General features: G+C 48.1%; 5 protein-coding genes across 12 annotated transcripts in view; 3 read left to right on the forward strand and 2 right to left on the reverse strand.

Annotated features, from left to right (window-relative positions):
- Cnn1 (calponin 1) overlaps positions 1-2038 on the forward strand; it is a 9132-nt gene extending 7094 nt beyond the window's left edge. The window contains exons 6-7 of the mRNA XM_041657777.1: positions 1094-1240; positions 1328-2038. Coding sequence (XP_041513711.1) covers positions 1094-1240; positions 1328-1573 — 393 coding nt within the window. The 3' untranslated portion in view covers positions 1574-2038. The remainder of the gene's footprint in view (positions 1-1093; positions 1241-1327) is intronic.
- Positions 2039-7710: 5672 nt separating this feature from the next.
- On the reverse strand, positions 7711-14901 carry Elof1 (elongation factor 1 homolog). Of its 2 annotated transcripts, none has more exons than XM_041657482.1 (4): positions 14806-14901; positions 8867-9001; positions 8651-8721; positions 7711-8362 (listed from the first exon to the last, which is right to left on the reverse strand). In XM_041657482.1, the coding sequence occupies exons 2-4, from the start codon at positions 8980-8982 to the stop codon at positions 8298-8300; spliced, it is 252 nt and encodes an 83-aa protein (XP_041513416.1). In that variant the 5' UTR covers positions 8983-9001; positions 14806-14901; the 3' UTR covers positions 7711-8297. The 2 variants fall into 2 exon arrangements, with proteins under 2 accessions (XP_041513416.1, XP_041513415.1); XM_041657481.1 differs by lacking the exon at positions 14806-14901 and adding an exon at positions 14562-14690.
- Positions 14902-29042: 14141 nt separating this feature from the next.
- On the reverse strand, positions 29043-34581 carry Acp5 (acid phosphatase 5, tartrate resistant). Of its 4 annotated transcripts, none has more exons than XM_041657470.1 (7): positions 34499-34581; positions 34074-34245; positions 33061-33139; positions 32382-32648; positions 32080-32207; positions 30132-30477; positions 29043-29595 (listed from the first exon to the last, which is right to left on the reverse strand). In XM_041657470.1, the coding sequence occupies exons 4-7, from the start codon at positions 32646-32648 to the stop codon at positions 29353-29355; spliced, it is 984 nt and encodes a 327-aa protein (XP_041513404.1). In that variant the 5' UTR covers positions 33061-33139; positions 34074-34245; positions 34499-34581; the 3' UTR covers positions 29043-29352. The 4 variants fall into 4 exon arrangements, with proteins under 4 accessions (XP_041513404.1, XP_041513407.1, XP_041513405.1 ...); XM_041657473.1 differs by having other exon boundaries at positions 33061-33159; XM_041657471.1 differs by lacking the exon at positions 34499-34581 and adding an exon at positions 34313-34332 and having other exon boundaries at positions 34074-34216.
- A 28960-nt stretch (positions 34582-63541) lies between these two features.
- On the forward strand, positions 63542-65113 carry LOC121451769 (phosphatidylinositol N-acetylglucosaminyltransferase subunit Y). 4 transcript variants are annotated; one of them, XM_041657512.1, is made up of 2 exons: positions 63542-63679; positions 64494-65113. In XM_041657512.1, exon 2 carries the CDS (start codon positions 64762-64764, stop codon positions 64975-64977), a length of 216 nt encoding a protein of 71 aa, XP_041513446.1. In that variant the 5' UTR covers positions 63542-63679; positions 64494-64761; the 3' UTR covers positions 64978-65113. The 4 variants fall into 4 exon arrangements, with proteins under 4 accessions (XP_041513446.1, XP_041513449.1, XP_041513448.1 ...); XM_041657515.1 differs by lacking the exon at positions 63542-63679 and adding an exon at positions 63686-64081; XM_041657514.1 differs by lacking the exon at positions 63542-63679 and adding an exon at positions 63686-64054.
- Positions 65114-68538: 3425 nt separating this feature from the next.
- Znf627 (zinc finger protein 627) overlaps positions 68539-69268 on the forward strand; it is a 6907-nt gene continuing 6177 nt past the window's right edge. Inside the window, exon 1 of the mRNA XM_041656824.1 lies at positions 68539-68647. Coding sequence (XP_041512758.1) covers positions 68539-68647 — 109 coding nt within the window. The remainder of the gene's footprint in view (positions 68648-69268) is intronic.

Here is a 69268-nt window from a genome sequence, read left to right on the forward strand (position 1 = left end):
CAGGTCCCACCGTAGACAGAAATCTCTGTCAACACTGCCGAGCCATTTCTCCAGCACAGATTTTTTTAATTAAATAATTTATTTAACTTTATTTTATGTGCATTGGTGTGAGCATGTCAGATCCCTCTGGACAGTTGTGAGCTGCCATGTGGGTGCTGGGACTTGAACCCAGGTTCCCTGGAGGAGTAGTCGGTGCTCTTAACCACTGAGCCATCTCTCCAGCTCCAGCCCCAGATTAATTCAAAAATCATATAAATGGCAACTTTCACCCTCACAAGCTGGGCCTCTGCTGTGTCTCTTCCAGCAGTCCATCTTCCAAGTCCCCACAGAATTTCTCATTACGTTCCAGCTTTTCCAGTCCCAACTTCCACGCTCTCCGATGAGGCTAGACTGAGCTGTCTCTGCCTCCTCAGTGGATTACGAGCACATGCCCCCATGCTTAGCTTCTATAGGTGGTGCTGGGCACTGAACTCAGATCCTTGTGCTTGGAAGTCAACCACTTACTTGAGACAGGGTCTCCTATAGCCCAGGTTAGCCCTGGAGTCACTAATCAACCAAAGCTAGCCTTGAGAGTCTCTTCTGCGCCTCCTGCCTCCACCTTCCAAGGAGTTTTTTATCGCGACAGAGTCTTTCTAAGTTGGTGGCCAGTTTACACTCAGGCAGGCCTGTAACTTCCCATCCTCCTTCCTTAGCCCCAGTTGAGTGGCTGGGACCATAGTATGGACCTGCACTAGCAGCCCGACTCAATCTATCCCCTTTCTCTTTGCTTTTATTGTTTGAGACAAGACCTCACTGTGTAGACTAGGCTGGCTTCAAACTGACATCTTCCTGCCTCTGTCTTCTCAGGCTCTTTCCTTTCACTACGTGGGTCCCATGAATCAACCCAGGTTATCCGACCCAGAGGCAGGACCCTTTACCCACTGAGCTGTCTCTCAGATCCTGGCCACCACACATGACTGTAGCTGACCCTAAGAGTCTGGTCATACAACATCCCCACTCTGAGTGTTTCTGGCCTCCTGCTCTGATGCAACCTTCTCTTGTGGGTCACAGGGATGTTCTGCAGTTCTTACTGCTTCATTAATCTCTTTTCTAGATGGGTACCAACAAGTTTGCCAGTCAGCAGGGCATGACAGCCTATGGTACTCGGCGTCACCTCTACGACCCCAAACTGGGGACAGATCAGCCCCTGGACCAGGCCACCATCAGCCTGCAAATGGGCACCAACAAGGGCGCCAGCCAGGTTTGTGTGGTCGGTGGGACACCTGGTGAGATAGGGCTGGTGAGTGGGGCTGCTATCTCTGTGGTTTGACCACTGTTCCCTCCTTAGGCTGGCATGACTGCACCGGGCACCAAGCGGCAGATCTTTGAGCCAGGACTGGGCATGGAACACTGTGACACGCTCAACGTCAGCCTGCAGATGGGCAGCAACAAGGGGGCCTCACAGAGGGGCATGACAGTGTATGGGCTGCCCCGTCAGGTGTACGATCCTAAATACTGCCTGACTCCGGAATACCCAGAGCTGGGAGAGCCCACCCACAATCACCACCCACACAACTACTATAACTCTGCCTAGGGGCCCCCAGGGGGCTGGCTGCTGCTCTTGGCTGGACCCAGCTGGCCCAGTCAACCCCATCTCCTGCATGGCGTCCCCCAGCCCCCTGGCATCTGTCTATAGGGTTACAGTTTGGGGAGATCAGGCAGAGGGGGGCGGCGGGAAGAAGGGGGCCCCTCATCCCTGTAGCTCTTGAAGGGCCCAACACAGAATTGGGTGTCCCCGACAGCACCCAAAGGACGCTGCCCCCTTTTACTCCCTCACAAGCGAGTACCTCCCAGAACCAGAAACCCTCCAAGCGAAGCTCCCAAAACCCAGGCTTGGCCTGACCCCTGCCCCATTCCCGCAGTGGGAGCAGAATGCATGCCCGAAATGCAGCGGACACACACAGTTTGGTTTTGCGGTGACTGGCGTTTGTGGATGTGACAGCGGCGTTTGTAACTCGAGCACTTTCCTTTTCTATTTCACTGGAGCACAATAAATGGCTGTGACGTCATCTGGGTCTCAGAGCCAGCTGGTTGTTGCCTAGATAGCCTCCCTCATTCTTCCACACATACATACGCTGGGAACAGCAAGATGGCTCAGAGCTAGTAAAGGAACTTGACACCAAGCTCAATGACCTGAGTTCAATCCTTGTGACCCACACGGTAGAGGAGAATTAGTTCCTGCGGCATCTTCTGACCTCCACACAAGTCATGGGATACACTAATCTTCCCTAAATAAATGTGTAATTTAAAAAATTAAATAGATACGCCTACAGACCTCACACCACTACACAGGGCAGGCAAATGCCACACACACTAAAACAAAATGATGTGTGAGTCCTGGGGTCCCCAGATTGTGTGCAAGTGGTGTGGACTGGCACTACCGGTTCCTAGTGTTGGCAGAGCAGCTGAGTTGACCTGGGGGCATGGCTTCCTCTGTATGCCGCCTTGTGCTCAGCAGTCTTCTTAAAACTGAATCCCATGGGTTGGTGAGATGCCTCAACTGGAAAAGGTATCTGCTGTCAAGTCTGACGACTCAAGTTCGATCCCCAGGTCCTATATGATGGAGAAAGAGCCAACTCCCAGTAAATTGTCCTCTTCCTCTTGGCACAGCATGCACTCACCACCTACACAGATAAATGTCCCCAAAACAACAACTGAGTCCCGGGACTGCCTACCGTCTTCAAAGTCTAGACAGGACTGTGACCTCACCTCAGCAAGGACCCTCTTTTCCGGAAGAAGGCCATAGATATTCTGCCTGAAAGCAGTCAGCTGGTCAGGGCTTCAAGGAGAGAATGCAGAAAACTGAGAGGGACCCAGAGTCCCTTCCCCACTCCATCCCTTGAAGACGCCAGGGATCCTGGGGAGGCTGTGCTGAGGCTCTGCCTGTTAGATTTAGATGGGTGGCAGTGACAGAGGCTCTGGTGTCAGCACTAGGTACCCCTTCTGTGGAGTCCTGTGGATACTAGTCTAGAAACCTAGCCACTGCTGTTGCCTGGGGATGCTGGCACCTTGCTGCACCAAGGGGCATATCACTGAAGGGTGGGGCTCTGGGATAAGATCTGACAGACAGGCCGGGAGGTGGTGGCGCACGCCTTTAATCCCAGCACTTGGGAGGCAGAGGCAGGCGGATCTCTGTGAGTTCGAGACCAGCCTGGTCTACAAGAGCTAGATCCAGGACAGGCTCCAAAACCACAGAGAAACCCTGTCTCGAAAAACCAAAAAAAAAAAAAAGATCTGACAGACAGCCTAGCAGCCACCACTTCTGGGCCAGTTTACTGCCCTTCCTTAGCTGTTTACCTGCTTTGTAGTGGCCACAGAACCACTTAATGCCAGGTCTGCTACCCGCTCATTCAGGATTTCTGTGTTCCTGGCTGTCCTGGAACTCACTCTATAGACCAGGCTGGCATCAAACTCAGAGGTCCACCTGCCTCTGCCTCCGAGTGTGTGCCACCATGCCTAGCACCAGCAGTTCCTTGTGTGGTCTACACAACTGTTTGTGTGGGCACGTGCATGGTGAGTGTGAGGGCACAGGCTCTCATGTCCTGTCATCCTTGGGGAGCCTTCGCTTTATTTTTAGGGACAGGCTCCTCCCCAGTCCAGGGTCCACTGATGTCTTTAGGCTAGCTGGACAAAACTCCAGAGATCTGTCTCTACCACCGTAGCGCTGGGACTAGACACGGCTTTTACATGGTGTTAGGGACCTGGGCTCAGGTCAAGTACTTCACTGACAGCTACCTCCTGAGCTCTCTGCGTGTTTCTTGTCCCATGAGGAGCTCTAAACCACAGACTGCTGGCCAGGCTCACGAGGCCACGCTGAGGTGTTGAGTCCAGGTCTCCTGTTGCCTTTGAGAACCTCTAAGGCATATGGTGCCCTCAGCGTGTCCACCCCTCACTGACTTCAGCCTTCCAAGAATCCTCACCACCCTCAGAAAACGTCCCTTCTGTGGGCTAATATTACTTTCCCAGTGTCCCAAAGCAGCCCGGACAGCTGAGACCTAAGCCCAGAACCTGAATTTACAAGGAATTAAAATGGTGGTTGTGAAGCTAAGCTTCCTGGTCAAGGGCTTCTGAGCATGTCCAGCTGCAGGAATCTGTAACATGGGGGGGTGGGGGTGGGGCTTGTTTAATAACATACATTATCAAGATTCTCTGTGTATTTTCCATCTTTACGTGGCTTTATTTTAACCTCTATTTCTTTTATTTTTACTTTTAACTTTTGTCTTTTTGAGACAGGTTCTCTATATATCTTTGTCCTGGAATTTCCTCTGTAAACCAGGCTATCCTTGAGCTCATAGAGATCCGTCTGTCTCTGCCTCCCAGGCTACTCTCTCTCTCTCTCTCTTTTTTTAAACTTTGAAAACTTTAACCTTTAGCCCGTATATATTTTTAACACACTGTAAACCATTTAGAGGTTTCTTCCTCTTTGAATCTCTCTTTACTGTATATCTCTCTTTTTCTGGCCACATGGGTCTTTAATTTGCTAAGGAATATGGAGAAGCTGCAAAGTGTGTCCATAAACAACAGTCAAAAGCTCCTATGGCGTTTTCTTGCCAGGAAGCAAGCTGCAACAATGTATCCATAGCTCCATATTCCTGACCGCTTGCTTGAAAATCTAGAGTTTTCCCTGGCAGGACGGCCCAGAAAGCTGGCATTTTAAAACAGCTCAGCTTTTTTTTTCTGCTATGGATGAAAACCGAAATGTTTTACTCTAGTCATTTCCAAGCTTTCTCAGGCTTTCTGTGGATGCAGTTATCCAAATCTGGGCGCCAATCTGTAACATGGGGGGGGGGGGAGCAGCTTATTTGGGTTTCTGTCCTCCCACCAGGTCCCCCACAACTGTTTAGCCCAAGAAAATCACACATAGGTCTCCATAAATTATAAGCTGATTGGCCCATTAGCTCTAGCCTCTCACTGGCTAACTCTCACATCTTGATTAACCCATTTTTCTGATCTATTTTAGCCATGTGGCTCAGTACCTTTTTTCAGTGGGGCAGATCACATCCTGCTGCTTCAGTGATCTGGACAGGAGTGGGAGGAATCAGTTTCCTCCTTCCCAGAATTCTCCTGTTGTCATTGCATCATTTCTACTTCCTGTCTGGTTTTCCCACCTATATTTCCTGCCTGGCCAATCAGCATTTATTTAAAACATGATTGACAGAATACAAACAATTCTCCAGCACCAGGAATCAGCCTCCCCTCTCAGGTCTGTTTGTCTCTGAATCTGGAGCTGTGCTGTCACCTGCTTCACAGCCAGTGTAGGTGCCACTCTTTGGGTCGACTGTCTACAAGTCCTGTACTTATGAGTACAGGAGTGTGCAGAGGTGCCCAGCGCCGGCCTCAGGTGGTGCTCCCCACTTGCTGTCCGCCCTTTCTATCTTGAGTTTGGGCTGGAAAATAAAAATGCTCCGTGGTTGAGAGCACTTTCTGCTCTTCTAGAGGCCCAGCTCCCTGTGCCCATGTTACACAGTTCATGACTGTCACTCCAACTCCTTTTCTCACCTCCAGGGACACATTTATGTGTGTTTGTGCAGGCATATACAATAGGTAAGGACTGGGAACTCAGGCCTGGGGCATGGGCTCAGCAGTTAAGAGCACTCACTGCTATTCAGGAGGTCTGGGTGTGGTCCCAGCGTGGCAGCTCACGACTATCTGTTACTCCAGTTCTAGTGGCTCCAATACTCTTGGACCTCAACACTGCATCTATGTGGTACACAGACACCAGGCAAAATACTTATACACATAAGATCTTTTTAAAAAGTGTGTAAAAATTTAAGTGTGTATTTAGTGTGTGAGTGCCACAGAGCAGGCGTGGTAGCCAGAAGACACTAGAGGGTTGGCGCTTTCTTCCCACCATGGGAGGGGGCATGCCAACTTAAATTGTCAGCCTTACACAGCAAACCCTTCGCCAGCTGAGACAGCTAGTTAGCCCAATTTTGTTTTGTTTTTGTTTTTTTTTTTTTTTGGTTTTTCGAGACAGGGTTTCTCCGTGGTTTTGGAGCCTGTCCTGGAACTAGCTCTTGTAGACCAGGCTGGTCTCGAACTCACAGAGATCCGCCTGCCTCTGCCTCCTGAGTGCTGGGATTAAAGGCGTGCGCCACCACCGCCCGTAAATTTGATATTCTTATGTGTGTGGGGTGTGGGAGTTTGTGTGCTACAGGGCACACGTGGAGGTCAGAGGACAACTTCAGGAGTCGGCTCTCCCCCCATCATGAGGACCCTAGGGACTGACTTAGGGCATCAGGAGTGTGAGCTAAGACATTTAACTTCTTTTGTTTGGTTTGGCTTTTTGAGACCGGGTCTCACTATGTAGTCTTGGCTGGCCCAGAACTCAGATCTTCCAGCCTCTCCCTTCTGAGTGCCAGAGATGGCTCAGTGGTTAAGAGCACTTGCTGTTTTGCAGAGGACCTGAGTTCTGGTCTTAGCACCACAGCAGGTGACTCAGAATCCTAATTCTCAGCTCCAAGAGAGCCAATGCCTCTGCCTCTCCAGGCCCTTATTCCCACGCACAAGCCAACAGGCAGACACAACCACCCACATGAAGCTGGAATAAAAAACAAATCTTTGAGTGTGCACTATTGTGCCCAGCCCAATCATGCTTTTTGAGACAGGGTTTCTCACTGGCCTGGAAATAGCCAATTAGGCTAGGCTGTCTGGTGGCAAGCCCCAGGGATCTGCTAGCGTCTGCCTCTTCGGCACTAGGTTCTGGGGAATCAAGCCAAGGTCCTCTTGTTTGCATAGCAAGGACTTTACTGCCTGAACTACGGCAGAAAAAACCCAGCCATCTCTACAGTTTTACTCTGACTGCTGTGAACACCAAGCAGGATGTCTGTTTGGTCCGCCTGTGTACTGTGCACCCAGAATCATCTAATTATGCAATTATTATTATTTGTTTGTTTTCTGATAGAGGGTTTCTTTGTGTATCCCTGGTGTCCCGGAACTCACTCTTTAGACCAGGCTGGCCTCGAACTCATAGAGATCCTCCTGCCTCTGCCTCCGGAGTGCTGGGATTAAAGGCCTGTGCCACCACCGCAGAGCCAACTATGTTTTAAGTGGTGTTCTAGCTCTGAAATTAGCTGGGGCAGAAGGATGAATCTGAGACCATCCTGGGCTACACAGTTTGTCTCAAACACTACCACTGGTTGGGTGGGGCGGCACGCATCTTTCATCCTAGCATTTAGGGCAGAGGCAAGCAGATTTCTGAGCATGAGGTCCACACAGTAAAATCCTATGTCAATCCCCTTCCCCTACTGAAAAAACCAAACCAAACCAAACCAAACCATGTCTACCAAGAACTGAGAATATAACTCAGTTAGCAGAGCATCTGTCTAACACGCACAAAGCCCTGGGTCTGATTCTCAGTACCAAATGAACTAAGTGTGGTAGTGCCCACCTGCAATGCCAGCACTTGGGACACAAAGGCAGAGGGATCAGAAATTCAAGGCTGCTCTCAGATTCATAGCAAGTTCAAGGTCAGCCTGGTACTCCACCCCCAATCTTACTAACCTTGCCCTCACAAAAAAAACAATAGAAAAATAGTTTGAAAAGCTGACCAAACCATACATCATAGTAATAGGATCACCAAGGTCTCTTCTGAAAGCCTTAGCCCCAAATCCCACCTCCCCTTCCAGCACTGGGACCTTGTAACCCAAGAAAGCACAGATAGTCAGGGTATCTGCACTGGCTGCTTTATTGTCAGGTTTGTGAGTGACAGCTGTCACTGAACCAGCCCCTACCTTTTCTACAAAAGCAATCGAAGAGGAAAATGGGCACCCGGCAAAGCCCGGCCAAGGGATCTGGTTGGTCAGCAGCCTTGAATCCCAGGTCACAAGCACAAGGAGGTGGGAAGGACAGGAAGTCCAGTTAGTCCCCCGAGGGCAAGGTGCTGGTGAGGTGGCTTAGGAGACTGGAGGTCCCACAGCTATTCCTTGCCTGGGATGTCGAGAAACTGTCACCAGAGGAGCCAGGAACATAAAGCTTGGGGGCAGGGCCGGGAGCTGAAGAAGGGAGCAACTCAAAGGCTTTCAGAGCCATTCGAGACATAAGGTTCTGAAGTTTGAGGCCACCCTGGACAGCATGGTGAGACCCAGCAACCCCTCACCTCCACGCCAGCTACAAGCAGCCAGGGCCACTGTTACAGCCACACACACGTCTACTCCATACACAGAGGGAGGACTGTCACAGCTCTGGACCCACACCCTGGAATGTCTCTGGATTGGCACCCAAGTCGGGGACTATTGAGGGGCAGGTCCTTGTTCCTGCTACTGATTGGCTGCCTCGCAGGCATCTATCCAATCGCTGTACACATCCACTGGTTCTGACAGATCTGAAACACAGGTCAAGGACGATTTGTAGCAGTGAAGCCCCCTCCTGCACATTTCTGCTATGACAGAGCCAGTCGGACCCCTGCCCTGTGCCTTGTCACTTAGTGTTACCTCAGCAGACACTGTCCATTCTCCTAGGTGGCAGCGGCTCCACCCCTGGCCACAGGGCCAGAGCAGGAGTGACTGACAGTTCCTTGTCTTTGGTCACCAGCCCTTGAGCAGGTCAGGGTAGCCACGACTCCCACCCCCTTCTCTGATTTCCCAGACATCAGCTGACTTTATAAGGATACACGTAATGGGTGTCTGGAACTCCTCTAGGCACACGGTGCAGGAGATAACGCCAGTGTTGCGGGCACGGTCCCTGCAAAGGACAAGGTGGAAGGATGCATGAGAAAGGCCCTGGACCTCTGAGGGCGACCCAGCCAGCAGGAAGGCCCAGGGAAGCAAGGCAGGAGAAGCCTGGATGCCCACAGTGGTAGGTTGGCCCATCTTAACCACCCACTTACATTTTCACATCACAAGACTTCTCATGGTTGCAGAAGGGGCAAGTGAACTGGGTCTCCAGGGTGCCTGTCATCTTCTTCTTGGGGGGTGGCTTCCTTTTAGACTTCCTTCGTCCCATGGCTGCAGGGGGATGAAACCTGTGGGGCAGAGGACAGGGGTCAGAAGCTGGAGGAAGCTGCTCACTCTCTACCTCCGTCCTCTGGAAGCAGGCTGGAGGCCACCAGCAGTGGTCCATGGAGAAAGGAAGATGTACACTATGACACCCAGGCTTCCACCTGAGAAACCCAGGCTCCTGACCTTAGGCACAACAGTCCCTGTGTACACTCTGTGCAGTATGGCTGAGAACAGCTTTTAACCTTGATTTTCAACTTACCGTGTGACTCTAGGTAGGTCACTTAAGATTTCTGTGCTCCAGGAGACCACTTCCTAAATATAACCCCAATAACCAATTAATAAATGGTCTTTCTGAAACTAAAAAGTTCTGTAAAGCAAAGGACATGGTCAACAAGACAAAACAACAGCCTACAGAATGGGAAAAGATCTTCACCAACCCCATATCACACAGAGGTCTGATCTCCAAAACATACAAAGAACTCAAGAAACTGGTCATGAAAAGAACAAATAATCCAATTTAAAAAATGGAGTACAGACCTAAACAGAGAATTCTCAACAGAGGAACCTAAAATGGCTGAAAAGACACTTAAGAAAATGTTCAACATCTTTAGTCATCAAAGAAATGCAAATCAGGGCTGGAGAGATGGCTCAGTGGTTAAGAGCATTGCCTGCTCTTCCAAAGGTCCTGAGTTCAATTCCCAGCAACCACATGGTGGCTCACAACCATCTGTAATGAGGTCTGGTGCCCTCTTCTGGCCTGCAGACATACACGCAGACAGAATATGTATACATAATAAATAAATTAAAAAAAAAAAGAAATGCAAATCAAAACAACTCTGAAATTCCATCTTACACCTGTAAGAATGGCCAAGATCAAAAACACTGATGACAACTTATGCTGGAGAGGTTGTAGGGTAAAGGGAACACTTCTGCATTGCTGGTGGGAGTGCAAGCTGTTACAGCCCCTTTGGATGTCAGAAAAATTAGGAAACAGCCTTCCTTAAGACCCAGTAATACCACTTTTGGGTATATATCCAAAGGATGCTCAATCGTACTACTAGGACATGTGCTCAACTACGTTCATATCATAGCATCTTTGTTTGTCATAGCTAGAACCTGGAAACAACCTAAATGCCCCTCGATCAAAGAATGGATTAGAAAAATGTGGTATATTTACACAATGGAGTACTACACAGCAGAAAAAAAATAACGACATCTTGAATTTTGCAGGAAAATGGATGGAGCTAGAAAACATTATTTTGAGTGAGGTAACCCAGACACAGACAATTATCATATGTACTCACTCATAAATGGCTTTTAGACATAAAGCAAAGGAAACCAGACTAAAATTCACAATCCCAGAGAACCTAGACAACAATGAGGACCCTAAGAGAGACATACATGGATCAAATCTACATGAGAAGTAGAAAAAGACAAGATCTCCTGAGTAAATTGGGAGTATAGTGGCCATGGGAGAGGGTTGAGTTGAAGGGGAGGGGAAAGGAGGAGAGGGGAGTAGAGAAAAATGTAGAGCTTAATTAAAATCAATTTTAAAAAAAGATTTCTGTGCTCAGGGGAAGGTAGGGGTGGACAGCTGGCTGAAGAAAACACAGGGACAGAAGGAGGGCACTCAACATATTGACTGCATTCTGCTAAGGGACAGAGGAGTTACGTCCAAAGAGTGACTAAATTGAAGTCAAGGGCAAGAGGATGGCTTTGTGGGGCTTAGTGCCAACCATGCCAAGCTGATGACCCTAGTCCAATTCCAGAAATCTATATAACAGGCCAGCCAGGCCCGGTGTCCTCATAGCTGCAGCCCTGGCTCTGACATGGGGGTAGAGACAGAAACAGAACTGTCTGGGACTAGTCAGTCTGGACCACATAGTGCAGGACAGAACAAGACTCCCCAAAACTTGTCCTCTGACCTCCATATGCACGATGCAGGACATGTGCCTCCCCTTACCCCAAATATAAAGTCTCAAGCAGGATTTTTTTTAAGGGATGGGAGAAATGACAGTCTAGGGTGGTGTCCAAAGCTGTGATGGGGACACAAAAGGATGGGAGGAAAGCGCCCCCCGAAAAGCATGGCAGTGGTGGCACCCACTTTTAATTCCCGCACTCAGGAGGCAGAAGCAGGCATGGTTCTTTGTGAGTTTGAGGCCATCATGGTCTACAGAGTGAGTTCTAGGGAAGTTAGGGCTACATTGAGAGACTTTCTCTCAATCTCCCCCCCTCACCAAAAATATAACAAAAAAACCCCAAACAAATCCAAACACGGTCTCCACCCCCAAATATCAGAGAATGACTTTGAACTCCTGATCCTCCCAAGTGCTTGGACTTCAGGCATGAGCAGCCATGCCTGGTTTCCCCTGACACTGCCGTGTTAATACTGATTATCAACTGGACAGACTCCAGATCACCTGTTAGTCTGGGCATGCCAGTTATCTTGCTTAGGCTAATGAATATGGAAAAACCCACCCTAAAGAAAGGCACTACCATTTCTTGGCTTAGGGTTATAGACAGGAAAACAAACAAAGAAACACACACACACACACACACACACACACACACACACGAGAGGCCCAGCTGAGCATCCACTGCCCTCTACTTCCTGACCTTGGACACACAAAAGCAGCTCCTTGCAGTCTGACACACCTGCTGTGGAGTCTAAACAAACCCTTCCTGCCTTCAGTTGATGTCATCAGTTATGACCACAGTCACCCCAAAGTCTAAGACATGGAAAAGGTGGGTGGAGAAACTATGGTCTCAGTGAGGGACAGGGGCAGATGGCCTGTTGGCAGGTGGACAGGGAAGTGGCGGCAGCACCACTGACCTGTCTGGGAATGCAGTCTGTAGTCTGACCCCTGTGGCACCTCCACACACAGCACACCTAGACCACCCACTGTTTCTAGGCCAGACCCCGAGCCGGGGAGACAGCAGCCTGCTGGGGTATGGAGAGGGCAATTATACTCATCTGTCTACCACTCATTGTGTGTCCCCCACAACAGTCTCACTGTAGCCCAGGTTGGTCTGGAGCTCACTATGTAACCCAGGTAGATTCTCTATATAGACCAGGCTTGCCTCAAATCCAGAGATCTGCCTGCATCTGCCTGAGATTAAAGGTATGTGCCATGACACAATACTCTTATTTTAAAAAAGAAAAAGAAAGATAGGAAGAAAGAGGCAAGAAAAAGGCCAGCATGTTGACACACGCCTGAAATTCCAGAACCCAAGAGGTTCAGGCAGGACAGAGAATTCATAGCAAGTTGGAGACAGGGTCTTGGTGTGGTACCCACCCTACACTGTAACCCCAGCACTTCCAAGTACTGAAAGGTAAAGGCTATCTTGGGCAACAAAATACGTTCAAAGTTACCACCCCCCCCCCCAAAAAAAAAGGAAAAAAAAAGGAGGTACATAGATATATGTTCAGGCAAAACATCCATATTTACAAGATAATAAAATTTAAAAATATACATTAATTTTTGTTTGTTTGTTTTTGGAGCAGGGTTTCTCTGTGTAGAACCCTAGAACTCGCTCTGTAGACCAAGTTGACTTGGAACTAAGAAATCTGCCATCAGCCTGGCTCTGCCTCCTTAGTTCTGGGATTAAAGATATGTACCACCACTGCCTGGTGACAGAAAAACTGGGTGAATTCAGCTGGTAGTCTAGCAAGTAGAAGACTCTAGTAGTTCCGAACCTATGGGCCTTACGGTTGCATATCAGATGTTTACATTACGATTCTTTAACAGTAGCAAAAATTATAGTCATGAAGTAGCAATGAAATAATAATAATAATAATAATTAGGGGTCACCACAACACGAGGAACTGTAACAAAGGCTCGCAGCACTAGGAAGGTTGAGAACCACTGCTCTAGGGGTTGTCACGCCCAACCCATTGCTTCTCAAGTTTCAGTTAGTGGGGGCTCCCAGAGAAATCCTAGCAAAGATGCAGAAGCAGGAGGATTGCCACATTTTCAGCCAGCCTGAGCTACACAGGACAGCAGACCAAAACAGAACATGACCAAACCAGGCATGTTTGTTTAGCACGCAACCCCAGCACTTGGTAGGCTGAGGCAGGATGATGTCATAAGTCAGAGGCTAGACTCTCACAAATCCAAAACAATGGGGCCGACCCAGGTTCAATTCCCAGCACCTACATGGTGGCTCACAACTGCCTGTAACTCCAGGTCCGGGGGATCTAATGCCCTTCTCTGGCTTCCTAGGACACTGCATGCATGTGGTGGGCAGCCATACATGCAGGAGAGCACCCAAATACATAAAACCAAATATTCAAAGATCTGTATTAATAAATAATTACAGATGACAGGCTCTTAAAAAGAAAATTCATGTTTGGGTGAACCTTAAATACTGCTCTGAGTATTAAATCAAAGTTTCTGAGACAGGGCTACTTTGTGTGAAGGGTGTGTTAGTATTTAGGCATCTGTATTGGCCTGCTCTTAGGGTCCTGACAGGATACGTCCTCAGCTGCAGCTAAGAGCACCTCCTGTGTACAGTTGCTATCTTCCCTTTTAAAGATGGGCCTGCCCACCTCCAGTCTTTCCCTCTTTCTCTTCTCTCTCCCCGTCTCTCCCTTGTTTTTTCTCCACTCTTGTCCCCAGGGACCAGTCTCTGCCCACTTTTCTCTCCTCTTCCAAAAAACCTCCCATGTGAGCCCCATTACACGACATGACTTCTCTACAACAGAGTCATTTAGGATGAAGCCTGGAAGACCAAAAGCAGCTTTGATACAAGAAAGCCAGGCAGAGAGATGTATCTGCAAAGCGTCTGGGGCACATGAAGGATTTTCTCATTGCTTTATTTCACAAAGAATGGCTGAAGCTCTGGGAGCAACAGCGGGAAAGTATGAGATACTCAAGAGGAGATTATAGGCGGGATCCCAGGAGACCGAGGACTGTTGAAGTGCGGTCTGGTCCTGAGCCCGCGCTTTCGCTGTCTATGCAGCTGTGTCTCTTTCCCTTCTCAAATCTGGGCCTGGCAATCGCCTACAAGGAATCACAGACTTTCCTCAGGCTATGTCAGGCCACCTTGGTCTATCCTGTCTCAGCAGGTACAGGTACTGCTGCCAAGTCTGACAAGCTGAATTTGGTCCCCAGAACCCACGTCAAGGTGGAAAGAGAGAAGTGTACTTCGCAAGTTGTCCACTAACCTCTACACACAGACACATTATACCCATACAGAAAGATTTCCAAAACTTTCAAAACAGGGCAAGCAAGATGGCTCAGCAGGTAAAGATGCTGGTTGCCAAGCCTGACTTGACTGCCTGGGCTCAATTTCCCGAACCCTCACGGTGAAATGAGAACAGACTCCTGCAAGCTGTCTGTATACTCACGTATAACACGCAAAACAAACTAATTCCAGATCACCTTCAACTCCAGCGTCTACAACCCTGCTCATCCACCTCCGAGGAAGGACTTCACTTGGCCACTGTCCAAACCCCTGCCAGCATCCACCGTGCTTGGTTATACCTCAAGCACTTAGTAACCACTTGTTGAACAATCAGTGAGTTTCCTGAGTCTGTGTGGCCCCAGGATCCCATAGGCAAACCGCAGCCTGAGAACGAGCCGTGATGTCTCGAGGCGACCGGGGAGGAGGGAAGGGGTCGCGGCGGAGGAACGACGCCATCGGCCTCACCCAGGCTTTGGTGGCGCCACCTGCTCGCCCAGCTGCGGGGGTCCGGTGGTCAGGCTCCCCACACAGCCGTCCTCAAAGCCATGCCCCGGCCTCGGATCCACGCCCTGCGGGTGATCCAGACTACAGCGCCCGGTCCCGCCGGGCACAACGCCCGCGCGCGAGACCCCGCACCTACCTGTACCAAGCCTGCCTCTCAGCCAAAGCCGCTTCACCCGGGAGACGCTAACTTCCGGTCCCCGACGGAAGCGGAAATATACCGCTTTGGTTTCCCTCCTACACCGCAATCGCTTCCTTCAACCGCCGGTCGTGGCGCACAGTGACGTCTGTTACTGCGCATGCGCCCGCCCAGCAAGTTCCCTGGAGCGGCGGTGTTTGGCGACGAGCCGTTGTGTCCAGCCGTGTATCCCTGTTTAAGGTCCTCGCCCGTGGCCTCCGTCTTCCTGGGCTACTCTCGCTTGTCTTCTCCCCAGTCACAGTTCCTTCCCCCCGCCCCCGAAGCGCCCCTGGGTTTTCCCAACCTCCGTGCTCAAATATTCTAGCCCTAGAGGAGACTGGTTGGAAAGAGGAAGGTGATCAGCAGGAGTGAGGGACACGAGAAGTGGGGAGGGGTAAATATGGCCAAAGTACATTATATACATACATGAAGATGGCATAGGGAGACCCATTGTGTATGATTAATACGTGCTAATGCAAAACGCAAAATACCCCAATCCTAACCCTGATCACCTGTAATTCCAGCAGGGGGAGGTAGAGATAGAGTGTCTATAAATTTAAGGTCCAAGGCCAGACGGTGGGGTGGTGGTCCACGCCTTTAATTCCAGCACTCGGGAGGCAGAGTCAGGCGAGTTCGAGGCCAGCCTGATCTACAAGAGCTAGTTCCAGGACAGGCTCCAAAGTTACAGAGAGACCCTGTCTTCAAAAAATAAAATAAGTCAAGGTCCAGCCAGGCAGTGGTAGCGCGTATCCCTTTAATCCCAGCGCTTGGGAAGCAGAGGTAGGTGGATCTCAGTTCGAGGCCAACCTGGTCTACAAAGTGAGTTCCAGGACAGGACAGCCAGGACTGTTATGCAGAAAAACCCTGTTTCGAAAAAGTAAAACCAGAAAAAAGAAAAGAAATTCAAGGTCGAGCTGGGCGGTGGTGGCTCACTTCTTTAAACATTCAGGAGGCAGAGACAAGTTGATCTCTTGAGTTCTAGGCCAGCCTGGTCTTCAGAGCCAGTTGCAGGACAGTCAGAGCTACAAGAGAAATCCTGTCTCGGGGCTGGAGAGATGGCTCAGAGGTTAAGAGCATTGCCTGCTCTTCCAAAGGTCCTGAGTTCAATTCCCGGCAACCACATGGTGGCTCACAACCACCTGTAATGAGGTCTGGTGCCCTCTTCTGGGCTGCAGACATACACACAGACAGAATATTGTATACATAATAAATAAATAAATAAATAAATAAATAAATATAAAAAAAAAGAAATCCTGTCTCAAAAAAAAAAAAACCCAACAAAAAACAAGAAATTCAAAGTCATTCTTGGCTATTATTGTTGGAAGTGTCACAGCTCAGAAAGAAAGGGATCCATAGCAGCTTACATCCTCCTGTTCTAGGGAAGGTTTCCCCTAAGTGACAGCTCTGCTCCAGGAGAAGGCTTCCCCAGAGAAGTTGTTACAACTCTGCTCTGCTAGGGGAAGGTTTCCCCAGCCAAAGTGTTACTGTCCTTTAATGCTCTGCTCTGCGGCTGACTTCCCCAGCAGAGCTGTAACAACACAATCCCACTTCACAAAGTCTCTGCTCCAGTGAAAGAAGGTCTTCACCCAAACCTCGTTCAAGAGATTTATTGGGAGCCAGGTGGTGGTGGTGGTGGTGGTGGTGCATGCCTTTAATCCCAGCACTCAGGAGGCAGAGTCAGGTGGATCTCTATGAGTTCAAGGCCAGCCTGGTCTACAAGAGCTAGTTCCAGGACAGGCTCCAAAACTACAGAGAAACCATGTCTTGAAAAACCAACCAACCAACCAACCAACCAACCAAACAAACAAACAAAAACCAGCTCCAAACTGAACAGTTATAGGGCTTCTTTGGGGTGGAGTTTTCCCAAGGAGAACAGGGATTGGTTAGTTTTCCCTGCTTAGGGATTGGTTAGTTTAAAAGATCAGGGGCAGAGATGGCTGGTCTCAGAGCCATGCTGTGTCCTTCCCCGCTCCACTGGCCTTTTTAAACTTTTGTCTCGGGCTGGAGAGATGGCTCAGTGGTTAAAAGCACTGGTTGCGATTCTGGAGGTCCTGAGTTCAATTCCCAGCAACCACATAATGGCTCACAACCATCTGTAGTGAGATCTGGCGCCCTCCTCTGGCGTGCGGGCATACATAGAGGCAGAATGTTGTGTATATATAATAAATAAATAAATCTTTAAAAAAATAAAAAAAAATAAAAAAATATAAAAAAATAAACTTTTGGCTCTAGTTTTGGGGCCAGGGCATATTTCTTTCACTGGCTCTGATTGTAGGGACAAAGTGTGTTTCTTAGGCACTGGTTTCATGGTCAGGGTGAATTTCTTTGGTTCTGGGTTTGGGACTAAAGCATTTCTTTCAATGGCTCTGGTTTCAGAGCCAGGGTGGGTTTCTTTCAATGGCTCTGGTTTCAGAGCCAGGGTGGGTTTCTTTCAATGGCTCTGGTTTCAGAGCCAGGGTGGGTTTCTTTCACTGGCTCAGGTGTTAGAACCAGGGTGGGTTTCTTTCAATGGTTCTGGTTGCAGAGCCAGGGTGGGTTTCTTTGGCTGGCCCTATTACCCTACAGTGATGGCTGTTCTTGATTGTCAACTTAACTACATCTGGAATGAACTGCAATCCAGAAATGGAGGGCACACCTGTGAGAAATTTTTTTTGCTTGGTTTGAAGTGGGTAAATCCATTCCCAGCCCAGACCTTTAAGGTAGGAAAACTCAGCTTTGATCCCAGTCGTGAGGCGGGAAGACATACCTTTAATACCAGCCACACTTCCTGCTGGGAGTCTGTATAAGGACTTGGAAGAAGGAAGCTTTGGCTCTTTGTCAGCCTCCCCCCACTTTGCTAGCAAATCCATTCCTTCTCTGACATTGGAGCCTACTTCAAGAAGACTAGCTGAGCCTTGTGGGACTGAGAAACTACTAGATTCTTGAATTTGCCATTCACAGCTAGCCATTGTTGGGTTAGTTGGACTGCAGCCTGTAAATCATCCAATAAATCCCCGTTATATATAAATGTGGAGAGAGAGAGAGGAGGGGTCAGGTATTCCATAAATTCTGTGACTCTATTATACAGCTACTGAGTTTGAGGTCAGCCTGAGCTACAAAGACCCCCCCCCCACCACCCCTTTTTTAAAGGCTACCCTAGCCACTGGAAGGAAAGTAGAGAAGCTGAAGAGCTGGAAGAACAGTTTAAAAGCTGATGCCGTAATTGAACGGATTGTGACTTCAGGTGGGGCAGGATTAACGGGAACAAATATGCATCTAGAAATTGAGCTATAAAGCCAAACTGTTTCTGGATCTGAGCTAGCCACAGGTTCATGATCCCTGCAACTCAGGGAAGACTCTGGGCATGAGGGGTAGATTCCAAGACTTCTGTGCAGCAGAGAGGGGCATTTGCAGCTCAGAACATTCGATGGTGGCAGAAGTTGCCAGATGATCTGAGAAGATAGCGGAACCTGGGGGTGGGCAGGCTGATGCTCAGGTTGACAGCGGAGCCCAGGGAGAACTGAATAGGGAGAGGTTAAAGGATGGAGGGCTGTCTGGCTCCTGGAGGCTGCGTCTCAGAGGAGGAAGGCTTGATTTCCTGAAAGAAATCAAGGATTGAGCTTGGGCCCTAGTAGCATGGGGGAGAAGCTGAGGTCACACAAAGCACACATACACATGCACACGTGCACACACACACACACAAGAGGGGGAGCGGCTTAGCTGAGCCACGTGTAGCTCATGCTTTGAAGAGAACCAAGGAAACCAACTGCTGAGTTTGGTGTTTGTTCCTGGGGATCTTAAGAGTTGTTTCTTTGGTGTGTTTCCAGAAACAGATTGAGGTATTTACTTAGAGTGGATGGATCCCCGAGATGTCCTATAGGGGGCAGTGTCATCCTTGGAACTGCCTTTTCTGAAAACCGGTTCCCAGTGTTGGCAGCTCAAACTCACATAGGATGGGACGCCAAATGGTTCAGTACCCAGAAGATCTTTGCTAGTTCTAGGCCATCCCTGGCTATACAATGAGTTCAAGCTAATCTGGGCTACAGGTGAGACCCTGGTGTTCTCTCTCTCTCTCTCTCTCTCTCTCTCTCTCTCTCACACACACACACACACACACACACACACACAAAACCACAAAGCACAGAGGATAAGATCAGTCAGTTTACACCATTCATGTTACCCTGTGGCTTGCTGTCTTATTTCCACTAACGGTCAAGACACAGATGCAAAACTCTGGTTTGCAGTAGTTGTCCTTGTCTGTTTTTGTCACCTCGATGCAAGCTAGAGTCCGGGTCTAGATAGACTCTAGATCAGCTGGGAGACATGCCTCTGGGCACATCTGGGAGGATTGTCTTGATTAGGGCAATGGAGATGGACAGACCGACCGTGACTGCGGGCATCACCATTCTCTGGGCTGAGGTCCTGGACTGAATAAAAAGGACAAAGCCGGCTGAGCGCTGGCATCCGTCACTCTTGCTGTGGATGGAGGTGACGGCTGCCCTGAGCTCCTGCTGCCACGCCTTCCCTGTCACCATGGACTGCACCCTGGAACTGGGAGCCAGAAGAAACCCTTCCTTCCTCCCTGAGCATTAAGCAAGATAGTTTATCACATCTGCAGAAAAGAGGTGACTAGAACTTCGGCCACAGTGGCTGCCAAGGGCCCAGCATCACAGTCTTTGTGGTGACAAGGTGTCAAAAGCCCCGTATGGTTGAAAACACCTGTAATCCTAGCTCAGAAGGCCTTGAGTCAGAGGCCAGAATGGGCTGCATAGAGAGACCCTGTCAAATAAAATCATATAATTAAAATAAACAGGACAATGTCTTAACCTGACTTGGTGCTGTAGTCTGCCATCCTAGCTGCTGTGGAAACCGAAGCAAAAAGCTCAAAAGTTCAAGGTCAACCTGGACAACTTAGACCTCATCTCCGAATAAAATGTCAAAGCTAGCTATGGTGACTCACTCACTCCTTCAATCTCATTGCTCAGGATGTGGAAGCAAGGGGTCTCCACAAACCAGAGGCCAGCTTAACTACACAGTGGGCTCCAGGAAAGCCTGGGCTACACAAGAGATCTCGCCTCAAAAGCCAACCATGGGGCAGTGAGATGGCTCACAGGTAGGCAAGCCTGTGGCGGAAGAAGAAAATCAGTTCCCGTAAGTTGTTCTCTGACTTCCCTGTGTGTGCCATGGTATATGTACACACATACGTATACACACGCACCAGCAAGAATAAGCTGGGCCTGGTGGCACCCAGGAGGCAGAGGCAGGCGGAGCTCTGTGGGTTCGAGGCCAGCTGGTCTACACAGTGAGAGCCTATCTAAGGAAACAAACGAGGTAGTGTGGATCGTTTGGTCCAGTGCTTGCCTGGCTCGCGTGAGACCCTGGGTTTCATTCCCAGTGCGGGTAACAAGCAGCAGTGTTTTTCTCGTAGTCAGCAAGCGGTAGCTGTTGTCACCTCAGCTGGTCAGAAACCCCATCTGCAGGGGCACAGCACAGCCTCCATGTCCCTCTCCATGTCTGAGAAATCTTCATGGCATGTAGTACTTAGTGAGGAAGGAACTTGGTTTGTAGTCCCTTGGCCTTGTCACTCATTCTCCATGTGACGATTAATGTGCCACTTCTCTTTTCTGGACCCTGGGAACAGGGACACTGGGTGAAGGTGACTGCTGATTCAGAGCTCTGACTGCCGGGAGCCCCTGAGTCAGTGGGAAGAAGCTGGTCGCTGTAAGCTTCAGGATGGTTGAGGTTAACACCGAGAGCTCATCTGTAATCATCATTGCTAGTTGGCAGCCTGACTGTGCTGGGTAGTTTTTTTTTTTTGTCAACTTGATACAAACTAGGCTCATCTGGGGAGAAGGAACCTCAACTGAGAAAATGCCTCCATCAGACTGACTTGTAGGCAGCCTAGCAGGCATTTTCTTGATTAATGATTGATGTGGGAAGGCCCAGCCCACTGTGGGGGTTGTCACTTCTGGGCAGATGGTCCTGGCTATATGAGAAAGCCATGGGGAGCAAGCCAGAAAGCAGTACTGCTTCATGGCTCCCACCTGAGCTCCTGTCCTGACCTCCTTCAGTGATGGACTACGATCTGGATGTATAAGCCAAATAAACCCTGTCCTCCCCATGTTGCTATTGGTCAGAACAGTTCATCACCACAGAGAGCAAACCAGGATCGCCATGGTGCTAAGGCCCATCTGGTCTCTGCAATGTCCTCTGAGGAACAGGATGAGTCTAGTCTGTGCTTCATGGGCCAGGATCAGAAGTGATATCTGTTTTTAAAGACAGGATCTTACGTAGCCCAGGCTGGCTACAGACGAGTCTCTCTGCCTAGTTGACTGTTTCACTTTACATTAGCTTATTTTGTGTGTATATGTACCAGATGTGTACATGTGTGTGCTGATATGATGTGTGTAGATTTGACGTGTGTGTAGATGTGTGCGTATATGTGTGTAGATGTGACGTGTGTGTAGATGTGTGCATGTGTGTGTGTAGATGTGACGTGTGTGTAGATGTGTGCATATATGTGTGTAGATGTGACGTGTGTGTAGATGTGTGCATATATGTGTGTAGATGTGACGTGTGTGTAGATGTGTGCATGTGTGTGTGTAGATGTGACGTGTGTGTAGATGTGTGCATGTGTGTGTGTAGATGTGACGTGTGTGTATGTAGATGTGATGTGTGTGTACATGTGTGCATGTGTGTCTGTACCTGCGTGCATGAGTGCGTGCGTGCGCATGTGTGTGTGTGTATGTGTGTGTGTACTCTCACTATCTCACTTGCTATGGGCTGTTTTTATTTAAACAGAGGGCAGTTTGCGGGAGTCTATTCTTTCCTTCCCATGAGGATTTCAGGGATTGAATTTTGGGTGGTCAGGCTTGGCCCTTACTAGCTAACTCATCTCACCTCCCAACCCCCACAACAAAGTCAGGGAAGCTGCACATGGGGTGCCACGCCTTTAATCCCAGGAGTCTGAGGCCAGCCTGATCTACAGAATGAGTTCCAGGACAGTTAGGGCTTTGAAAAGAAACTGTTTCAAAAAACCCCCAAATCCACAAACAATACAAAATAAGGTCAGGGCCTGGGGACAAGGCCCAGTCAGAAAAGTGCTTGCCCTGAAAACACAGGACATCCGTGCTCTCCGAGGCATGGCATGTCCACCTGTGATCTCATCACTGGGGAGGAGGAAAGGCAGGAAGCTTGTGGGACTTGCTGGCCAGCCAGACTGGCAGCATCACCGAGCTTCAGCTCCGAGGAGAGACCCCATCTCAGAAAATCAGCTGAAGACTGGACAGATGGCTCAGTGGTAAGGACTGCTACATTTGCAGAGGGCCTAGGTTCAGTTCCCAGCACCATGGCATAAACTCCAGTGCAAGGGGCTCTGTTCTCCTTGGGCACCTGCATGCACATGAGCATTAAAAATATATTAAAGTTTATTTGAAACAACTAGAGAAATTGAGGAAGACACCCGACGCAACCTCTGGCCACCACATGTGAACATACACACATGCACACATGTACATGTGAATGTGTACATACAGACACACAAATCAAACAAGAGGAACAGAGCAATCATTGAGGCAGGGGGATCACCTTAACTTCAAGGCCAGCCTGGGCTACAGTGTGAGTTCCAGATCAGGCTGGACTACAGATTGAGACTATGTCTCGAGAGTGAGGGCAGATGACCGGGGTCAAGAGTGCTTGCTGTTTTTGGTTTTTAGCATGCACAAGTCAGATGGCTCTCAACTACCTGGGACTCCAGCACCAGGGTATCCAACACCCCCTGCTGGACTCTGTGGTCACTCCAGCACCAGGGTATCCAACACCCCCTGTTGGCCTCTGTGGTCACTCCCACACAGGTATGCAAACATACACACATAAATAAAAAAATAATCTACAGCTGGTCTACAGAGTGAGTTCCAGGATGGCCAGGGCCACACAGAGTAACCTTGTCTTGAAAAAACAAAACAAAACAACCTAAAACAACAACAACCACACAAAAATAGCAAAAATAAACAGAGCTTGCCCAGAGTGCTGTAGAACTCCTGACTCCAGGAATCCTCCTGCTTCAGCTTCCTGGGTAACTTGGACTCCCAACACATGTGGCACATGGTGGGGGCTTTGGCTCTGGTAGACAAGCCCCGTAAGCGTCTGCTGGGATCAGCTCAGGGTTGGTGCTTAGGTAAGATTCCTTCCTGGTTGTTTGTTTGGTTTTGAGACAGGGTCTGTGGTGATATATGTTCTGAAAATACCTTTGTTTCAAAGGGACTGAAACTTTTGCAGGCCTTGCAGCTAAGTTAAATGTATGCCCTGTATGCCATCCACTGTGTACCAAGCCTGTTTTTGTCTAACCTGCCTCCTGTCTTTGACAGTGTAAACAACCTTCCCAGCTAAATGGAGTGCATAGCTTTTAATCTTAATTCATGTTTTCTTGCACACCTCTGACAAGAGTAGTGGTGTGTGTGTGTGTGTGGTGTATGTGTTGTGTGTAGTGTGCTTGTGTGTGTGGTGTGTGTGGTATGTGTGTAGTGTGGTGTGATAATCATTTTCTGAAAGCAGCCAATGGGTTGACAGAAACCTTAAACAATGCAGATCTCCCACAAGTGCTGGAAGCGACGTGAGGACATGACGGATAATATCAGTGCGGTTCTGAGTTACTCAGGGTCGTTTGCAGTTGAATCACTTCTTCCCTTGCAAACTCTGGACCCGTTTCTGTGAAGATTCCCTCTTCCTTTCCTATGCCGTGTTTTCCATGCTCTTCAATAAATGCAGAGCAAAGACCCTTGTTTGGAATAGACACAACAGAAGACAGGTATAGACAACAGGACAGACAGGCACAGACAGCAGGACAGACACAACAGACAAACACAGACAACAGAACAGACACAACAGACAGACGGGCACAGACAGCAGGACAGACACAACAGACAGACAGGCACAGACAGCAGAATAGACACAGCAGACAGACAGGCACAGACAACAGGGTCAGATCAGAAACACACAACAGACAGGCTACAGACAGACAGGGAGATAAATGGAGAATTCAAATTTGTGCTCAAATTTGTGATCAAACTAATTAAGATTAGTTTCTCTCTACATCCCTTAATGTGACATTGATGCAAAGGTCTCACTCTAGCCCAGGCTAACCTGGAATTCCCTTAGTAGCCCAGGCTGCCCTCAAACACACAATGATCATTCTACCTTAGCCTCCCAGGTGTTGAAATTACAGGCATGAGCTCCCACATTAAAAAGCTGCCATCTGTCTGTCTGCCTGATTCATCTACGCACCCATCCACCCACCCACCCACCCATCCATCCATCCATCCATCCATCCATCTCAGGGAACATTTTATCAGAGTCTGACCAAGAGAAAGGAAAATAAGAGGGCAATCAAGCTGTAACTCTCAACAGCTGCCGGGAGGAGGGAGATGGACAAAAGCCAGAAAGATAGCCACACTTTTTGTCTTAGAGTTCAAGAATGCAGCAGGTTCAGCAAAGGAGGTCTGTAAGCAGCTGTGTGGGGTTGGACGCCTTCAGGGAAACAGAAAAAGTCTAGTCAGGCTGAGCTGTGGCGATGAACAACTGCAAAACTGTTTAAACAATCAAACAAACTCCAAAATCTTTTATTGGCTGGGGTAGGAGTTGTGTGCAGGTGAAGGCCAGAGTCCAGTTTGTGAGAGTTAATCCCCTCTTTCCAGCATGCGTATTCCAGGGATGGAACCTGGGTGGTCATGCTTGACCATAAGCCCCTTTACCCCATGAGTCGTCTCCCAGCCCAAGAGCCCCTACTCAGCTGCAACAGTAACAGAGCTTTGTCTCAAGTTCAGCAGTATGGACATAAAGTGGCGCCTGGAGGTAGCTCTTCTTCCATCCTCCTCTTTTGGGGAGGAAACAGCAATCAAATGCTGTGGGCTGTCACTTGATTCCGCCAGGCGGCAGACAAACCAGCATCCCTGCTCTGTCTCTCCTAGTGTGACAGTTGAAACTGCCAAGAGAGTGGTTTGTGTGACTTGCCTCTCGCTTAGGCAAATATGTCTGCGGGCGAGTGTTACTCAATTCCCCATAGACTGGGCTTCCTGCACCTGAAAGACCAGCTTTCTCTTCCTCTCTGTTGTTGTCTCTGCCTCTTCTTTCTCTCTCTCTCTCTCTCTCTCTCTCTCTCTCTCTCTCTCTTCTTTCCTCTCTCTCTCCCTCCCTCACCTCTCTCTCTTTCTTTCTTTCTTTCTTTCTTTCTTTCTTTCTTTCTTTCTGATACATGGTCTCACTATAGCCCTGACACTCACTCTGTAGACCAGGCTGGGCTTGAACTCACAGAGATCCACCTGCCTCTGTCTCTTGAGTAATGGCATAAAAGGTGTACATCCAGGTCAGGCTCTGTATTCGTTCTAGGTGAGCTGGGAGAGTAGTTCACAGGCGGAGCTCTTGCCTGTGTAGGTGAGGCATCAAAAAGAAGTTAAAATGACAGTGGTGCTCCCTGGAGCAAATCCAGTTTATCCAGAAACAAGTCTGAACGCAGAGGATGTGAACACACAGGTGCAGGCACTGCAGTGCTGGCCGCAGATTGCAAAATGGATTGCAAGGCACCCAGGAGATCCTTGATAGGTGGAAGGTTAGAAGCCAAGGATCAGGTGACAGTCTCTGTACTCAGAGGAAGCTCTCCAGATAGAAGTGCAGACCTTAGGTTTCAAAAGGAACCTTTATGGCTGATGAATATGATGGGCTCTTTTGTGTGTGTTTGGTATTGGGGATGGAACTTAGGAACTCACAGATGCTTAGACAGGGTCTCTACCACTGAGCTACACCCTCACACACCCCCAGCCCCTCACTGGGGGATTCTAGGCAGGGGCTCTACCACTGAGCTACACCCTCACACACCCCAGCCCCTCACTGGGGGATTCTAGATAGGACTTCTACTGCTGATCCATACCTCCCTGCAATGTTACATGTGGTAGGTTTATGACTTTGCCAAAACTTATCAGAGGGGTTGGTGTAGATCAGTTAGTAAAGTACTTACACAAAATCCTGGGTTTGATCTGATCCCCAGTAGCTCATAAACTAGGTGTGGTTGGCACAGGCCTATGATCTGAGTACTCGGAGGAAGCAGAAACTTGAAGGGTGACACGCTACAATTGCACCAAGAACCACAATGCAAATAAAGAAACTTAAATAAAAACAGACCAGCTGACTAGGGGTGTGGCTCAGGATAGGGTGAGTACTTAGTGTCCTCAAAGCCCTAGCTTGATCCCCAACATGCACGCATGCACACACACACACAGACACACACACACACACACACACACACACACACGCCTTGTAAAACTGCACATTTAATGGGTTTGAATTAAGTATGTGAATTATACTTCAAAAATTAGTTTTGAAGAAAAGGAAGGTAAAAAAAACAGGGTGTGACTCAGTGGGTAAGAAAAACCATATTCCGGTTTGCTTTGATTTTCATAAGAAAATATACGACAGAAACTGGGAACAGTGCCACACACTTCTAGTGATGCTTGAGAGGCCGGGGCAAGAGTATGAAGTCTGAGGCCTAGCTGGGCTCCACAGCAGACAGTGAGACCCTCTTTTTATGGAGGGGAGGGGAAGAAGGGAGGAAGGGGACAGAGGGAGGAACAGAACGGATAGGAAATTAGCAGGAAGGGAAGCAGTTTCCTGTCAGGCTAGAGGGAAGGAAAGGGTGGACTTGGAGAGCACAGTCCGTTTTTTAATTTTCTGTTTTACTTTCAAGTTTACTTTGCTTTAAAATTTATTTATTATACTTAATTTATTTTTGTAGAGGGGCAAGCGTGTCACGGTGAGTGTGGAGATTGGAGGACAATCTACAGGAGTCAAGTCCTTCCTTCCGCCACGTGGGCCTGGGATGGAACTCAGGTTACGAGGCTGTGTGACAAGCAGTTTTACAGATTTCTGCTTAGTTTATGCTCATGGATGGTTTTTTTTTTTTTTTTTTTTTTTTTTTGGTTTTTCGAGACAGGGTTTCTCTGTGGTTTTGGAGCCTGTCCTGGAACTAGCTCTTGTAGACCAGGCTGGTCTCGAACTCACAGAGATCCGCCTGCCTCTGCCTCCCGAGTGCTGGGATTAAAGGCGTGCGCCACCACCGCCCGGCCGCTCATGGATGTTTTATCTGTATGTATTTGCATGTAGTGTCTGCATGCCTGGTGCCTGTGGCAGCCATAAGAGAGAGTCGAGCTGTTGTTATAAGGAATTGTGTGCTGTCGTGTGGTGCCCGAGATTGGACCTGGGTCCTCTGGAAGAGCAGTCACTGAGCCATTTCTGCACCCCTGGAGCAGGAACTTGCACCCAGCTGGACCCTGTTTGTTTTTTCCCTAGGACGACAGACATGTGTGCGCCCACCGCCTGGTTTTATGTAGTTCTTCAGATGCGACCAGGGCTTTGAACACCATATCCCCAGCCATATGGTTTCCCTGCTTTTATTTTTGACCCATTTGAGGCAGGGGCTTTCTATGTAGTCCTGGCTCTCCTGGAGCTTGCTATACAGACCAAGCTGGCCTCAAACTCACAGAGACTCACCGAGTACCACCGCTCCTGGCTCATATATCTGTTCCAAGACAGGGTCTCATGTAGCCTAGGCTGACCTCAAACTTACTAAGTATCAGAGGATGGCCTTGAGTTTCTGATCCTTGCGTCTCGACCTCCGGTGTGCTGGGATTATAAGTGTGTACCAGCAAACCCTGTTTCACTTTTCTGTAAACTTTAGATGTTTGAATGTGTGACTGTTCCCAGCTCCATACCAAAATGGTCCAAAGTCAATGCTGTGAGATAAACTGCTGGAGAAGCTGTGATTAAGCGAAAGAACTCCAAGTAGGGATTTGTTCTCCTGGTGCTCCGTGCTGTGAAGAAGAGGAATATTGAGGCTAGACAGCAAAGGAAGAGAGGGTTTGGAGTGTGTCTGAATGGAAGAGCACTTGGCCAGTGTGTTCAAAAGCTTGGATTCCATCTTCAACCCAGGGAAAAACAGAACCCGAGGTTCTGTGGTAAACACATGCTTAGTGTACACAAAGTCTTCAGTCCTCAAAATCCCCTAAAATTTGGGGCCTTCGGTGGCAGCACATCCAGTTGTGGGGTGGAAGTGGGACAGCGGGGGCTCAAGCTCATCACTGGCTACTTCTTTTTTTTTAAAAAAAATATTTATTTATATTATGTATACAATATTCTGTCTGCATGTATGTCTGCAAACCAGAAGAGGGCACTAGACCTCATTACAGATGGTTGTGAGCCACCATGTGGTTGCCGGGAATTGAACTCAGGACCTTTGGAAGAACAGGCAGTGCTCTTAACCACTGAGCCATCTCTTCAGCCCCACTGGCTACTTCTTAAGATTAAGGTCAGTCTGGACTTTACTTGGCTCCTTCCTCACAAAAGGGACCAGGACTGGAGCGCTGGCTCAGTGGTGAAGAGGACTTGCTGCTCTTGCAAAGGACCTGGGTTCCTTTCCTGACTGCTTTAATTCCAGTTCCAGGGGACCCAACACCCTCTTCTGGCCTTTGTAAACACTTGCAAGAATGTGACACACATACAGACAAGCAGGCACACACATATACACATAATAAAAATAAATAAAATTTAACAATAATAAAAACAAAATAAAAAGTTGGGCAGTGGTGATACACTTGGGACACAGAGGCAGGAGGATCTCTGAGTTTGAGGCTAGCTTGGTCATCAGAGCAAGTTCCAGGGCAGACAGGGCTACACAGAGAAACCCTGTCTTGAAACAAACAGACAAAAAATTAAATACAACCAGGCATGATGGCAGAGGCCTGTAATCTCAGCACTGGGGCCACTGGGGGACAGAGACAGGAGGACCTTGGAGTTCAAGGTTAGCCTGTGCTACTCGACCTGACTTCAAAAAACAAAACAAAACAAAAACAAGGGTTAAGAATGTAGCTTGGGGGTAAAGCCCGTGTAGTATGCAGGAGGCCCTGGATTCCAGTGTCATAGCTGGGGGAGGAAGGTTAATGTCCATGCATAAAGCTAGGTGGTTATGCATGGGACTAAGAGATGGAAGGGAAGGCCGGAGACGGTTTAGCAGGTAGGGGCACTCGCCATCAAACCTAGGAGCGTGTGTTTGATCCTTGGGACCCGCATGGTGGGAGGAGAGAACGGACTCCCACATGCTCGGCGGGCTGCATTCACCGAAACTGCACGTACACGCTTATTAACCCAGATGACGCATCCATTTGGAGACAAGTGCGGCCTCGACAACTATTCTTTTATTGAACAGCAGTGACAATAAGATGCTTGATTTAGAAGAAACCCTCACTCCTAGAAAGCTCTCCCCCGAAACATCAGGGGTGAGCCTGGCTGTGGGGTGGGGTGAGTCAGTGTGTACATACTTCTTCCATGTATGTAAGCCTCTGTGGTTTTCCTTCCCACTCCACCAGAGCACCAGGGGCCAGAGAAAAGGCTGCTGGTGGGCGAGGTCCTCACAGCACCCACCTGCCATGCGTGGGGAGGCTTCCTGCCTCAGAGCCGTCAGGGGACAAGCGGAACCCTATGGTGCGTTCAGAGTCTGCGCCGCCTGGGCAGGCTGGTCTTGAAGAGTGATTTCCCAGCAGCCTCCACGTAGGTGATGGTCATTTCTTTGGGGCTTATTTCCACATATGTGAAGCCACCCAGGGAGTCCTCAGACCCATAGTGAAAGCGCAGGTAGTTGTTGGGGACCTTGCGTTGGTGTCGCACAGAGGGGTCCATGAAGTTGCCGGCCCCACTCAGCACGTAGCCCACTCCATTTTCATCCTGAAGATACTGAGGGCAAAGGATGCAAGGTTGGTCACTCCAGCCCGACTAGGGGATGACCAGGGGCTTCACCGAGACCTACCCTAAGTGTGGGAATAGGGCTATTCCTGACCACAGAGCTATCTTGAGCAAGAGGTGGATAACCTCTTTGTTTCATTTTCCCCATCTGCAGGAGTGCACCAATCCTACTGCACAGGCACACGGGGAGTTACTCTGGCATTTAAGGAGAGGTGTGTGTGTGTGTGTTTCCTGGCAGTGTTGAGGATAAAACCCATGGTTTCCACTGAGCCACGTCCCAGCCCCTCACTGGGGGATTCTAGGCAGAGGCTCTACCACTGAGCCACGTCCCAGCCCCTCACTGGGGGATTCTAGTCCAGCACTCTGCCTTTGAGCCATACCCCCTTGACATCATAATTTAAGGGAGGGTATTGATGTTCTGAAAGATACCAGAGGTCCCCTGAACAGCAGGAGTCTGGCCCTGCAGCACCTTGCAGTACAGTAAGAACACCTTACCAGATTCCCTATCCTGTCCACAGAGCTCTCACCTGCAAGTTGTGGTCATGTCCACACAGGTAGGCAGTGACCCCGTATGTGGCCAACAATGGCCGCAGGTGCTTGACCAGGCAGCGGGTGGGTCCGTGTTCAGCAATGGACCAGATGGGGTAGTGGCCAGCCACCAAAACGTAGTCCTCCTTGGCTGCAGCCAACTGCTTTTTGAGCCAGGACAGTTGACTGCGGGCCACTCCCAAGTCGCGGGGCATTTTGGGCTGCTGACTGCTGAAGTCATCAGAATTACCACACAGTGTCACCGTGTCCAGCATGAAGATGGCCACAGTCACGTTTGTCCGTGGAATTTTGAAGTGCAAACGGTAGTAAAGGCTTGGGAAGTTCCTATGGAGGGAAAAGAAATTGTGGGTAAGCATTTTAGGCAGGAACACACTAAGATTAGTTCTGGCCAAAGGATTTCCTGTTTTGATGTTTTTTTTTTTTTAAAAAAAATCTTAAAAACATTTCTTTTCAGATTTTATTTATTTTTTATTTTATATGCTTGAATGCTTGCCTGAATTTTATGAACTTGAATGTGTACCCTTGTACCAAGTGCATGCAGTGCCCATGGAGGTCAGAAAAAGATCCCTTGGGACTGGAGTTACAAATGGTTGTGAGCTGCCATGTGTGCTGGGAAATAAACCCAGAGGCAAAGGACCTCTTTTTAAAGTTTTTAATTGTGTGTGTGTGTGTTCACACCCATATATTCATGTTTGCACTTGTGCATAGAAGTCAGGGCCAGTTTTAGCCATGTACCTTGTGTGTTTTGGTGTGTTTCTGATGTGTGGTAAGGGGTACGTACCCCCATGCATTCATGGAGGCCACAGCAGGGAGCTGAGTGTCCTTTAAGGCAAGGTCTCTCGTTGACCCTGGAGCTCCCCCCCCCACCCCCGCTGGCTAGCCTGGAAGTCAGCAAGCCCCACTGACCTCCTGTCTCCCCTCCCACCCCACTTACTGCTGAAGTTACATTCATGAAAGGGATCGTCCCTGGTTTTCATGTGGGTGCTGGGGTGTGAACCCTGGTCCTTGTCCTGCAGTAGCAAGAGCTCTTGACTCTTGAGCCATCTCTCCAGCGTCATCGGATTTGTTTGTGTCCATTTTTGATTGCTAGTGTGTGTGTGTGGTGGGGATCAGAGGACAACTTTTGGCAACCGGTTCTCTTTCCACTACGGGCTCCCAGGACTGAACTCGGGTCCTCAGGTTTACAAGGTAAGTGCTTTTTACCCACTGAGCCATTTTGCCAACTTTATTTTTGAGCCAGGGTCGCTCACGGAGCTGTGGGACTCCCGGCTTCAGCCAGGCTGTCTAGCCACTGAGCCCCAGGATCCTCCTGTCTCCAGAGTTCCAGACTAGGGTTACAGGCGCATGTCTTCACACTCAGCTCTTAACGCAGATTATGTGGCTTGACCTCAGGTCCTTGTGTTTGCTTAGCAAGCGCTTCCCTGACCGAGCATGCATCTCAGCCCTCAAAGGCTTATTTGGCGGCCCAGTGGCAATACTTTGGAGGTGGAGGCAGAAAAATCGTAATTTTTGAGGCCAGTCTAGACTACATTAGCACGATTCCAGCTCAAAAACCAAACAGCTGAGTGTGGCAGGGCATGTTTGAAGTCCTGTCCCTTGGGAGATGGGGACAGCAGGATCTGGGTTCAGGGTTATCTCTGGCTACATAGGAAAGCCACGGCCAGCAAGGGCTACACGAGACACGGAAGTTCTGAGGGCAGTGCCAGTTCAGTGAGGAAAGCACCTGCCGTCTGATGACCTGATTGCCTGCCCTGGAAGCCACACAGTGGACGAGAGAACTGATTCTCACAAGTGGTCCTCTGGCCTGCACACATGTGCTTGACTCCCAATAAATACAATACAGTTAAAAAAAAACTTTCTCCCCAAAGCCAAAAGGTCTCTTTGTCCCTCAGCGAGAGTCTTTTGGGGGAAGGAGGGAAGGCTCACCAGCGCTTGGAGATCTTGGAGTAGGTGATTTGTGCTGAGACATTGCCAAGGTGGTCATGGTTTCCAGCTAGCACGTACCAGGGAATATTGCGGAGGGCACGGTCAGAGAACACGTCCTCAAAGGTTTCCTGTGACAGATAGAAAGGGCATCCCACCTCTAGGGTCAACAGCCACCCTGCCGCTGCCACCAAATCAGAGACCAAGGACAAAGGAACCCCTGGATGTCCAAGGTAGCTAGCTGGAGGAGCCCTCCCCAGAAGAAGGCCCCGGGTCGGAGCGGCCTCCCTTCGGGACCCTCTAACCTGGAACCTCTTGTCATTGGCATCGTGCACTCCAGTGAAGTAGAAGTTGTCCCCTAGGGACATGATGAAGTCAGCACCCAGAATCTGCACGGTTCTGGCGATTTCTTTAGCATTGGCCATTTCCCGGGCTGTGTGGAATGGGGCATTGGGGACCCCTCCCCAGTCACCCACAGCTACAAATTTCAGGGTGGGAGTCGGGGCTGCACAGTGAGTCAGGAGCGGGAGGGACATGACTTGCAGGCCCAGCAGCACGGTCCATGCGTCCATCTGCGAGTGAAGAGAGAGTCTGGAGTCCCCGGGCAAGGACAGAGAGCAGGCCCGAGACCTCCCCTTTCCCTGTCCAAGGAAAGGTGAGCCAGCTGTGTGATGGTGCTTGCCTGTAAACTCAGGCAGCAGGAGGTAGAACAATAGGATCAGAAGTTCAAGGCCAGCCTCGGCTACTAGAAAGTTTGAGAAGTGGAAACAGAATGTCTGAGGTCATCTGTACGTGAGACCTGTCACAACACACACACACACACACACACACACACACACACACACACACGAGAGCTAGCCATCCATAGCTGTCAGTCCCAAAGACACAGCAGCACCAATTGGCCCTGGCCAAGGAGCAGAGGAGCCAGGGAAGGGTGGCCCCACAGGCCTCTTCCACCACCTTCCTCTGGTAGTTGGCACTCACCTTGGCAGGCTGCTCAGGGAGCTTACAAGAGGCAATCCGGCTCCTGGAGCAGAAGTGGAGATCACAGAGTCTTTATTCCCTGGGGCAGAAGTGATTCCGCTGGGAAAAATGATGCGTCGTCTCCAAGGGCTGTCAGAAGCCCTCCCCTCGGGTCATGTGAGCACTGGGCTTCCCCCAGAACTGGACACGGGGCTGGTGGGGGGTGGTGGCGCGTGCATCCAGGCCGGGCTGGGCCATGAGAAATCTCTCAGAGTTAGCACACTCGAGGGCTGCATGCCAGGGGCTGCCTGTATGTGTGCTGGGCATGCATCCATCGGTCCCAGTGTCTGAGTGTCTGTACACTCTCACGAGGCTGCTCTGCCTGACCCGTTTCACTTTTGTGTCCTTACATGTTTGGCTGCCTATTGCCAACTGTCACTTTCTCTGCGTGCATCGGAACCAGACAGAGTGGGCGCCTCTGCTCTGGCATGGGAATTCTGGTCCCGAGAAACCTGAGTGGCTTGTCTGTACATATACTCCAATTCTTTTTCCTCCCTGAGTCTCAAGTAGCCCAGGCTGACTTCAAACTGCCTATGTAGCCGAGGATGGCCCCGAACTCCTGGGCCACTGTCTCTGCCTTCCAAGTGCTGGAATTACAGGCCTGAATTCTTCGGTGGCACCCATGTGACATGTCTGTTTTGTACACGAGTCCTGCTGAACCTCTAAGGGGAGTTCTGTGTTTGTGTTCACCTCACCCCCATAAACAGCAATGCTGACTGCCTTTTTCAGGAAGTTCTATCCATGATCTTCCCTGGCCTCCCAACCCCCCTTCCAGCTTGAGGAACTCCCAGCACGGACATACAGCGTGGCTGCAGCTTTCTGACCCCTAGCACCCTCAGCAGCTGTCTGCACACCCACCTTCTGACCGCGGAGCCCAGCACTGTGGTAGGTGTGGCCAGCTTCTCACACCCTACCTCCCTCCTCGGCTGCACAGACCGCCCCTACTTCTCAAACTCAGTTCCCTCAGCACTCACCACCAAGCCCTCCGGTTTCTGCCAGTGCGGGATCCCGGAATCCCTCGTTCAGTGCTTCATATAAAGGCTCAGAGAGGGTCCGCGACTGGCCCCAGGTCACTCAGCGCAGCGCTTGCTGTGGATTTCCCACTCGCACCTCTCAGCTGAGGCGAGCAGGAAGGAAGTGGGTGACCTGAACACAGGCAGAGACCCATCCCCCGTGGGAGGCAGAGCTAAAGGTTTGGCCCGGCCGGTCTCACCTCGCCAGGCACAGCCGAGCTGCCGATCCGCGGGCGGATCGCTCCAGACTGCACTAGTGAAAGAGGCGGCGCCGGACAGCCTTTGCCTACAGCTCCCCGCCAGCCCTATAGAGTCCTGGCGGGCGGAGGGCGGGTGACTCGATTTCCCCGCCCCAACCCTGCCTCAACCACTACCTGGCGCCTTACCTCCAGGGCTCAGACTCCCAGACAACGAGGGGGTCCCTGGACCTGGTTTCGTTACCACCTGCCTTCGCCTCTTGGGGTGCCCACAACCCCTGGTGGCCGGCTGGGGAGGTCCAGCCCTGGACCGAGCGGGACTCCCTAGCCAGGTGTGATGTCTCTAATCAGTCACCAGGTCTTTAAAATGGGTGAGAAGGGGCTGTGGCGACCGAGCCGTAGAGTGCTTGCCTAGTACCAGAGCGGCTCTGGTTCCACCCCCAGTAGCAGGATGGGGTGGGATTTGACTCCGACACGTGCCAGTCATCTGTAAAATAGGCCTTCACAATTCGGACTTTAGGCGGGGGGGTCCCAGAGGGGCGGGCAAAATCACCCTCATCAGCATCCTGGAGGTCTCGCTGTTCTTTCAAACAACAAAGATTGCGGGTTTGCAGGGAGGCAGGGGATGTGGCTCAGATGGTGCTTGCTGCCAAAGCGTACTAAGCCCTGGGTCCCAAACCCAGGTGGGAACAAGCCAGGAGCACACCTGTAATCCTAGGCTGTGGAGGACAGAGGATCAGGGAAGTTCAAGACCCAGCTCTCTGTCTCCTTCATAAATACATTCCAGGACAGAGGAGTCAGACTGTCCTGAGAATTCCAAAGAAAAATAAGGCTGGGTTTGCCCGGTGGCTCACTTCTTTAATCCCAGCACTTGAGTGGCAGAAGCAGGTGAGTTCAAGGTTGTCCTGATCTATATATAGCAAGTTCTGGATAGCCAAGGCTACATAGAGAAACCCTGTCTCTAAAAACAAAGACCAAACCTAAACAACAACAAAAGAATTTCAAAGAATACAGCCTGGCGATGGGCCTTCAAGATGACTCAGAAGGGAATGGCGTTTTCTGGCAAGCCTTGAGAACCCGGAGTTCCAGCCCGGAACCCACATAGTGGAAGAAGAGAACAAACTCAACAAAGGTTGCCCACCGACCTCCACATATGGGCTGCTGCCCCCCCCCCCCATTAATAAATAAGTAAATAAATGTAATAAAGATTTTTAAAGTCCTGGTGTGGTAGATCATGCCTGTAAACCCAGCATTGACAAAGCTGAGGCAGAAGGATTGCAATGAGTTTGAGACAGTTTGACTAAATAGGGAGTCCTAGGTCAGCCCGGGCTAAAGTGTGAGGTTCTGTCTAAAATAAAATGTCCCTCCTAAAAATGAATTCCAGAGAAAAAGAACATAATTCCAGTGGCTAGAAAGACACCCTGGCGGTTATGACTACAAGGATGGCTCTTGCAAAGGACCAGGTTTGGTTCCCAGGACTTAGATGAGGCAGTTCACAACTGCCGATAACTCCAGCGGCTGGTTATCTGACGCCCCCTTCTGGCTTCTGACGGTGACTGCACTTAGGTTTGTATAAATCTCTCTCTCTCTTTCTCTCTCTCTCTCTCTCTCTCTCTCTCTCTCTCTCTCTCTCACACACACACACACACACACGTGAAATAAATAAATCTACACAATCTTAGAGGTCCTGCAAGTGTTAACAGTTGCTGGAGGATGGGGAGGCAGTTCCTTCAGTGGGGTAGCGGTTCCTTCAGTGGGGTAGCCATTGGTAAGGCGTCCATGCTCATGCAAGCAACCCTAAGGAAACCACATGCACCCACGCACAACACAGAGGCGCCAAAGGAGAAGTGAGTTAGAAAAGGCCCCTGCAATGAAGCTGGGCAGCCTGAATTTGGTGGCTGGAACCCACATCACAGTGGAAGAAAAGAATCAACTGCACCAAGTTGTCCTCTCACCTCCACAGTTTTGTTTTGTTTGTTTGTTTTTCAAGGTGGTACCTCACTAGTAGCTCTGGACTTCCTGAAACTGGAAGTAGACCAGGCTGGCCTTGAACTCACTGAGAGCCGCTTGCCTCTCAGTTCTGGGATTAAAGGTGTGCGCCGCCACACCCAGCTGATCTCTACAGTCTTTCCTTCCGTGCGTGTGAGCCCATACACATATCATACACACACAGTTTTAAAAATTTTGAAGTAGGAGGTAAAGGCACACACACAGAAGAAAAAGGAAGACTTGTCGGGATGGGGCAGGGGTCAGAGGGAAGGGACGAGAGATGACGGGGTGAATGTGAGCCCAATACATTGTGTATGTGTAAGAAGCATCATAATGGAACCTATTGCTGTGTATAATTAATATTATGTTAATGACACTTAATAAATTATTATATTTTTAAAAATTCAAAAAAAGTCAACAGGAGCAAGAGCAAGCCCCTCCCACAGTGTGGAACTTCTCCAGCCTCCCTCCATTTTTGAGTGTGATCTGGCTGCAGGTTTAGAATGCATGAAACAGTCATTTTCAAGTGGGGAGTCATCTGGCCGGTCCCTCCTTGAGGAGCTGACGAGGAACTGTCATTTTCATGTCCCAGTGATGTCACGTGGCTTTGAGCAAATATCTGAGCAAACCCTCTACACACCGTGTGTGCTTCTCCCAGAGCCCTGTAGCTTTGGCAGACAGGAATACACCGGATCGGGCTGGCGAGAGGGATCGGTGTGGAAGCGCTTGCTGCCAAGCCTGGAATTTGATCCCTGGGACGAAAATGGTGGTAGACTAGAACTGGCTTCCTAGTTGAGTAAACGCACACGGACACACGCTATACGTGCAATCATGACGTTACATTAAGCACACGGGCACAGGTTGAGCTGGGCGAGGTAGCCACACCTGTGACCCCAGCACCGGGAAGGCAGAAGCCAGAGGACGTGAGCTTCAGGCCAGGCTCAGTCGGAGACCCAGAGCCTGCAGCCTGAAAAGGTTCAGAGCTTGAGGAGGCCAAAGAGCTGTGGAAACCGAGGGCAGTGGCCGCTCCAGGCTGCCGCAGGGGCAGCTGGTGAAATCTATGATCTTCTGGAGTTTTGTGGGCAAAAGTCAAAGCTTTACTTACTTATTTGGGGGCAGGGTCCCAGGGAAACCAGGCTGGCCCTGTGTAGCTGAGGATGATCTTGAACTCCTGGTCCTCCAGATTGACCCCCAGATCACTGGGATTCCAGGTAAGGTGTCACTACACCTTGTCTTTTTTTTTTTTTTTCTAAAGCAGGGTCACATTATATAGCCTTGGCTGTCCTGGAACTCACTATGTAGGCCAGGCTGCTCTCAAATTTTCAAGAGCTGGCATCAAAGGCCTGCAGCTCTGTGCTCTATTCTGCTTGTTTGGTTTCATATACTTTTTATTTGTATTTTTTGAGGTTAGGATTTGTTATGTTGCTAGTCTAGGCTTCCCTGGAACACCTGGGCTCCAGGTTCTCTTCCTGCCTCAGCCTTCCAAGGAGCCAAGACAACACATATGCATGACCATGCCCCGGCTCAATGTCTATTCTTTTTTCTTCTATTCTTTAAGTTGCCTTCAGAAAAAAAAAATGGGGTATCATTTCATACTTGCCTTTTGTTTTTAGCTTTGATGACTGAATTGGATTTAAGTTCATTACGTAGTTGAGGCTGGCCTTGAACACTCCACCCTTCTTCCTCCGCCTCCCTAATGCTAGAATCACAGGAAGAGCAACCATGCTGGCTCTCCATCTAATTTTCCCCTTGCAACCTCAGCCCAGAGGTCAGCCCCATGCTGGAGTTCCTCTCTAGCTGGTCCTGTACCTGCTTCCTCTCCTCCCCTGCCCTTTCATTTCCCACTGTCCTCCCATTTCCTGGTTTCTCTGACTCCTTGCTTTTCCTAGGGAACCTCTGATCTCAGGGACTTTGCTCTGTGTTCCGTGCTCCTCTTCCTTCTTCCAGTGTGGCTTCTGGGTTCCTGTATTCACCCTGCCTTGACTTTTTTCCCCCCAGTGCTGGCTGTGGAACCCAGGGTCTTGTGATCTACCCCTGAGCCACACCCGAACCCTAGACTTCCCCTCTTGCTGTAGCTTCTCCACTGCGCCTTGTCTTTGCCTGACCAGTGTGCCACCTGTGTGGGCTCTGTCTTGCAGTAACCTTTCCTGCCTCGTGGCTTTTGTTTCTCTGTGTGTTTGTTGGCATTTGAGATCTAGTCCAGGGTAGCCTGGAACTTTGTGCACAATGAGGATGACCTTGACCTCCTGCCCTGGAGACACCTCCTGAGTGTTGGATTGCAAAGCACCTACGTGGTGGCTCACAACTGTCTGTAAATCCATCCCAGGGGACCTGAACCCTCTTCTGATCTTCATAGGCTCACTGGCATCAAACATGCACACGGTATACATACATACATACATACATACACACACACATACATGCATACTTACATGCAGCCAAACACTCATACACACAAAATAAATCTTAAAAAGAAGCAATAACAAAAAGACCAGACTAGAGTGGCTTCCATGCTGGGGGCTTGGCATCACAGCAGTGGCTGGAACACAGGGCGGGCTTGTTGGACTTTAGCGTCCAAACAGCGAGGAGGAGTCACCCCCAGAGACCACCTCACACACCACAGCTGATGCAAAAGCATGAGAATTTTATTAATTCTGTCATGACAAGGTCCCCCAGCATTCGGGAAGCTGAGAGACCTCGAATAGCTGGTACAGTCTACTTTTATTTTATTTTATTTTTGGTTTTTCGAGACAGGGTTTCTCTGTGGTTTTGTAGACTGTCCTGGTCTCAAACTCACAAAGATCCGCCTGCCTCTGCCTCCCGAGTGCTGGGATTAAAGGCGTGCGCCACCACTGCCCGGCTTACAGTCTACTTTTAAAGGGGCCACAGAAACAAGGGGGGTTGTTCTTTGACTATTCTGATTGGCTTATTTGAAAGAGCTATCACCAATAATTGACTGGAGAGCTATTGCCAGATCAGATGAGGTAAGAGGTCATTTTGACCCCGTTTACCAGGGGACTGAATCAAAACATACGTGTTCAGAAACTGAGTACGTGCATGTGTAGCTTTTAGGTCCTTGGTTCCCAGGGGAGGAGGGGAAGCACTATGGCACAGAGGCTGAGAGGATTCAGAATAGTCAGAAATGGCTTCAGGATTGTCTTAAAGTCTTACAGGCTGAGAGCCCAAGAACCTGGATGCCTCAGCAGTTCCAGACTGGTGCTGAATGCCTGGAGGATGCCTGGGAAGCTGCAGCCTGCGGAAGGCCGAGGAAGCTGAGTTCAGTGCCAGTGAAGGGCTGCAGAAGGGTAGTGACAAGAGCAGCAACAGAGACCCTCAAAGCAAAGAGAGGCAGGCAGGCGGACAACCGTTGCTTTTGAGATCTGGGCTACCCGCGACAGGTGAGAGAAGGTCCTCTCCCCTTCCCGAAAACACAGGTGCATCCAGAGGGGTCACATCTTGAGCCTGAGCCCCATCAGGTTGACTATCAAGAATAGCCGTCTTGCTTTGATTGGAGTCTATTGCCTCCTGCTGCCTTGACTTTACTCCAAGAAATGGTTTCTTTGCTTTCCCCCCGTCTCCTGTACTCCAGAGTGACCTCAAATTTACTGTGTAACCAAGGCTGGCCTTGAACTCCTGATCTTCCTGCTCACATCTCACAAATGTTGAGGTTACAGGCATCTGTCATCTTCTGCTTCCCCACCCTCCCAATTCATAAAGGTGAATAGGCTCAGACGTCAATCCTTTGGCCTTTGGAAAGCAGAGACCTACCCAGTTTGGCATAGGAGCAACAGGGTTGGGGCTGGAGAAATGGCCCTGAGGTTAGGAGCACTGTCTGCTTTCAGGGGCCTCAAGCAACTCCATGGTGGCTCTCAACCATCTACAGTGGGATCTGATGCCCTCTTCTGGTGTAAAGGTGTACATGCAGATAGAGCACTCATAAATACATAAAATTTACTAAAAACAAAAAAGAAGCAACAGGGTAGTTTTCATTCTAATAAAGGCTTGAAGAAGACTGTCCCCTGTGGGGGCCAGCCATGACAATCTAAGTCTGGGCAGGTCATCCAAAGGAAGTTCTTTACTTCCAATCATTATCATCTGGGACTCTGGCCATCGATAAATTTAAGTAAGAGGCCTGAGTCTCAGTAGTTTATCCTGAAGCAATGCCTGGTTACAGGAAAACACCACAAGCTGAGATTACCCGACCCCCACCCAAGGGCAGACCATTCAAAGGTAATGCCTGACATTCCAACCACTGTAGGTAGAGGCACCTGCCAGGGCACCTCACCAGGTCACCCCTAGACACGTGTCAGCCAATCAGGGGTCCTGAACCTCAGAGACCCCTCACCCCCACCTTTACTACTATAAAAACCCAATTCTAATTGAGCTTGAGGCTCTCCGTTTATTCCAATATATTGGACATGTGGAGATACCGAGTTTGCAAACTTGATTAAAATAAAGGCTCTTTGCTTTTACATATGGAACTCGGTCTCCTTTGTTGGCTTTTGTGGGGACCCCGCGGATTTGGGCATAACACCCAAAGGTGTATTTTATTTATTCAGTTATAACTTATTTTATGATACAAAGACTTATAGGCCAGGCTGACCTGGAACCCAGAATCCCCCCCACTCCACCTTTGCCGCTGCCCCCATGCTGGGCTGTTTGAGATTGTTGCTGTCATTGTTTGTTTGTTTTAATTTTTTTCAGTATTGGAGTTGGAACTCGGGGCATTAAACATGCTAAGATACCGCTCTAGCACTGAGCTGACCTCTTCCTCCCACGTTTTCCTTACCTCTATCGTTCCTTCCCTAGCAAAGGGAAATTGACCACGCAGAGCAGGGACTAGCGGCAGAGTTCCTAACTGACGCTTTGGTCTGTACACTGCTGCCCCACGTGGCCAACGTCGGAACTGCAATCCCATTAGATAATCCCGATTTGTTCTAATGAACAAGCTGGGAGCTAGGCAGGGGAGGGCTGGTAAGGTGCACCCTATAGTAGAATCAGCCAAGTCCAGAGCGGTGGTGTAAGCTGTCATCCTGCCACTGAGGAGGTAGAGGCAGGAGATCAAGTTATCCTTGCCTGTTTCTAAAAGCGTTAAGAGGCCAGGCATGGTGGTGCATGAATCCTTTGATTCCAGGATTCTGCTTAGAAAGCAGAGGCAGGAGGATCTCTGTGAATTTGAGACCAGCTTGGCCCACATAGTGAACTGCAAGCCAGCTAGGGATATTTACACACACATATGTATGTATAGTATATAAATATATGCATTTATGTATATATAAGATATGCAATTATGCATACATCACATATATAATGTATGTTTAATGGATAAATATTTACATATATGTAAATTATAGATGTGAATATATATGTGCATACACACATACATACACACACACACATACATATGCATATATATACAGAGAGGGAGAGAAAGCAAGAGCCACAAAATGACTCAGTGGATAAAGGTGCTCCTGCCAAATTTGAGACCCTAGTTCCAGAGCAGGACTCGTGGTAGAAGGAGAAATGACTCTTGCGTTGTCCTCTGACCTCCATATGGGCATATGGCAGCCATACAGCTAAAACAATGAATAAACAAATACATGTGAGTATGTAAATTAAAAAAGGAAAAGTCCAGATCGCGAGCATCTGTCCTTTCCCTGCTCCCTGCAGGAGCGCCCAGTTCTCACCTTGATTTCCTTTGTCACCCACATTCCTGTCCTTCAGTTCCTGGACACTCAGCCCAGTCCCATATCTTTCCCATCTCGCCTGCTCACACACTTCCTTGGCTTCCCAGTGCTCTGACCAGCAAGTTCTTCAGCCTGGAACCTGAGGCTGTGAAAGCCCCGTCCTCATCTAAGGCACTGCTGCAACAGTCCCTGGGGCTGAGCCCGTCCTTCCCACTGAGGGCCACATGGGGCTACGACAAATTCCAGGCAGCTTTAAAATATTTTTACTTTTTATTTTATCAGGGTCTTCTGTAGCCCAGGCTTGCCTTGAGCTCCCTGTGTCGCCATGATGATCCTGCTCCTTCTGCTTCCCCCACAGGCGCTGGGATGACAGGGGCGTGCCACCATAACCTGCTGTATATGGTGCTGGGGTCCGGGGCTTCATGCATGCTAGGTGTCTCAGTTAGGATTCTGGTTTGGTAAAACACCATAACCAAAAGCAGCTTGGCGAGGGGAGGGTTTATTTCACGTTACTCCAGGGACGTGTGATTAAAGGCGTGCTCCACCCTGCTCACACCCAGTCCCATCCTGTTGTCTGACCTGGTCTCTCTCACTGGCTGGCCAGTGGGTCCCTGGGATATTTGCATCTCCACATCCCCAGTGAGGTGCTGTGGGAGAGCACCACCACCATGTGCAGTTTCGATTACTATTATTTTGATATTTATTTTAAATTCTTTGTATATGCATGGGGGGGGGTCTATGCACATATGAGTCCATAAGAAGTCACCCGTCTTCTGGTGCTGGAGTTTATTAAAGCTGTAGAACTTTAAGACAATTCTGAAGCCATTTCTGACAACTCTCAGTACTTCCCCTCCTCCCCTGGGAACCAAGGACATAACAGCTATGCATGCACATACTGAGATGTTGGGAACTTTCCATCTCCCTGAATAGGGGCAAGATAACCCTTAGGTGTTGACTCAGTTACTGATGTTTTGACTTAGTCCCTGGGAAGAGGCAAAGTGACCCTCAGCAGTTTCCCTTTACCTCATCTGATCTGGCAACCACTCTCCAGCCAATTATTGGTAATAGCCCTTTTGAATAAGCCAATCATAATAGTTAAAGAACAACCCCCAGACACCCCTTCCTTCTGTGGTTTTTCCCTTTAAAAATAGCCTGTACTAGACATTCAGGGTCTTCTAGCCTCCCGACTGCTGGAAGACCCTGTCATGACAGAATTAATAAAATCCTCATGCTTTTACATCAGCTGTGATGAGAGATGGTCTCTTGGGGCGACTCCTCCTCCTCGGTGGTTGGACACCTGGGTCCAACAAAGCCACTAGACAACACTGCATGATAGTGGCATCATCACACTGTACCTGTCTCTGTAAATCGCATACTGACCCTTTCTGAATAATTGGTCCTTTATTATATTCACCCCTTTAGTCTGATTACACTGTTGGTTGCTGCTTCCTCTTAAAAGACCTCTGTAGCAGGGAGACTCTTACTCAAGTCTTGGGATAACACGACCCCCTAGGAACTCATGAGAGACTGTCCTTGCTGCAATTACACGAGGTTTATTGACAGGACAGGAGCCAGTTCACTGGGGCTGAAACTCATTTCCCACGCAGGGGTAGAGAGTTCAACCCCGAGTAGCTGGGAGAAGGGGTATTTAAGGGAAGAAACCACAACCCAGTAATCCAAAAGGGGTAGGGAGGGCGTCATTGAAAAATTCCAAAAATACCAGTGATAATGACAAGGGGGTAACTCCCTGTTTCTCAAGATTATAATCTAACTTTATCTTCAGCTAGTTCCTAAATCAGAATCACTGAGCCGGTTAACCTAGATTTTTGGTTCTTTTTTTCCTGCTAGAGGGGTCTGGATTTATCCAGGTCTTCACTCTCTCCACCATGTGAGCCATTGTAATTGAGGACTAGCTTCTAGTACAGCTGCTGAGGCCCTTCCAACCTTGTGGAATAACTCAAGCAGCCCAGTTATTTAAAACCATATCTCATGTAGGGCGAGTGCTTCCCATACGCCACCACTGCTTCTTCAAATCTTCACAGGTCCACCAAGTCCGTAGGTCTCCAGCTCACCTGGGCAGAACCTTGAGGATGTTGATTATTCAAGGCGTTTGTTGCACAGTGACTGGGAACACTCGTGGGGGTGTCCTTGTGAGCTTAGGCAAACATTCCTCAATTCCATCGTAAGGTGGTGCCATAGGTCCACAATTAAATATTTCCTTTTCTTCTCTAGGGAACATTCCTTTCCTTTCTATTGGAAAAATTTCCCTTTTAACTCTTTCTCCTTCCTTTTTTTTCTACTGGGAAGATTTCCTTTTTATCTCCTTTCCTTCCCTTTTCCCTACTGGGAAGTTTCCTTTTCTCCCCCTTGTTCTTTGTCTTGGTAGCTCTTGTATTTACAGACGTGCATGCAGTTAGCGGTTTAGCCTTTCTCCTTTCTAAATCTGCTTTAGCGAATGAAAGAGGAGGAGAGTGAGTTACCGGCACCTGTGAGCTACCTCACGTGGGTGCTGGGAGCAAAACGCGGGTGTAGTAATAAGAGCGGCGGGGCTGTGTTCGCAGCACCCCGGCCACCTGGCTAGCTTATGCCCCGAAATAATTACACGGAAACTGTATTCATTTAAACACTGCTTGGCCCATTTCTATCTAGCCTCTTCTAGGCTAATTCTCACATATTAATTTAGCCCATTTCTAATCATCTATGTTGCACCCCAAGGTGCGCTTACCAGGAAGATTCTAGCCTACGTCCATCCTGGGTCGGAGCTGAATCGCGTCTGCCACAGAGAGCAGAGCTCTCGCATCCGCCCTGGAGATGGGAGCATGTCGTCTCTGTCTGAGGCGTCTTACCTCACTTCTTCTTCCTCCCAGCATTCTGTTCTGTTTACTCCACCCACCTATCTTCTAAGCTATGAGCCCAAGCAGTTTGTTTATTACTTAACCAATGAAATCAACAGATTGATATATGACACTCCCACATCACGCAGGTCCTCTGTAAGAGGCTTTTAAATACTGAGGCATTTCTTCCGCACCTTTACATTTTTAAATAAACAAGTGACTAAGAGCGATTGCTGCTCTTCAGAGGACCCTAGTTTGGTTCTTCAACATCCACATGGCAGCTCACAACTGCCTGTAATTCCAGCTTCAGGAATCCCACACTTGTTTCTGATTCTCACGGGTACTGCATGTGTATGGTACACATTAAACTCGCAGAAGCACACACACACACACACACACACACCTAGCACGGGTAACTGGTACTGCATGCATCTGGTGGACAATGAACTCACAGAAGCACACACACACACACATATACCTAACATGGGTACTGCATGCATATGGTGCACATTGAACTCACAGAAGCACACACACACACACACACACACACACATACACACACACACATATATATACCAAACACGGGTAATGCATGCATATGGTGTACAATGGACTCACAGAAGCACACACACACACACACACACACACACACACACATATACCTAACACGGGTACTGCATGCATATGGTGCACATTGAACTCACAGAAGCACACACACACACACACACACATATACCTAACATGGGTACTGCATATGTATGGTGCACATTGAACTCACAGAAGCATACATACATACACATATATACTTAACAAAAATCTTTAAAAATTAAATTTTAAATGTTTGCTAAATTTATTTATTCATTGGTCTCAGACACACTATATTGAAAGTGATTTAAATGTTAAACCACATATAAATAAAAAAACACTGAAAATTAACAAATTGCATAATGAAAATGTACTTCTAGAGAAAATTTAAATTTATCAAATCACACATGGATGAGCTAGTTTATTGGTAGTTATTCAAGCAGAAAAAAATCTATAAAAACTGTATTTGTGGTGGCCCACACCTTTAATCTCAGCACTTAGGAGGCAGAGGCAGGACGACCTCTGTGAGTTTGAGACCAGCCTGATCTATACATAGAGAGATCCAGGACAGCCAGGGATATTCCACAGAGAAACCTCACCTCAAAAAAGAAAAACAAACCAAAATCCCGGGCATGGTGGTGCTCGACTTTATTCCCAGCACTCAAGAGACAGAAGCAGGTGGATCTCCATGAAATCAAAGCCAGCCCGGGCTACATAGTGAGAGCCTGTCTCAAATTAAGTATAGCAAATACTAACAGCTGGCTTCCCACCAGCCGGCACCAGTACATCCGCACAGTTTACTACCTCCGGTTCAGCTGTCCTCACTGAAATGAACTGTGCTGTGTATCTGAAACCATGTCGGTTACTTGGGTGTGTTAGTATTCAGGCATCTGTTCTGGCCTGCCCTTGGGGTCCTGACAGGATCTGTCCTCAGCTGCAGCCACTAAGAGCACTTCCTGTGCACATTCACTACGTTCCCTTTTAGGCTCACCTCCCCTCTCTTTCTTTTTCCCTGTCTGTCTGTCTGTCTGTTCCCCCTCCCCTTCTCTGTCTGTCCTTCTGTCTTTCCCTCCTCTAGTTCTACCCACTTGCCTGCTAATTTCATGATGTCATTGTTTGACAGCGGAGTAATACTCCATTGTGTAAACATACCACATTTTCTTTATCCATTCTTCAGTTGAAGGACAACTAGGTTGTTTCCAGCTTCTTGCTATTATGAATAAAGCTGCAATCAACATAGTTGAGCAAGTGTCCTTATGGGAGGATGGATCCTCTTTTGGGTCCATGCCCAAGAGTGGTATATCTGGGTCTTGATTGATGCCCAATTTTCTGAGGAACTGCCATATTTATTTCCAAAGTGACTGTACAAGTCCGCACTCCCACCAGCAGAGGAGGAGTGTTCTCCTCGCTCTACAGTCTCTCCAGCATGAGCTGTCACTTGTGTTATTGATCGTAGCTGTTCTGACAGGTGTAAAATGGAATCTCAGGGTTGTTTTGATTTGCGTTTCCCTTATGGCTAAGGATGTTGAACATTTTTAAAAAAAAATGTTTCTCAATCATTTGAGATTTCTGTATTGAGAATTCTCTATTTAGGTCTTACCCCATTTTTAGATGGGGTTATTTGGTTTGTTATATCTAGTTCCTTGAGTTCTTCATATATATTTTGGAAATTAGCCCTCTATCTGATGTGGAGTTAGTGAACAACATCTTTTCCCATCCTGTAGGCTGCGGTTTTGTCCTATTGACAGTGTCCTTTGCCCTACAGAGCTTTTTAGTTTCACAAGGTCCTGTTTATCAATTGTTGGTTTTAATGCCTGTGCTATTGATGTCCTGTGCAGGAAGTTGTCTCCTGTGCTATTGCATTCAAAGTTGTTCCCCACTTTCTCCTCTATCAGGTTCAGTGTACATGGTTTTATATTGCGATCCTTGATCCTCTTGGACTTGAGTTCTGTACAGGGTGATAAACAGGGATCTATTTACATTCTTCTACAGGCAGACATTCAATTTGACCAGCATCATTTGTTGAAGATGCTTTCTTTTTTTCTGTATGCATTTCTGCTGATTCATAAAAAATCAGGTGTCCATAGGTGTGTGAGTTTATATGTGGTCTTCAGTTCAATTCCACTGATCAACTTGTCTGTTTTTACGCTAATAGCATGCTGGTTTTATTATAGTAGTACTGCTTGAAGTCAGGGATGGTGATAGCTACAGCAGTTTTTATTGTTCGGGATTTTTTAGCTATCCTGAGTTTTGCTTTTTTTTTCCATATGAAGTTGAGATTGTTGTTTTAAGGTCTGTAAAGAATTGTGTTGGGATTTTGAAGGGAATTGTATTGGATCTCTCGATTGCTTTTGGTAAGATTGCCATTTTTACTGATCCATGAGCATGAGAGAGCTTCCCATATTTTGATATCTTCTATTTATTTCTTCAAACACTTGAAGTTTTGAAGCATACAAGTCTTTCACTTACTTAATTAGAGCTACCCCAAGGTATTTTATATTATTTGTAGCTATTGTGAAGGGTGTTTTTCGCTGATTCTTTCTCAGCCTGTTTGTCATTTGTATATATTGACGGTTTTTAAAATTAATCTTGTATCCAGCCACTTCACTGAAGGTATTTATCAGGTGTAGGAGTTCCCTAGTGGATTTTTGGGGTCACTTATGTATACTAACATAACATTTTCTTTTTTTTTCACATAAAGGACTTGGAGCATCTTTTTTAATAAAGGAAATCATATTTTGAAGAATATCATCAACAAAATAAAATCAATCCCCTGTGAATTTCGAGTAAGATAAGGCATATTTTTCGATGGCATTTAGAATGAAAAACAGCACAGGGAACAAATCCTGCCTGGTCAAGAGGGATGGCCAGGGATGGAGCAAAATTTTATAAAGAGTCCAAATTTAGAATCGCTCCTTTCTTTTCAAGACAGAAAAAAAGAAAGCAGGTTTGCTGGGCATAGATGGCACACACCTTTAGTCCCAGCACTCAGGAGGCAGAGGCAGGTGGATCTCTTTGAGTTTGAGGCCAGCCTGGTCTACAGAGCAAGTTCCAAAACAGGCTTCAAATCTATACAGAAATATCCTGTCTCAAAAAACCACAGGGGAAAAAAAAGCAGGTTGAGCAAGCAATGAGGAGCAAGACAGTAAGCAGTACCCCTAGGGGCCTCTGCACCAATCACTGCCTCATGATTCCTGCCCTGCTTGGGTTTTTGCCCTGAATTCCTTCCACGATGGACTGTGCTGTGGAAGTGTATGTGAAATCAACCCTCTCCTAGCCAAGTCACTCAAGACCACAGTGTTTTATCACAGCAGCAGAAACTCTAATGAAGACCGGGAGATAACTGAGAGAGAAGCTCGTCACAGGCCGAAGAGATCCCTATAACCCGACTCCCTTTCCTAGTCAACATAACATTTTCAAATAATGATACTTTGACTTTTTCCCTCCCAATTTGTTTCCCATTGGTTTCCTTCTCATTGCTCCACCTCTACTTCCTGTCTGGTTGACCCGCCTATACTTCCTGCCTGGCCAATAGGCATTTATTTCAAACATGATTGACAGAATACAGACAGTTCTCCCGTACCACATAGTTGAGCAAGTGTTCTTGTGGTATAATTGAACATCTTTTGGGTATATGCCCAATAGTGGTATTTCTGGGTCTTGAGGTAGATTGATTTCCAATTTTCTGAGAAACCATCACACCAACTTTCAAAATGTCTGTACAAGTTTGCACTCTCACCAGCAATGGAGGAATATTCCCCTTACTAAACATCTTCTCCAAAATAAACTGTCATCAGTGTTTTTTATCTTAGTCATTCTAACAGGTTTAAGAAGGTATCTTAGTGTAATTTTGATTTGATATTGAGCAATTTCTTAAATGTCTTTCAGCCATTTTTATTCTGTTGAGAATTCTCTGTTTAGATCTATACCACATTTTAAAATTAGATTATTTGGTATTTTGATGTCCATTTTTAATTGATATTTATTGAGCTCTACATTTTTCTCTGCTCCCCTCCCTGCCTCTCCCCTCCCTCCTTCAATCCTCCCCCAGGGTCCCCATGCTCCCAATTTACTCAGGAGATCTTGTCTTTTTCTACTTTCTACTTCCCATGTAGATTAGATCTATGTAAGTCTCTCTTAGTGTCTAAGTTCTCTGAGACTGTGGTTTGTGGGCTGGTTTTCTTTGCTTTATGTTAAAAAACACCTTTGAGTGAGTATATGTGATAACTGTCTGTGTCTAAGTAATTTTACTCAAAATAATGTTTTCTTTTTTCTTTTTCTTTTTTTTTTTTTTTTTTTTTTTGGTTTTTTCGAGACAGGGTTTCTCTGTGGTTTTGGAGCCTGTCCTGGAACTAGCTCTTGTAGACCAGGCTGGTCTCGAACTCACAAAGATCCGCCTGCCTCTGCCTCCCAAGTGCTGGGATTAAAGGCATGCGCCACCACCGCCCGGCTCAAAATAATGTTTTCTAGCTCCATCTATTTTCCTGCAAAATTTAAGATGTTTTTTTCTTTTTCTGCTGTGTAGTACTCTATTGTGTAAATGTACCACATTCTCCTTATCCATTCTTAGGTTGAGAGGCATTTAGGTTGTTTCCAGGTTCTGGCTATGACAAACAAAGCTGCTATGAACATAGTTGAGCACATGTCCTTGTGGCACGATTGAGCATCCTTTGGATATATACCGAAAAGTGGTATTACTGGGTCTTGAGGAAGGTTGTTTCCTAATTTTCTGAGAAATCACCACACTGACATCCAAAGGGGTTGTACCAGCTTGCATTTCCACCAGCAGAAGTGGTCCCTTTTCCCCATAACCTCTCCAGCATAAGTTGTCATCAGTGTTTTTGATCTTGGCCATTCTTACAGGTGTAAGATGGAATCTCAGAGTTGTTTTGATTTGCATTTCTCTGATGACTAAGGATGTTGAACATTTCCTTAAGTTTCTTTTCAACCATTTTAGATTCCTCTTTTGAGAGGTCTCTGTTTAGGTCTGTACTCCATTTTTTTTATTGGGTTATGTGATCTTTTGGCATCCATTTTCTTGAGTTCTCTGTATATTTTGGAGATCAGACCTCTGTCTGATGTGGGGTTAGTGAAGATCTTTTTCCATTCTGTAGGCTGTCGTTTTGTCTTGGTGACCATGTCCTTTGCTTTACAGAAGCTTTTCAGTTTTAGGAGGTCCCATTTATTAATTGTTTCTCCCAGTGTCTGTGCTGCTGTGGTTATATTTAGGAAATGGTTCCCTGTGTCAATGCATTCAAGTGTACTTCCCACTTTCTCTTGTATAAGGTTGGCTTTATGTTGAGGTCTTTGATTCATTTGGACTTGAGTTTTGTGCATGGTGATAGATACGGGTCTATTTTCATTCTTCTACATGTTGATATCCAGTTATGTCAGCAACACTTGTTAAATACGCTTTCTTTTGTCCATTTGATATTTTTTGCTTCTTTATCAAAGATCAGGTGTTCAAAGATGTGTGGATTGATATCCGGGTCTTCTATTTGGTTCCATTGGTCCTCCTGTCTGTTCTTATGTCAATACCAGGCTGTTTTCAGTATGGTAGCTCTGTAGTAGAGTTTGAAGTCAGGGATTGTAATGCCTCGAGAAGTTCTTTTATTGTACAGGATTGTTTTGGCTATCCTGGGTTTTTTGCTTTTCCAAAGTAAGTTGAGTACCATTCTTTCGAGATCTTTGAAGAATTTTGCTGGGATTTTGATGGGCATTGCGTTGAATCTGTAGATTGCTTTTGGTAAGATTGACATTTTTACTATTTTGTCTGCCTACCCAAGAGCATGGGAGATCTTTCCACTTTCTGGTGTCTTCTTCAATTTCTTTCTTCAAAGGTTGAAAGTTCTTTTTATACAAGTCTTCCACTTGTTTAGTTAGAGTTACTCTGAGATATTTTATGTTATTTGTGGCTATTGTGAAGGGTGTTGATTCTCTGATTTCTTCCCCAGCCCTTTTATTATCTGTGTACAGGAGGGCTACCGATTTTTTTTTAGTTAATCTTGTATCCTGCTACATTGCTGAAAGTGTTTATGAGTTTTAAAAGTTCCTTGGGTCCAAATCAGGAGCAGATGGAGAGAGAGTAAGAGCAAGGAACTCAGGACCGCGAGGGGTGCACCCACACACTGAGACAATGGGGATGTTCTATCGGGAACTCACCAAGGCCAGTTGGCCCGGGTCTGAAAAAGCCTGGGATAAAACCGGACTTGCTGAACATAGCGGACAATGAGGACTACTGAGAACTCAAGAACAATGGCAATGGGTTTTTGATCCTACTACACGTGCTGGCTTTGTGGGAGCCTAGGCAGTTAGGATGCTTGTAGTAATAAGAGCGGCGGGGCTCCGTCCCCAGCACCTGGCCACCCCCACGGCTAGCTTTACCTGAAATAATTACATGGAGCCGTGCGGTGGTGGCGCATGCTTTTAATCCCAGCACTCGGGAGGCAGAGGCAGGTGGATCTCTGTGAGTTTGAGACCAGCCTGGTCTACAAGAGCTAGTTCCAGGACAGGCTCCAAAACCACAGAGAAACCCTGTCTCGAAAAAACCAAAAAAAAAAAAAAATTACATGGAAACTGTATTCTTTTAAACACCGCTTGGCCCATTTCTATCTAGCCTCTTCTAGGCTAGCTCTCGCACCTGGACTAGCCCATTTCTAATAATCTGCTGTAGCCCACAAGCTGGCTTACCAGGAATGATCTTAACCTGCGTCTGCCTGGAGTGGGAGAATCATGGCGACTCCTTGACTCAGCTTCTTTCTCCCAGCATTCTGTTCTGTTTACTCCACCCACCTATGTTTTAACCTATGAGGGCCAAGCAGTTTCTTTATTGCTTAACCAATGAAATCAACAGATTGATATATGACACTCCCCTATCAGATGCTCACCTTACTAGACCTGGATGGAGGTGGGTGGTCCTTGGACACCCCACAGGACAGGGAACCCAGATTGCTCTTTGGGCTGACAAGGGAGGGGGACTTAATTGGGGGAGGGGGAGGGAAATGGGAGGCAGTGGCGGGGAGGAGGCAGAAATCTTTAATAAATAAATAAATTAAAAAAAATAAAAGTTCCTTGGTAGAATTTTTGGGATCACTTATGTAAACTATCATATCATCAGCAAACAGTGAGACTTTGACTTCTCCTTTTCCAATTTGTATCCACTTGATCTCCTTTTGGTGTCTTATTGCTTTAGCTAGGACCTCAAGAACTATATTGAATAGATATGGAGACAGTGGGCAACCTTGTCTTGTTCCTGATTTCAGTGGAATCACTGGGAGTTTCTCTCCATTTAGATTTATTTATTTATTTATTTATTATGTATACAATATTCTGTCTGTGTGTATGCTTGCAGGCCAGAAGAGGGCACCAGACCTTGTTACATATGGTTGTGAGCCACCATGTGGTTGCTGGGAATTGAACTCAGGACCTTTGGAAGAGCAGGCAATGACCTTAACCTCTGAGCCATCTCTCCAGCCCAAAATGTGTAGCCCAGGCTGGCCTCGAACTCGTGATCCTCCTGCCTCTGCCTCCTTCAGCAAATCCTACCGGTGTGCGCCACCACAACTGGCCATTTAGGTTTTTTTTCTTTTTTTCTTTTGGTTTTTCGAGACAGGGTTTCTCTGTAGCTTTGGAGCCTGTCCTGGAACTCCCTTTGTAGACCAGGCTGGACTTGAACTCACAGAGATCCGCCTGCCTCTGCCTCTCGAGTGCTGGGATTAAAGGCGTGCGCCACCACTGCCCAGCTCCATTTAGTTTGATGTTGGCTGTTGGCTTGCTGTATATTGCCTTATTATGTTTAGGTATGTTCCTTGTATTCCTGCTCTCTCTACGACCTTTATCATGAAGGGATGTTGTATTTTGTCAAAAGCTTTTTCGGCATCTGGTGAGATGATCATGTGGTTTTTATTTTTCAGCTTGTTTATATGGTGGATTAAGTAGACAAATTTTTGTATGTTGAACCATCCCTCCATCTGTGGGATGAAGCCTACTTGATCATGGTGCATGATGGTTCTAATGTGTTCTTGGATTCGATTTGCCAGTATTTTATTTAGTATTTTTGCATCAATGTTCATGAGTGAGATTGGTCTGTAATTCTTTCTTAGTCATGTCTTTCTGTGGTTTGGGTATCAGGGTAATTGTAGCCTCATAAAAAAGAGTTTGGCAATGTTCCTTCTGTTTCTATTGTGTGGAATAATTTAAGGAGTATTGGTATTAGTTCTGCTTTGAAAGTCTTGTAGAATTCTGAGCTGAAATTGTAGAATTCTGGTTCTGGGCTTTTTTTGGTTGGGAGACTTTTGATGACTGTTTCTATTTCTTCAGCAGTTATAGTTCTGTTTAATTTGCTTATCTGGTCTTGATTTAATTTTGGTGAGTGATATTTATCCAGAAAGTTGTCCATTTCCTTTAATTTTGGGGAGTACATATTTTTGAAATATGACCTAATGATTCTCAGTATTTCCTCTATGTCTGTTGTTATGTCCTCCTTTTCATTTCTGATTTTGTTAATTTGGATATTCTCTTTCTGCCTTTTTGTTAGTTTGGATAACGGTTTGTCTATGTTGTTGATTTTCTTGAAGAACCAACTCTTTTTCTCATTGATTCTTAGTATTGTTTTCTTTGTTTCTATTTTGTTGATTTCAGCTCTTAATTTGATTATTTCCTGCCTTCTTGATCTCTTAGGTGAGTTTGCTTCTTTTTCTTCTAAAGTTTCCAATTGTTCTGTTAATTCACTAGTGTGGGATTTTTCCAGCTTCTTTATGTAGGCATTTAGTGCTATGAACTTGCCTGTTAATACTGCTTTCATTGTGTCCCATATTTGGGTATGTCGTGTGGTTATTTTCATTGAATTTTAGGAAGTTTTTAACTTCCCCCTTTATTTCTTCCTTGACCATTGATGATTCAGGTGAGCATTGATTCCTTTCCATTGTTTGTGAGTTTTCTGGAATTAGTATTGCTGTTGACTTCTAGTTTTAAACCATGATGATCTGATCAGGCACATTGGGTTATTCCATTTTTTTTTTGTATTTGTTGAGGTTTGTTTTGTTACCGAGTATGTGGTCAATTTTTGAGAAGGTTCCATGAGGTGCTGAGAAGGTATAGTCTTTTTTGTTTGGATGGAATATTCTATAGATGTCTGTTAAGTCCATTTGAGTCATAACATCTGTTAGTTCCCTTATTTCTCTGTTATGTTTTTTGTCTGACTGACCTGTCCAGTGGTGAGAGGGGAGTGTTGAAGTCTCCCACTATTAGTGTGTGGGGTTTAATGTTTGATTTAAGCTTTAGAAGTGTTTCTTTGACATATGAGGGTGCCCTTGTATTTGTGGCATAGATGTTCAGTATTGAGATTTCCTCTTGATGGATTTTTCCTGTGACTAATATGAAATGACCTTCTTTGTCTCTTTTGACTGATATTAGCTTGAAGTCTATTTTGTTAGGTATTAGGATAGCTACACCTGCTTGTTTCTTAGGCCCATTTGATTGGTAAATTTTCCCCAACCCTTTACTCTGAGTCGATGTCTGTCTTTGAGGTTGAGATGCGTTTCTTGTATGCAGAAGAAGGATAGATTCTGTTTTCGTATCTAATCTGTTAGCCTGTGCCTTTTTATCGGTGAGTTGAGTCCATTTACATTAAGGGATATTAATGACCAGTGATTGCTATCTCCTGTTAATTTAGTTTTCATTGGTGGTGATGTTAATTTGTGCATTTTTTTCTTCTTCGGGATTTGCTCTTATGAGATCATCAATTGTCTGTGTTTTTGTTGGTGTAGCCAACTTCCTCGGGTTTGAAGTTTTCCTTCTAGTATTTTGTGTAGGTCTGGATTTGTGGCTAGGTATTGGTGAAATCTAGTTTTGTCATGGAATATCTTATTTTGTCCTTCTATGGTGATTGAAAGTTTGGCTGGGTATAGTAGTCCAGGCTGGCATCCGTGGTGTCTTAATATCTGCACCTTCTGGCTTTTGTTGTCTCCAATGAGAAGTCAGGTGTAATTTTGATAGATCTACTTTTATATGTTACTTGGCCCTTTTCCTTTGCAGCTCTTAATATTCTTTCTTTACTCTGTATGTTTAGTGTATTGATTATTATGTGGCAAGAGAACTTTTATCTTTTTTGATCCAGTCTATTTGGTGTTCTGTAAGCTTCTTGTATCTTCATAGGCATACCTTTCTTTAGGTAGGGAAAATTTTCCTCTATGATTTTGTTAAATATATTTTCCATTCTTTTGAGTTGAACTTCTTCTCTTTCTTCTATACCTATTTTTCTTAGATTTGGCCTTTTCATGGTGCCCCATATTTCCTGGATATTTTGGGTAAAGCTTTTGTTAGATTTAATGTTTTCTTTAGCTGACGAGTCTTTTTCCTTTATTGTATCTTCAGCACTTTAGATTCTCTCTTCCATCTCTTGTATTCTGCTGTTCATGTTTGCATTTTTGGTTCCTGATCTTTTTCTCATGATTTCTGTTTCTATAATTCCCTTGGCTTGTGTTTTCTTTATTGTCTCTATTTCGGTTTTCAAATCTTGAGTAATTTCTTTCATATGTTTGGTTTATTTTTCTTGGTTTTCTTTAAGGGATTTTCTGATGTCTTCCAATTTTTTGTTTGTCTTTTTCTCCATTTCTTTAAGGGAATTTCTCATTTCTTCTTTAAGAGTTTCAAACATTCTCTTGAAGCTATTTTTAGGTCATTTTCTTCTGCTTCATCTATATTTGGTTGTTAAGGTCTTGCTATTGTAGGGTCTTTAGGTCTTACTGGTGTTGTGTTGCTCCTTGTGGTGTTGTGTGTGTTCTTACCTTTTCTATTCATTTTTTCCTCTAATAGGTGTGGTTGGGGCTATCTGAGATTCTGTTGGTTAATCTTCTAGGTGCCAGTGAATCCAAAGCTCAGATGGTTGTTCCTCATGGTACAGTCAGTGCCACAGTTCTAGTTACCCCATCGGTTAGTCTGTGTTCCTGGAGACAGCTCAGGGCTTCTGTGCTTTGCTCTGCTCCCTTGGAGTTTTGCTTTCTCAGGTACCGGCTTTGACCTGTTTCTGGTAAATCCTGGTCTGGATCCCCTCCTGCTTGTTGGTCCTGCAAAGGTTTCTGACTTCAGTCTACTGCCTCGGAGTTCCCAGGCTCGGGTGTGCTCAGAACTGCAGAGGACCTGGCTCAGGCCTATTCCCTCTGAGGTCCCAGACTCATGCCTGGTCTCGCAGAGCTCTCTGGTTCCTTTTTTTTTTTTTAAGATTTATTTATTTATTATGTATACAACATTTTGCCTCCATATATGCCCACACGCCAGAGGAGGGCACCAGATCTCATTACAGATGGTTGTGAGCCACCATGTGGTTGCTGGGAATTGAACTCAGGACCTCTGGAAGAGCAGTCAGTGCCCTTAACCACTGAGCCATCTCTCCAGCCCCAGAGCTCTCTGATTCCTGCCTACTCTCGGAGGCCCCAGATGCATGCCCAGACTGGCAGAGGTCCTGACTCAGGCCTAGTTCCTGGGAGGTCCTAGACTCATGCCCAGACCCACAGGGGTTCTGCCTTAGGTCTACTCCCTTGAAGGTCCCAGATTCACATCCAGACCCTCAGATGACTATGGCTCTGGCTCATTTCCTCAGTAATTTCTCCTCTGTACCTGTTCTGGTTGAGTTCACTGTCTCTGGATTAGGTCACTAGCTCAATCCTGGTCTGCCAGTGTCCCGGGACTGGATTGGCTCCTGGCTTCTGCTCTAGTGGAGCTTACTTCCTCAGGCCCACTCCATCCTAGATAGTTGGTTCAGTCCCACTCCTGTGGAATTTGTTGCCTCAATCCTGCTCAGGCCCAAGGTGGAGTTCAGGAAGTTTTTTTCTATGATTTTGTTGAATATATTTTCTGTGCCTTTGAGTTGTACTTCTTCTTTCATTCCTGTTATTCTTAGGTTTGTTCTTTTCATGGTGTCCCAGATTTCTTGGATGTTTTATGCTAAGAATTTGTTGGATTTATAATTTTCTTTGACCAATGAATCAATTTCCTGTATAGTATCTTCAACATTTGAGATTCTTCTGTCTCTTGTATTCTGTTGGTTATGCTTGCATCTGTAGTTCCTGTTCATTTACCCAGATTTTCCATTTCCAGAATTCCCTTGGCTTGTGTTTTGTCTCTATTTTAGTGTTCAAGTTTTGAACTGTTTCCTTCACCTGTTTACTTTTTCTTGGTTTTCTTGAGTTTCTTTAAGAGATTTATTGATTTCTTCCATTTTTTTTGTCTTTTCCTCCATTTCTTTAAGGGATTTTTTATTTCCTCTTTAAAGGTCTCTATCATGTTCATAAAGTTATATTTAAGATTGTTTTCTTCTGCTTCTTCTGGGTTAAGATGATCAGGTCTTCCTGTTGCATGACCACTGGGTTCTGGTTTTACTATGTTGCTTTTTAGGTTGTTGAATGAAGTTTTGCATTGGCACCTACCTAGCTCTTCTTCTAGTTGGTGTTGGCAGTGTCTTTGCTTCTTGGTCCAATCCCTTCAGTTGCTGTCTGTGTCTTAAGGAGCTGCTCTTAGTCTGCTTAGTGCAGTCACTGTGTCTCAGGGAGCCGCTGAGTTCTCTCTTGGCTCACTCTCTTGGTTTGCTTTGTGTATTTGCAGCTGGTGCTTCAGAGTTCCTCTGAGGTTGCAGGGGATGAGTGGGCTTGGGGGCAGAGTGGGCTTTGTAGCTTACAGGGTCTGATGGATGGGGGGCAGGGTTGGAGCAGCCTACCTGCAGGAAGCTTGCTGCTGGCTGCCTAGTGAAGCTGAAGCAGGTGGGGGAGGGGCCCGGTTTTTGCCCTGGTACCAAGGGCCTAGAGAGTTGGGTGCCCAGCTGGCTGGCTGATCACTCACCTCTTACTGTGTGCAGTAGCAGCCTATGCTTCAGAGTTTCTCTGAGGTCGTGGGGCATGCATGGGCTTGGAGGCAGAGTGGGCCTTGTAGCTTACAGGGTCTGATCCATGAGGGGAAGGGGGTCATAAAGCTATTTTTAAGGTTGTTTTCTTCTGCTTCATCTGTGTTGGGATGTTGAGGTCTTGCTGTTGTAGAGCCACTAGTTTCTGGTGGAGACATATTACTCTATGTTGAATGTGTTCTTACACTGCTGTCTACCCATCTCTTCCTCCAATAGTGCAGGTGGGGCCTGTGGCCTGTGGTTGCTGATATGGCAGGGGATGGTTGATACGGGGAGGATGTTGCTACTCGTAGCTGGCACTGCAGCGGGTGGGGGAGGGCAAGGGATGTGCCCAGGGAACTAGGACCTAGAGAGCAGGGCTGTTCAGCTGGGAGCTCAGACACCTCTTCTGCCAATTGGTGCAGGTGAGGCTTGTGGCTCCAGTGGTGGCTGATGTGGCAGAGGTTGGTTGGGGAAGTTGTTGCTGCCTGGTCACCGAAACTCTTGTGTTTTCACAGGTTTCATTAGGTTTCTCTGTCATCCTTGAGGCCCTTTATCATATTCGTATTTGCTATTCTGAAGTCCTTGTCTCCTGCTTCAGCTATATTGTGCTTCTCGGGCCCTAGTGTAACTGAGGTGCTGGATTCCGATGGAGTCATGATTGCTTTGGCTGTTCATGTTTTGTGTGTGTGTGTTGGGGGGGCGGGTCTAGGCATCTGGACTTGCAATGTTTGAGATGTTTCTTGGTGTTGGTCTTCCTTGGATGGGCGGTGCACTCTTTGGCTCTGGGTCACTGGTGGTGAGTGCTTCTGCAGACCGGTGGGTGGCAGAGAGGAATGGAGATGCCTAGGAGGAAAATGCTGAGAAGGATCCTGGGAAGAGCTAGGGAGGATTGTGTTCACACCCAAAGGTGGAGTCCCCAGGAGGGAGTTCTGACGTGGTGGAAGGAGGAGCTCCTGCATGCAGGCCCCACGGGATTAAGAGCAGGTCTGTGGACAGCATGGTGGAAGACAGGAGTAGTGGGCAGCTCCCACCCAAGTCCCAGCCCAGTAGGTTACTCATGTTCCTGGGGCTTGGGACTGGAGATGGACTGGACTGCAAGGCTGAGCTGGGGGGAAGGGACAAGCTAATCTGGGTCTGCGCCAGGGGGCAGAGTCCCAGGTCCAATTCTGTGTCTTCACCAGGTAAGAATACTTTGAACTCTAGGTTCAGCAGCCTAAGTTTGCTTCCCGGGACCCACATGAAGAAAGGAGAGAAATGACACCCACAAATTGTTCTCTGATCTCTATATGCTCAATGCGACACACGTGTGTATGTCCATGCACAAATAAATAGATGTAATAAAATACATTTTATAGATTTATGTGTATGGTTATTTGCCGGCACATGTCTATATACTGTGTGTGCAGCCTGCAGAGGCCAGAAGAGGGCAATAGATGGCCTTGGAATTGGAGTCACAGATGGTTGTGAGCCACTGTGTAGGATTTGAACTCTGGTCCTTTGGAAGAATACCAGTGCTCTTAATGTCTGAGCCATCTCTCCAACCTCATAAAATATTTTTTTGAAGGTCATAGCCAGAGCTCTTGCATACGTCTGGGAGCTTCTGGATTCTCAGCTGTTTTCTGGACTTAGTACCTGCCTCAAAAGTGTAATTTTAGCACTTGCCTCAAAGAAATCTAGACCAGCGCTTCTCCAAAGCTGTGAGTTGGCCTTCCTCAACTTTCAGACCAAAGAAAAAGGACCTGCTGAGAAGCAACTAAGTATTCTGATGATGCATACAAGGAAACAGACCTAATGAACAAGCTGTTGGAAAACAGCACAAGGAGGACCTTGGCGGGCCACCCAGCAAGGTGGGGAGCCCTTGGTGAGGGAGGGACAGACACGCCATGCAGGCAGAGCTCATGTGGGAGCTTTATTGAGATGAAGGGAGTGAGGGAGGGAATAGAGAAAGAAATACAGAGAGGAAGAGGAAGAAGGGGGAAGGAGCAGCCTGCCTCTTCAGAAGGGCAGCCGGGAGCAGGGAGCTGGAGTGTGGCTGGAGCTTGTCTCTTAAAGGGACCTTTGCTACTTCATAGTGACCCAGCAGCCATAGGACCTTGGGCTGGCTAGGGTACTGCCTGGGTTCATCCTGCTAGGTGACAGGAGCCAGCATAATGCCTGAATCCAAACACAAGCCAGTGGGGAGAATTTGAAAAGTGGAAGAGAAAGATAACAAGTGCCATTAGCCGTGTTTTCAGAAGAGGTCAGAACTGACTGCTCTGGACAACGGTTCCCTCCTAGAATGAAACAGTCCACCCTGCAGAAAAGCTCATGATACAGGCAGAAAGCAACTCAAAAGAGCTTCAGGATATCCCTGAAGCTGACCGGATTCACTATGCCCCTCTGCCTGCAAGTGTGTGTGTGTGTGTGTGTGTGTGTGTGTGTGTGAGAGAGAGAGAGAGAGAGAGAGAGAGAGAGAATGATGACTACGTCTCTCAGACAAGCCAAGCTACAAGGAAGACTCTCAGACAAGTCCAGCTGCCTGGAAGAAGCAGAGAGCCAGGAGCCACCTGGAAAGGATGCTCTTCAATCTGCTGAGCTGCCGGCAGGCCATGCAATGCACTCCAGCTCCTAGCTTTTGTGACACCCAGGTTGGCATAGGCTACTGGAGATCTGCTTCAGCTGGGGTGGCGTGTGTGTGTGTGTGTGTGTGTGTGTGTGTGAGGTGGGGGGCGGTTCAGGTTCCAAAGAGAAGGTGTGGAGTCAGCAGGGGGAGAGAAGGAGGAGACATGATCTGAGGGTGAACTGGGATGGCTGCCAGCAGCATTCAATTGAGAAAAGATTTTTTTAAAAAAAATTTTTGAGATAAGGTTTCTCTGTAACTTTGGCGCTTCTCCTGGAATTTGTTCTGTACACCAGGCTGGCCTTAAACTCACAGAGATCTGCCTCCTGAGTGCTGGGATTAAACCTTTTAAACAGTTTCACACCGGATCAAACAGGAGACAAGAGGCTCGTGAGCTGGGGTGGGGGAGGTGAGTTACCTAGCATTGACCTTGACAATAGGCACCAGTTAAGGGTTCTGGAAGGCCCACCAGGCCCTCTTGCTAGAGACAGGAAAATGACTGCCTTATCAAGCAGGAACTTTCCTCAAGCCCCCAGGAGTGGACGTCCATCCCCAAATTCCTGACCTTGGGAAAAGTACTTCTGGGGAGCAGACAGTATTACTAAGTGGGCCTGTTCCCCTCATGGCTCCCAAAGGGAAGGTTCTGATGTCTTACTCTTCTCCCATGACACTGCACCATTCTGAGTTCTCCATATTTAACTCCTGCCCTGTGAGGACCTGACTTTGCAAACTCCATTTTAAAGGAAGGGCTTCATCTTAAGTCATAGAATGAGCTGATTACGGGAGGGAAGTTTGCCCCTTCCCCGGGTTCGGGGCTGCACTTCTCTCACCCACTGTGCTGCATTGGTGTGGAAACTCGACCAAACTCGAGTTTGAATTAAAAACCCTCACGTAATCAGCATCAGAAATCCGGCTTTATGAATTCATTTGGGGACCAAAAACTTGGTCATAACCGCCCTTAATGGGTTTAGGCTCCGGATCTGCACTGTAGACATTTCACCCTTGGGATCTCTCACTTTCCTGGTTCCATAGTGGCGGGGATTTTTCCTCCAAAGTATTATTTTGTTCAGAGAGGCTACCATTGTACGCATCTCCGCCCTTTACCAAAGCCCGCACAAAATTTCCCAAAGGGAAAGGCATTAATATTGAGAACCATTGAGAGTGAAGGTCAAAGGTGCTGAGCAGGGTGGTCTGCGACGTCGAATGCTGCAACTCCGTCAAGCAGCGCTGGCCACCGCGCTCCACGCCAGCAGGCTTCGGTGCTGCAGTTGTTTCTGAGCCACTGCCACGCCTGTAAGGAGCCCCGCCCACATTCCTGGAAGCAACCCCAGCAGAACTCACCGTCTCACCAAATTAGCTCACTCAATTGCTTCACCACATCTGATGACGACCACCCTTTGGTCTGAGACGGGGCCCTTCCTGGGGTGAGATATGTGTGCAGTGCATCCATACAGGAAAAGCCTGTCACACAGGTGCCCAAGTCCCAGATTTTAAGGTAGCTATGTCGGCCGACCACCCGGGTGTATTTGTTTATCTAATGTGGATGTGTTCCTCTCCACGCAGAGGTCAGAGGACAATTTGGAGGAGTCAGGCTTGTGTAGTGAGTGCCTCGACCACTTGAACTCTCTTGCTGGCTCTTAAGTTTTGTCCCATTTTTAAAATATTTAATTAAAAAACGTTTATTATCTGATTTTTGTGTGTGCGTGCAGGTGGGAAGGCAAGCAACTGTGTACAGACCACAAGACAGCTTTGTTCTTGGCCCTCTTCTGCCACCTTGTGGTCCAATTAAAAACTGCACGGACTCTACACTGCTACGGACTTCTGGGAGGAAAAACTTTCTGATCTTTTGGCTTGCAGGAAGGTGAAGGGGTGGAGGCCACTGTACAGTAGCGCATAGAATCCAAGCTCAGCCTCATTCCTCTGTACTCTGGACTTAGAGATTCCACTCTGTATCCGTATGCAAGTAGTGGCTGGCAACATGGACAGATAGCGTTTGCGAACACGAATCCCCCTAACCGCCAGCCCACGCCCAGACAGGGTCTTGTATACAGTCCGGATGACCTAGATCTTGCTGGGTAAATCAGGCTGAACTCACAGAAATCCTTCTGTCTTTGCCCCCCGAGTGCTGGGATTAGGGATGTATGCCATCACGCCTGGACACGAACATTTTACACTTTTTACGTGAGTACACGCGGGAGTGCCACAGTACCTGTGTGAAAGGAAGTCAGAGGATAATGGGAGAAAATAGGAAGTCAGGCTTGGCAGCGAGCGCCTATACTCGCTGAGCCATCACACCGGTCCAAACCATTATTTTGACATTCACAAATTCATGTGTAAAACAACCGATTAGACTCTTTTCCTTCTACTTTAGAGGCTCAGGGATTTCGGCTTCCAGTTTATCCATTAGAGAAGTAGGGAAGGCTTCTGAATGTGGTCTGGAAAGCCATGAATAAACTCTGCGGCAAATATGCTCCTATCCTACCTCCAACGGGAACCGCGCACAGGACGCCCAGCCAGAGCCTGCGGGGAGCCCGCGGACCCCTCTATCAAGCGCCTCTCGTCGCGGTTCTGGCTTTACCTGTCGTCCAAGACCTCGGGGGCGGAGCTTGAGCGCGGGCGAAGTCGCGCGCTGTCCAATGAGCACGCGCGGGTCCGTTCCATCGCGGGATCTGGGTCTCTCGCTCCGCCCCCTGCAGGCGATTTGACGGGGCCGCTGGCCGAGGGTGCCCCGCCTCCGAGGAGCGGTGACGGGCACGGCTAGGCGCCGCCTGCCCCGGGATCCCTGCTGGCCCGCGAGCGGTGAGTTCAGGGTCAGGAGGTCCCGAGAGACCCGGCGGACGAGCTGTTGGAAGCAGCAGGGGCAGGGCTTTGGCCGCCTCGCGCCAGATAGGCGTCTGCGCCACGGACGCCTCCGGTTCCGTTCGGTTGACTGGTTCACTTTCGGCTCGGCTCTGTCCGGCTCCCTTCGGCTCTGTCCGCCTGGCCATCGCTTCCCTCCGCGGGCCAGAGGTGGCAGCGGGACCCCGGTACCCCTTCGCGTCCCCGTGGGTCCAGAGCTGGTGCTGTTTTTCGGTCAGTGCAGTGATGGCAGGCGGCTCGTGACGAATCTCCCAGTTCCGGTGCTGGTCCCCAGCCGGTCCTCGGCATATGGGAAGCATCCACTCAGGTGCTGAGGTCTGCCTTCGTCTAACGTGAATCAGGGTTTGTAGGCCTCCTTTCACGTCCCCAGTTCACAAAACACGATCAGCACCTGCCCGTCATTCTACTTTTCAAATTACTTACTTCCCAAAGGACTAGATGACACGTTGTGGTGTTTTGAGGTGCCATTCTAATGCCTCCCCCTCAGTACTGATATTCCTGGCGTGAGTCACCACAGGCAGTTTTGGAAGGCACTCTTTTTAGAAGATTTGTTTACTAGTTGGGCATAGTGGCTTGGGGACGCTGATGGAGGAGGACCACACGTTCGAGGCCAACCTGCAGGTCTCAGCAATCCTCTTTCGTCTCTAACCCGCTCAGTACTGGAGTTGCTGGCTGCTTCTCTGTACCCCTTCCTTTGCTCTCCCCTCCCTTTTTCCCCTCCATTTTGTCACTCGGTTGTGCTTTTCTCGTACAGAATCCTTTGCTCTGCGGGGGACGTGTGTGTTGTCTGCGGTCCCTGGTAACTGCTGCAGTTGTCGGTGCATCGGTGGATCGGGTCAGAACAAGGTTGAGGAGCCCGCACCACCGGCCCCAGGCCGCTGGGTTCCTTGTGTGTCTTTAGGAAGCATGGCCTCATGCCTGGATGAATGAGGAGTCGGGACGAAGGGAAGAAAAGACCGGAGCAGAACCTTGAAAGCAACCGAGTTTTCGTGATACTGTTTACCTTTTAAGAAGGGAGGAGGATGATCCCGTCCCTGCCCACCCTGACTGTCCTCATCCCGCTGGTGTCCCTGGCAGGCCTGTTCTACTCCGCCTCTGTGGAGGAAGGCTTCCCCCAGGACTGCACCAGCGCCAGCAGCCTGTGTTTCTACAGCCTGCTCTTGCCAGTCACTGTGCCCGTGTACGTGTTCTTCCACCTTTGGACCTGGATGGGGCTGAAGCTCTTCAGACATAATTAGCGCAGCCCCGCCCCCCTCGCTGGGGAATCTGCGCTGGAGATTCTTGGTACTTGGGCTCTGCCCTCGAGGTTTGCAGATTCTGACATCAGTGCTGTAGCCGAATAACACTTTCAATAAAATGTCTTGAGGGAGAGGAGACCACCAGTCTATTGAAGACTATTTCTTTTCTTTTTAAGACTTATTTTTAATTACGTGTCCGGATGTAGGTATGTGCATGTGCGTGTGGGTGGCCGAAGAAGCCACAAGAGTGTTGGATTCCCTGAAGCCGTCCGAAATGGGTGCTGGGAGCTGAATTTGGGTCCTCTGTGAGGGTAGCAAGTTAAGTATGTGCTCTTAACTCCTGAGCCATCTGTCCAGCCGACTATCTCATTTCCTTTCTCTTCTCTTTTAGTTCAGACTAACCTCAAACTGTGCTCCCCAGTTCACATTCATCTGCCCTTCAGCCCAGGCTTACTGCCTAGGGTTGATACTCCCAGAGTGGACTGGGCCCTCCTATATCAGTTAGAAATTAAGAAAATGTGCCATAGACATATCCATGGGCCAATCAGATGAAAACAACTCCTTGAGGTTTCCCCTTTTAGGTGACTCTAGTCAAGCTGAAGAAACTAACCAGCGCAGAATGCGACCAGGGTTTGGTTCCCAGTGCCGATATGGGGTGGCTAGCTGTTGCCTGTAACTTGGTGCCCTCTCTGGCCCCCTCAGACCACTGTACTCATGTGTGCGTGCCCAGGTCCTGACTTACAGATAGTTAAAAATAAATCCTTTTAGAGAGTGTCAGTTTAGGGGAACCAGAAGTCCCAGCTGGTAGAGGGGCCAAGGAGATGGGGGCTGCCTTCCCCAAACCTTCCCGCTGTCTGGACTTGCCCTAGTCCCCTCCAGTCTGAGGGCTGGGATAGGGCAGGCAGCCCCACGCCTCACCAGACCGTGTGGAGGCTCCTGGCCATGGGCAGGAGGAGCGGTGGTGTGTGGGTTCTAGTCTGCCCTCACATCCCTTTTCCTTTGAGTCGTCCTACAGTACAGGAAGGAGGTAGAGCTCCAGAGGTGGAGCTCTACCCTCCCTTCTGGGCAAGCCAGAGCACCTTTTCTGCAATTATTAGAGAAGAGTGAGGTACCTCTGCCACGGGAGAGGTGAGAATAGTTCACTGTGAGAGTGGTTATGGGGCTGGGGTGTGTGTGTGTGTGTGTGTGTGTGTGTGTGCTGTGAGCTAGGAGCCATGACTCCAGTAAGAAACACTGTAGCAAACAAACTCTGTAAACATCCTTGGCCCCTTGGGGCTAACATTCTAGATTTTTTTTTTCTGAGACAGGGTTTCTTTGTAGCTTTGGAGCCTGTAGACCAGGCTGGCCTCCAACTCACAGAGATCTGCCCGCCTCTGCCTCCCGAGTGCTGGGATTAAAGGCGTGCACCACCACCGCTGGCTCATTCTAGATTTTTAAAAACCAATTTGATGTTATCCAGCCAGGTTCTATTTGTCCATCTGAAACAAGCTTTGTAAAGACAAGAGATGGTCGATATCAGATGGGAGATCCAAGTCTGCATTGGCCTCCCCAGGGGTAGCACTTAGAGGCCTTATAGGCTCCAGAAACAGGGGTCTGAGGTGAAGTGTGAGGTGAGAAGGCATCCGAGGTCCACCTCCTCAGAGAAGTGGTGCTGGTGTGAGCAGAGGGTGGAATTTTATAGCTCTCATCTCAAAAGCTTAGCTGTCAGGCCCAGTGAGATGGCATAAGAGTGCTAGCTGTGCAAGCCTGAAGACACATGGTGGAGGCCGGGAACTGTCCCTGGAGGTTGGAGAGATGGCTCAGCTGGAACACTGGATGCTCTTGAGCATTCACAGAGCAGTTCACAACCATCTGTGGTTCCCAGATGGTATAATGTCCTCTTCAGTCCTCCACCAGGCACGCATACAGTGCACAGACATACACGCAGGCAAAATACCCATACGCATTTTTTAAAAAAAGTCATGCCATAGTGTGTTTCCCTCCAGTAATAAAAACAATATTATTTGAGACATAGTTTGTGTAGCCCTGGCTGGCCTGGAACTTGCTCTGTAGACCAGTCTAGCCACAAACTCAGAGATCCACCTGCCTCCGCCTCTGGAAAGCTGGGATCAAAGGCTTGTGCCACCACACTGGGCCTTCTTATGTTTTATTTGTTTTTAAAATAACACTACTGGAGGTTAAATCCAGGGCTTCTTGAATTCTAGGCAAGGACTCTGCCAACTGAGGTACATCTCCAGTTCCCATCAGACATTTTTTGCAGACTCTTAGTAATGAAAAGGTGGTGTTGGGGGCTGGAGAGATGGCTCAGAGGTTAAGAGCACTTCCTGCTCTTCCAAAGGTCCTGAGTCCAATTCCCGGCAACCACATGGTGGCTCACAACCATCTGTAATGAGGTCTAGTGCCCTCTTCTGGCCTGCAGACATACACACAGACAGAATATTTCATACATAATATATATATATATATATATTTAAAAAAGAAAAGGTGGTGTTTTCTGAAGGGCTTTTGTGGTGAGCGGAGCTAACTGAGCGGTGAGAGCTGACAAACTGATAACATTTGCGGTGGTTAGGAGCTGGGCGATGCCTTCTTGATAACGCACAACCTTCCTCTGTAGGGAAACACCTGCAGACAGGATCATCCACTCCAAAAGTTCCCTTTGATTTGCTATGAAACTCCACCCCCTCTTCCCACTGCCCTTTGTGGTTCTGATTAAAGAACGGTCCGCTTCTGTGGAGGTTGGTCTCTTTGTTTTCATGTCTGCTCCATCAATCCGGATCTAAAAATTTCAGCTGGTTTGAGATGGACAAAGGCAGAGCTAATAAGAGCGCACTCCTTAGTGATCTGCAAACAAGTCCATGGCCCGTCAGGTGTCCTACGAATGAAATTCTAGTACTTGGGAGGAGTTGGAGCCAGCCCTAGGCTATATAGACCCAGTCCTCTTACAAAGAAAAGAGACCCAAAAGGGTCAGGGAACTGGGGGTGTAGTCATTGGTAGAGTGCTTGCTTGCTACGCACAAGGCTCTAAGTAACATCTCCAACACAGCAAAAACACAGCCGGGCATGATAGCACCTATATATAATCTCAGCACTTAAAAGGCAGAAGGATCAGAAGTTCAAGTTCATCCTTGGCTACTTAAGTTCATCGATGCCAGCCTGTGCTAATGAGACCCGGTCTCAAGAAAGAAAAAAAAAAAGCTAGACAGTTTATGTACGTTTCTCCTTAGCTGCCCCAATCAGTTTGAGATTCTAGACTTAAGGTTCTAGGACCTGGAGGATGCTTACAGGAATTTATCCCCATCGTTCCCCTCTATCCCTCAGGGTGATGGGGCGGGACTGCAGTAACTGTCCAATGAGACGCGCCGCTGGAAAGGGCGGGCGCCGCCTCGCAAAGCCAGCAAAGGACTGAGGCTCTTATTGGGAGGGGCTGGCTGGGCATTGCTGGCTGGGGTCTCTGCCTCGGTCCGTGTCCTGCTGTGCCCTGAAGAGAGGCCCGGAACCCGGAACCCGGAGGAGGGCGTCAGTAGGACCTCCTGGGCAACGGGATGGTGAGTGCAGCCGGAGATGGAAAAGTGCTACGTGACGCATCCTTGCGTCACTAGGGAATCTGTGCCCAGTTTGTGTCCGGTGTTGTCCCGCTCCCACTACCCGCTTGGGTCCGGGCTCCCGCTAGGTCCGGCTTCGGCCTTGCTCTGCAGCTCGGCCGTAGGGTGGGCAGAGCTGCAACAAGATCCGAGCTGTGCAGAGTGCGGGAGGAGCTGCTGCCCGAGGGTCCTCAGCCCATCCCTGTTCCCTGAGTGGGGGCCAGTTTCCCCCCTGTGTTGTACAGATTTACTGGTGGTCTTAAATTAGAGACCCTATTCCAGTCTAGCTTTTCAAATTCTGTTGGCCTGGCGGTGGTGGCGCACGCCTTTAATCCCAGCACTCGGGAGGCAGAGGCAGGTGGATCTCTGTGAGTTGGAGGCCAGCCTGGTCTACAAGAGCTAGTTCCAGGACAGGCTCCAAAACCACAGAGAAACCCTGTCTCGAAAAACAAAAACAAAAATAAAAAAATCAAATTCTGTTGCCAATGAAGACGCTTGTTTCCGGTTCCCCTTTCCACACGTCCAGTAGCAACCCCCCACTCCACGACCTTTCTTTTTCTTTCTAGTTTTTTTCTCTTCCTTCTCCCTCCCCTGCTCCCCTTACTCTTTCTCACTTTCTCAACACGGTTTCTAGTGCCATCTGGTTTTGAGTTTAAACGGTGCTAGGATGGAACCCAGGTCTTCCTGCGTGCTGGTCAGCAGTCTCTCTA

The sequence above is a fragment of the Microtus oregoni genome, unplaced genomic scaffold (assembly GCF_018167655.1).
Source record: "Microtus oregoni isolate MIOR12 unplaced genomic scaffold, Mior012 000008F_ref0000371, whole genome shotgun sequence".
Lineage (NCBI taxonomy): Eukaryota > Metazoa > Chordata > Mammalia > Rodentia > Cricetidae > Microtus > Microtus oregoni.

Coding starts and splice junctions, on each gene's coding strand:
- Elof1 (XM_041657482.1), bottom strand. CDS start 8,982: ATGGGACGAAGGAAGTCTAAAAGGAAGCCACCCCCCAAGAAGAAGATG. Junction 8,722..8,866: donor AAGTCTTGTGATGTGAAAAT/GTAAGTGGGTGG, acceptor TGTCCTTTGCAG/GGACCGTGCCCGCAACACTG. Junction 8,363..8,650: donor GTTCCAGACACCCATTACGT/GTATCCTTATAA, acceptor CCTGTGTTTCAG/ATCTGTCAGAACCAGTGGAT.
- Acp5 (XM_041657470.1), bottom strand. CDS start 32,648: ATGGACGCATGGACCGTGCTGCTGGGCCTGCAAGTCATGTCCCTCCCG. Junction 32,208..32,381: donor CCAATGACAAGAGGTTCCAG/GTTAGAGGGTCC, acceptor TATCTGTCACAG/GAAACCTTTGAGGACGTGTT. Junction 29,596..30,131: donor GACATGACCACAACTTGCAG/GTGAGAGCTCTG, acceptor CTTTGCCCTCAG/TATCTTCAGGATGAAAATGG.
- LOC121451769 (XM_041657512.1), top strand. CDS start 64,762: ATGATCCCGTCCCTGCCCACCCTGACTGTCCTCATCCCGCTGGTGTCC.